Source organism: Chroicocephalus ridibundus, chromosome 14, assembly GCF_963924245.1.
Source record: "Chroicocephalus ridibundus chromosome 14, bChrRid1.1, whole genome shotgun sequence".
NCBI classification, from domain to species: domain Eukaryota; kingdom Metazoa; phylum Chordata; class Aves; order Charadriiformes; family Laridae; genus Chroicocephalus; species Chroicocephalus ridibundus.
The window spans coordinates 12,412,938-12,482,230 of NC_086297.1; the positions used below are offsets into that span (position 1 = coordinate 12,412,938).

The 69,293-nt window shown below is 54.4% G+C and overlaps 2 protein-coding genes across 3 annotated transcripts; one reads left to right on the top strand and one right to left on the bottom strand.

The window, feature by feature from the left end:
- Window positions 1–787: 787 nt before the first annotated feature.
- Window positions 788–22,602, top strand: LOC134523489 (bMERB domain-containing protein 1-like). Of its 2 annotated transcripts, XM_063352453.1 has the most exons (7): window positions 788–908; window positions 8,295–8,415; window positions 13,937–14,010; window positions 17,540–17,654; window positions 17,787–17,860; window positions 18,489–18,644; window positions 20,182–20,319. In XM_063352453.1, the coding sequence occupies exons 1-6, from the start codon at window positions 833–835 to the stop codon at window positions 18,605–18,607; spliced, it is 579 nt and encodes a 192-aa protein (XP_063208523.1). In that variant the 5' UTR covers window positions 788–832; the 3' UTR covers window positions 18,608–18,644; window positions 20,182–20,319. The 2 variants fall into 2 exon arrangements, with proteins under 2 accessions (XP_063208523.1, XP_063208522.1); XM_063352452.1 differs by lacking the exon at window positions 18,489–18,644 and having other exon boundaries at window positions 20,182–22,602.
- A 7,885-nt stretch (window positions 22,603–30,487) lies between these two features.
- CCDC42 (coiled-coil domain containing 42) lies at window positions 30,488–39,364 on the bottom strand. The gene is made up of 9 exons (XM_063352486.1): window positions 39,231–39,364; window positions 37,573–37,647; window positions 35,521–35,715; window positions 35,071–35,176; window positions 34,841–34,945; window positions 34,107–34,304; window positions 32,774–32,995; window positions 31,075–31,233; window positions 30,488–30,586 (listed from the first exon to the last, which is right to left on the bottom strand). The coding sequence occupies exons 1-9, from the start codon at window positions 39,362–39,364 to the stop codon at window positions 30,488–30,490; spliced, it is 1,293 nt and encodes a 430-aa protein (XP_063208556.1).
- Window positions 39,365–69,293: the final 29,929 nt, after the last annotated feature.

A 69,293-nucleotide genomic window follows, 5' to 3' on the forward strand; every position in this document is an offset into this window, starting at 1 on the left:
CTCTTCTCCCTGGTGACAAGTGATAGGACGAGGGGAAACGGGTTCAAGTTACGTCAGGGGAGGTTTATATTAGATATTAGGAGACATTTTTTCACTGAAAGGGTTATTAAACATTGGAATAGGCTGCCCAGGGAGGTGGTGGATTCACCATCTCTGGAGGTGTTTAAAAAAAGGGTAGATGGGGCACTGAGGGACATGGTTTAGAAGTGGCTTTTGTCAGGGTAGGTTAAAGGTTGGACTCGATGATCTTAAAGGTCCCTTCCAACCTCAGCAATTCTATGATTCTATGATTCTATGATCTCTAAGGTCCCTTCCAACTCTAACCATTCTATGACTCTGTGACTCTGTGTCTTTGGGGGGGCCTGTTTAACGCCGTGCTTCACCCCGCAGCACGCCCCGTGTCCCACGCAGGTTCTGCAAAGCCTGGTTGCCCACCCGAGCATCGCCACCAGGATGGGTTTTGCCCCCCTCACCTGCTGTGCCAGGCGGGGCCGCTTTTATTTTTTATGCCTTTATTGCTGCGGTTGTCGTAGATTCATAGACTCACCGAATGGTTGGAGTCGGCAGGAACCTTAAAGATCATCGAGTTCCACCCCCCGCCCCTCGGGAGAGTTACGGGGGTGCGAAGCGGCCGCTCTGGGCTGCAGGGGGTGCCGAGCCCCGGGCACTAACTGCGGGGGGGGGGGGTCGGGTGGGGGGGACCCGGGCGGAGCGGGGCGGTGGCGCGGGGGGCGGCGGCCGGCAGAGGGCGCGGGGGGGGCGGGAGCCCCGGCCCGCCCCGGCGGAGCGGAGCGGCGCGGCGAGAGCGGAGCGGAGCGGGCAGGGCTGCGGCATGGAGGGGAGCCGGACCCCCCCCGGCTACGGATCGCTGGAGTCCACCCGGTGGCCGCCCGCCGGCGCGGGGCCAGGTGAGCACGGCGGGAGGGGGCGGGCGGGGCCGCTGCCCCGTCCAAACTTTGCCCCCCCCACGCCCCGACCCCGGTGGGTCCGGGACTCCCCGGGCACCCCGGGAAGCTGGCGGGGAACCGGCGCGTTCATCCACCGAACGGAGCCCCGCGGTGCTCCCCGAACCCCTACCGCCACCGCCGGAGCCCCCGCGCCCCCCATCGGGAGTAGGGCGGGAGGGATGGGGGGGAGAGGGACGGGGGGAAGGGAGGGATGGAGGGAGGGAAGGGCTGGATGGGGGAGAGGAGTGAATGGAAGGAGGGAAGGGGCAGATGGAGGAGGGGAAGGACGGAGAGAAGGGACTGGAGGGGAGGAGGGACGGCTGGAGGGGAGGAAGGATGGAGGGAAGGAGCCGATGGAAGGAGGGATGGAGCCCGCCATCCGGCTGATGCTGCCTGGAGAGACAGGGAGCCGCTGTGCTGTCATGCCCGGCTGTGAGCATGGCTGTGAGTGGCAAACTGGGGTGCCCACCCTGCCCTTCGCTGCCTTCTCCCCTCTCTGACCACTTCCTCCAGTACAGAAGGGGGTGGGCAGAGAGGGGGGGCAGGGGATTGTCCAGGGCAGAGTCCCCATCCGTGGGGTGGGAGGAAGGGGCCCGATGCTGGGCTGCGGGCAGCATCCTGGGGAGGGGAGGCTCCTGCAGCCCCTTGCCATGATGTCCCCCCGACCTCTCCCCTTCCCCCTCGCATTCTGCTCCCCCTTAGCCCCTTGCACCCAGCAGGATGGGGGACAGGCAGCTGGAAAGGCAGGGAAGGAGGGATGAAGCAAACTCCAGCATCCTGCTTTGGCACTAGTGCATGAGGGTGCTGCCTGAGAAGCTGCTCAGCTCCCTGGTGAGCTGCCTCAAGTTTTAGTCCTTCTCCTTTGTGCCTTTCAGCATGGTATCCTCCCCCCGCACCTCCCCTGCCTGGGAAGAGTGGAGACCCTGCCCTTGGAGGGGTCTGGGCGCTTACATCGCCTGGCTCCGCTGCTCCCAGCAGCTGGGTGACATCAGGGTGGTCCAGGGAAGGGCCAAACACTTGCTGGACTCAGGGTGCTGGCTATGGCCCGGGCTCCCCCCTCGGGTGCCTGCGAGCAGGGCTGCGGTGGCTGCGATGTTTGCTGGTTAGTGCAGTTGTGTAAACTCCCAGCTCCTGGGGGACCCTCAGGGTGGGCGAGAACGTGGCAACGGTCGCTGTCTGGTTTTCGAACGCTGCTCTGCTGTTTGCAGCCATCCCAGGAAATCTCAGGCCAGCCCTGTGAAGCGCTGAGCACGCGCAGCCTCTTGCCCTGCTTGTCCTCGGGGGGTGCCCAGGGGAACATGCGCACAGCAGCTGGGTGTTGTGGAGGGGCTACACCCCTGGTGATACCCCCCGTAAGTCATCCCGGGGTACCTCACCCAGGAACTCTGTTGTTTTTATGGCTGTGTAACACGGCCCCAGTGGTGCTGGCTGTGCCAGAGGCTGCACGAACAGCCAGAGAGACACCCCCTGACTGCAGCGGGACACAGCTGCACGTTTCTCCCTGGTTTACTTGAGGGAACACTGGCAGGGAAACAGTGCCGTGGTTCGCCAGTGGCTGTGATCTTTCCCATCTGAGCATAGAATCATGGAGTCATACAATCATAGAACCTGTTGGGTTGGAAGGCACCTCTCAAGGCCATCTAGTCCAACCCCCTGCAGTCAGCAGGGACATCTTCAACTGGATCAGGTTGCTCAGAGCCTCATGCAGCCTGGCCTTGAATGTCTCCAGGGATGGGGCCTCCACCCCCTCTCTGGGCAACCTGGGCCAGTGTCTCACCACCCTCAGTGCAAAGAACTTCTGCCTAATGTCTGATCTAAACCCACCCTGCTCTAGTTTAAACCATTGCCCCCCGTCCTGTCACTACATGCCCTTGCAAACAGCCCCTCCCCAGCTTTCCTGTAGGCCCCCTTCAGGGACTGGAAGGGGCTCGAAGGTCTCCCCAGAGCCTTCTCTTCTCCAGGCTGAACCTCCCCAGCTCCCTCAGCCTGTCCTCACAGCAGAGGGGCTCCAGCCCTCGGATCATCTTCGTGGCCTTCTCTGGCCCCCCTCCAACAGGTCCATGTCCTTCTTGTGCTGAGGGCTCCAGAGCTGGACACAGTGCTCCAGGTGGGGTCTCACCAGAGCAGAGTAGAGGCATGATCCTGTCCCCCGGGACGAGCATGCTGGGCTGTGCGTTGCCAGTCCTGGAGGCTCGTGTCCCTCCTGCCAGGCAGTGTGGCTGGTGGAGATCGCACCCCATCTGGCGAGGCTGCCCCAGAGCCGGGCAGGGGGTTACCATCGCTCTCGTTATCGAGCTTGTGGGGCAAGGGCTGGTTCTGAGAGGCTGAATGCCCCCTGCCCATGCCCTGGGCAGAGAAAAGCACATGGCTGAGGTAAAAGCCTCTTGGGATGGAGCCCAAGTAAAGACCTCTGACCCCCTCCACGGGGGGCTGTCAATCCATCACCCAACTTTAATCATGAAGTAAATCGTTTGAAACTCATCCGTGCGCTGGTTGCTGCCGTGACTCATCTCAGGCTTGCTGCTGGCTGTCTAAATGTTTTCACCAAAGCCATATGGAGTGGAAGTCTCCGGCTATTATACTCCTCATTAACAATACTTGCTTCCCCTGGGCCATGTGTGATGATTAGAGCATCTCCAAGTTTAAACTGAAGCTTTCTGCCCTTCCTTGGTTTGCTGGGTTGAATCGGTGCCAGTCGGGGGCCCTTTTGCTCGGGCAGCGCGGGATTGATTTCTGCCTGGCTCCAGTGGCGTGTGTGCAGCTGTGGGAGCCAAAGGACCCCGCGGGCAGCATGGCTGCATGCGGGTGTCATCCCTCTCCGTCCCTGAAGGGAGACTCAGCACTGTGAGCTCGATCACGGCTTTAATAAACATCCCTGCCTTAGGCCATCGCTGGTGCCGGGCACTTAGGGAGGGTGTAAGAAACCCAGCCTCAGCTTTGGCAAAGCCACCTCCAGGGAAATCTTTTGCCCAGCTGTCTGCTTGCAGGGTGTGCCGGGTTTTAAGCCATTGTGAGCTCCGAGTGTCTGCACTTGCCATTTGCGACCGCTGTATGGTGTCACCGCCATCGCACAGGTTCGTGGGCGCACGGTGCCCTTTGGTCTCCTCACCCTCTCAGGAAAGCTGTGGTCTGGCCCATGCCGGTGGCCGCTGGGGTTCAGGAACTCAGCAGCACCCCATATCTGCCTGGAGAAAGCATCTCCTCAGCCAGCAGGGAAGATCCATGCACATCCCTTTCGGTCACCACAGACTGATCTCATTACATGGAACTGCAGAGGAATTTGGATCGGGAAGGACCTCTGGAGATACTGTGTTCAACCCCTTGCTCACAGCAGGCTCAGTAGATCAGGTTGCTCACCGCCTGGTCCAGGAGGTGTCCCACAACCTCTCTGATCCCTGTCACAGCGTCTGAACAACGCTTCAACCTGCTTCTCACAGCCTCTCCTCACCCACCCAGTGCTCCAGCTCCTGCCCTCACTCAGATGTTCAGGTGCTGGCAGATGCTGGCAGATGCTCCATGAGCAAGTTCATCTTCCCATCCTATCAGCTGCCCATGAGTCACCTGTACGGATTCATTGGTTTCTCATGAGGTTTAGTGGACGGTTTTGCTGCAGAGGTGTAGCTCTGTGTCCCCTTGTCCAGGTGCTCCCTCCCAGGGTTCATGGGCTTTATTTTGCAGGAGCACTCACCTGGGACTGCCCTCCCTCTGCTTCTGCACCGAATTAAGCAGCTCTGGGCACATGACTCTCCTCTTACAGCTTCTTGTCCAGGACTTACTGCTTTGGTGAGCAGTTCCCTGCCGTGCCTGAGGACATGTCTTGCTTGAGGCACGCAGAGTACCATGACCTCAACCACATCACCTGAAGGCACAGCCAGGGGCTGAAGAGCTTCCAGCTCTTCTGCAGCCATTGCTCCGCTGTGTGGTGTAGACCTATTTGCTGTCCCCATTTCACAGGAGGCAGCTGGGACATGTCCTGTAGAATGGTGACTTTGGGGGAGTGCGCGAGGGCAGCTCCTCTTGGGCAGGGTGGTCCCAGCCACACCATATTCCCTGTCTGTGATGGGAACCCACCCAGAGCTGAGCCAGGAGCTTTCTCGCTCTGGTGGGCAGCTGCCTACAGGCTGAAATTACGTCCCATCCTCCTGCCGCAACAGGGGAGAGCAGCCCAGCGCTGCCGCCTCCTCCCTTTCACGTACACAGGTGAGGATTCACCTCTCCCGTCTGGGGTGGCTTCTGCTAATGAGGTTCTGAGATGAGAAGGGAGAAGAAGTGATGCTGACACCTCTTTCAAACCCTTGCGCTCACCCACTGGGAAACAGCTGGCTGGTAACCTCAGCCAGATACTCCTGCCACCAGCGATCAAAGGTATTCTGGGTTCTTCACCCACCCACCCAGGCCAGGAGTGACAGCCCCCCTCACCCACCCACACACCCACACACCCCCCGTGCTCCTAGGGATGATTAGATTTGTCCTTGGCTAATGAAGGCTGCAGTAAGCTCGTACGGTTGTTTATTGGCACGTCTGTAATCAGCCGTGTCATTATAGCCACAGAAGCGGCACTTAGAGCAATGCAGCTTTTTCCTGACAGGTCTCGAGCTGCGCTGAAGTACAGCCGGACCCCAGGGAGCGGCTGCCTACAAGCACACGCCGGCTGTACCGTCTGCACCTTCACGTGTGTCGTTACCTGCGTGCCCGCCGTCCCCTGCAGGGAGATCCTGCCTGTCCCCGGGGCACGGCCTCGGCCGCTTGGCGCTGCCGGGTGTCGGTGCAGCAAAATAGCGCGGGCAAGAGGAGCTCTGGGGTGGCAGAGCAGCAGGATGCTTGGGATGAGGGACCTCAGCATCCCGGTCCCCTAGCAACCGCAGTGTGGTCCCCTAGCAACCGCATCCTAGTCCTGTAGCAACCACAGTCCGGTCCCCTAGCAACCCCCTTCAGGCCCGTAGAAACAAAGCTGCGGGAGGGTTTCTGTGCAAATTTGCAGCAGAGGCATTGAGCAAGAGCTGCGGGAGGGCAGAGCATCCAACCCCACACCTCGTCCAACCCCTGCGTTTGTCGGTCTGTCCTGAGCAGGCGCTGGTCCCCGGGAGCATCCTGACAGCTCAGAATAGGGAACAAGGATTCAGCAGGCTGGCACTGGCTGAAATGTGGCCACTGTGGCTAGGGGAAGAGGGAGATAATCTCCAAGTAGTCCTCATGAGTTTCTAAGTCAGAAACAGCAGAAAACTGCTCTCCACACCAGCCACGATGGCCCAGACCACTCGTATTTCCACTATTAAACCTTTTCTGCCAGCAGCCTTGGAAACGTGCCTCACCCCAGGAATGATTTCTCCAGCAGTTGTACATGATGGGTGGAGGACCAGTGAGTGAAGAGTGTTTTGCCTTATGCCTTAATGTTTTCCTGCCCTGTAACACTCAGCACCCTCCTGTTTGGGATCCCCAAGCCGCGCACTCCAGCTCTGACATCTCCAATTCCCAGACCTGGGCTGCCCACAAAATCCTGCTCCCGGAGCTGGTCCTCCTTGGCTCTGCTCTTCCCTCTCCCTGCACAGGGAAAGTCTCCGGGCTGCAGGAAGGCAAAATCTCAGAGGGGAGATGTGTCCTGTGGAAATTCAAAGAAAGCAGAATATGCCCCTTGATGTATGTCATTTTTAATGTTTTCTCATAGCCTGGCTTTGCTGTAGCTGCTCAGCACCCTCTCCCCAACCTGTGCTGTGTGTACATCACAGGACAGCCAGATTAGCCCGCCTGTGACAAATGTGCTGCTGCATGTCACTGATAAGACGCTCAGCGATGTGTCTCCGAGAGCCAGACCGGGCTGGGAGGCGGGAGCTGGCTGTCCCTCAGCTTTCCCCGTAAAATGGGCTGGGAGCCGCTGCGGGACGTGCAGGCGCTGGCGGAATCAGCACGGCGTCCTCGTGTAAACCTGTGTGGCGGGCTTGTGCAAACCAGTGGGACGTCAGAGGGACATCTCTGTGTAAACCAGTGGAGGAGGGGAGGCAGAGCTGGTGGCCGGAGCAAGGCACTGAGGTTGCTGGCCTCTTGTCCCATCTGTCCCTGGGCTTGCCACTGCGCTCTTCTAAAATATAAATCACAGCGCCTTTTCCCAGCGTTTTGCTGTGAGGCTTTTGCCTCTTGCCCTGAGCAAGTGGCATCCCCTTTCCTTGCCTCAGTTTCCCCAAGTGGGTTACAGAGGTGATGCTCAGCGCTCCAGAGGATGAGGAAGCCGAACTGGCCTGCTGGGTACCACAGGGGGGTCCCCAGGGGGTTGGGAAAGATGGGGTGTCTTCCTCCAGCCCACGGTGGAAAGGGAACAGCTGTGGGAGCTTCACCTCCACGACTCCTCAGGAGGCCCCTCTGCGCCACATGGGCCCAGTGTTTGGTCCTGGCACATACTGAGAACAAACTCTTTAGCAGGGCTTGTTGCGGTAGGAGAAGGGATAATGGTTTTAAAATAAAAGAAGGGAGATTTGGACTAGATAACAGGAAGGAATTTTTTACACTGAGGGTGGTGAGACACTGGCCCAGGTTGCCCAGAGAGGTGGGGGAGGCCCCATCCCTGGAGACATTCAAGGCCAGGCTGGATGAGGCTCTGAGCAACCTGATCCAGTTGAAGATGTCCCTGCTGACTGCAGGGGGTTGGACTAGGTGGCCTTGAGAGGTCCCTTCCAACCCAAACCAGGCTATGATTCTATGATACTGGAGGACAGGCTCATGTGTCTGGGTGTCTGTCCATGTGCTGGAGATGCCTGAGGCTTACATGGTTCTGGAAAAATTCCTGTCGTTTCCACCAGGATTTTTTAGCTCCCTTGGCCTCGTGCTGTTCAGCAGAGGGGAAGACCCCCCCCAAAAAAACTTGGGGCTTTCTCAGCAATGCAGAGCCCAGCACAACATTGACGTGAGCAGGGTGTGCTGTCGTGCTGCGCAAGCTGGCAAAATAATGCTCGTTTCTAAGGCTCAGAGAGCTGCAAGCCCAGATGAGGGGGCCTGGTGGCCTCTGAGGTCCTCTTTCATCCAGAGACTTCATGCATATTGCATGCATGTTTGGAGCTGCGCTCAGCAAGCCACGCCGGCTTTGATGGTAACGCGGCAATGAGCAGCTCTGCTCCGATGCTCACAGAAAGCACAAATAAAGGCAAAACGCGGTCACTGTCAGCTCAGTGCCCTTGCCTGTGTCGCTGCCTTTCCACGTGCCCGTTGTCTCCTCTTGCAGCACCTGGCAGGGTTGGTGGTTACGCTGGTCTGGTGTTGGTGGGGGGGGGGTCCCCGTGACAGCCCTGTGGTCCCTGGTGTCCTCAGCACGCGTTTAACATCTCCTGCTGGCTAACGTGGCTCCCGTTTCATTTGCAGAGGACGAGATTGTTTCCATGGCCGACTCCACCACCACCATCGACGACATCGAAGGGGAGCTCTTCAAAATCGAGAGGATCAGGGAGATCCTGGTGAGGAGGGAGTCAGAGCTGCGGTACATGTGAGTACCTGCCCTCCTCCGGCGCTGGCCCCTCTCCCCAGGGTCACCTCAGCGTTTTCTGCCTGCCCGATCAAACACGGATCGTCCCCAGGGATGAGCAGAGCTGAGGCCACTTTGCACCTCGTTTTCCGCCTGGAAGTGCCGCATCTCCCGCTGCTCTGGCGTCGCTTTCCGAAGGGGCTTGAATGGGTCCCTGTCACAAAGCTGCCGCTGCCGCTGTGATGATTTCAGCCAGCCGATTTCTATGCAAACAGAGTTTATGACACGGGTTTAACTACAGTAATTGTTTCCATATTCAAGCACAGGCACCCAGTCTTCCCAGCGGGTCCATACTCTTCCTCAGTGCGTGGCTCTGGGGCTGGGCTTGGGAAGGGACCTGAGGTTTGGTGGCTCGTTGCTGCTCTCTGGAGAGATCGCTTTGCCCCAGCACGCAGCTCTCTGGCTGTCGAACAGCCAGACAATCACGGTTTACTCTCCCTATATTGAGTTATTACGCATCCTCCCAGCTCCTCCATTTCTCCTCCATCCCTTGGCTGCCCGGGGACACCGGGACGCATCGGGGCTGGACCAGCCTTGGGGCTGGACCGGCGTCGGTGCCTGATGCCCGTCTCCACGCAGCGTCCTGCTCTCCGCTCCCAGCACAGTCTTTGCAGCCACATGAGGAGGGAAGGATTTTCTCCAGGGTCCATTTCGATAATCAAAGCAGGTTTTGAGTAAAAATCTCTAGACCTGTCGCATTTAAGGCAATCAAATAATTGCTGTGTTGCAGTGGTACGAACCAGCGCTTAGGGTGAAAAGGAAGATTTTCCCTGGGAAAATCAGGAGTTTTTATGGTCTGGGAGGAAAAGGACCGACTATTCATAGTCTGGGTTGATGAATCTTTTTAATACCACTAAATTGCTATAGTCAGCCCAGTCCGGAGATCCTGTGGTGTCAGGTCAACACAAAGCCTGGGATCTTTTGCTGGTAATGGCAAAAATCATACGTAGTGGGCTGCAGCACTTAATATGCTGCTTTTTTAATGTGTCTGGGTCCCCACTGGTACCGGCACCACAGGATTCACCAAAGCCCAGAAATGCCGGTGTAAATCCGCTCTTGGGGAAAGCTGTGAGCTGGACTGTGGTCTAGAGGCTCAGATTTGGAGTGATGACCTCTTTGAGGCACACTTCCCCCTGAATGTATTGCTGAAAAGGATTTTTGGAAGTCATAAAAAGTGTAGTTCTTAAATGCTTTCCATGGCAACCGGTACCTAAATCTCACAGGTGCTGTCAAAACTCACATCTCTTGCTTTTTCTTATCCCTTTATTTGTTTTCTTCCTTGGCTTGCACTTGGAAAGCGAAAGGAAGTCACCTACAGAGATGACATACCAGGGTGGGCACGGCTGCAGACGTGATCACTTGGAAGTTTGGAGATGCCGGGATTCCATGTCTGAGTGGTTTGGAGGCGCTGGGGGAGACTCGAGCACCGGCTCTGCGGAGCGCGACAGCGGGGAAGAGCATGGCTCTGGGAGGCAGGGAAAGCCGAGGGCTTCCCTGAGCATCCTGCTGGAGAAGAGGGATCCCCAGACCTGGGTTGGGCAGGACAGGGTTGAAAAGGTTGCAGACCTGGGGCTGAAAGGAGCTTTTTTCCCAATGGAGGAAAAAAATGTAATATTCAGGATCGGTTGGACTGTGGGGCTCACGGCGATGGACATCTGACGTGCTGCCAAAGGGAGGAGCGACCCACCTGGTCCGTCGGTAGCGATCAGTGTTTTCTTCTCGTTGGCAATGTCAAACTAAAACATTTCCAACATTTCTGAGACGTCTGTGCTGTGGAAGACGACGAAGCTCCCGATATTACTCCTTTCATAGGGCAAAAAGAAAGGTCTGAAATTCCTGCGGGAGGTTCAGCTCTGCACCTCACCCGCTCGCGGCTCTGATCGGCGCCCCGGGGCCACGGCTGATGCTGCACCGACTTTTGTCACCAGTGGCAGAAGTTTTGTCGCTGACCTTTTTCACTGAGGTTTTGTCACCAGAAGTAATCTCAGCTCCAGCAGCAGCCTTCTGGGTGCTTGTCTTTGCAATCTCTCCCGAGTTTTACTGAAATGAGGATTTTTATTACTGCCCGTTTATTATTCTCATTATCAGTTTTTACAGAATTAAATACCAATTTAATTTGAGTAATATTTCAGTTGTCATTTGACTGTTTATTTTAATTGTAATAAGTGTATCATTAGCGATCAGCCTGTTGTCCATGTGTCCCGTTGCAGACCTCCCCACTGGTGCTGTCTGTAGAAGCTCGGGGCTTGGCCACCATGGGACTAGGAACAGGCAATAAAAGGACAAACAGACCTCGCTGTTCTCCATGTGCAGCTCCCAGACATTGGCATCGGTGGACCTGCTCGGTGCGGTATACAAACAAATAAAGACACTGTCAGATGGAGCACAAATCTGACAGAGCCAAGAGGAAGTCTTCTCCTCCGCCTGAGATGATCTCCTCCTACAGCAGTATCTCACAAGGTCTCTCTGCGTCAGTCTGTGTATTTTCCCTTCCCTTATTCATTTTTCTGGTGTCCTCGGCTCAGCTGACAAAGCTGCATCTTCAAGTAGCTCCAGCAAGTATGACTCATCCCAGAAGGGGTGGACGGCATGACTCAGTGGAAGGACCAGCAGGATTATTGAAGATGGAGACGGGGCTTTTAGTAACGCACCCTTCAAAGGGAACCAAAGGCACATCTGTTCAAGGTGGCCCCAGCTCATCAGTCAGTCATGTATTACCTGTAGACACAGATGTGTGTTAGGGTTTCTGATCACTCACAGCCATGGAGCTTGCTAGGAACCTCAGCTGTGCTCTTCCAGGTTGGACGATTTCACATGCATGCTGCAGAGTGTCCAAGGAGTCCTTCTGCATCGAAGGCTTGGACAACCTTGGGAAGCTCATGGGAAGATCTAAGATGCTGGGATGCTTGGTAGGGCTTAGGAGGATGTATGGTGCCTCTGTCTAGGTGAAAAACGGCTTGGCTGATTCCTCAGAGTCAACATTTGGATATGCTGCTCCTCTTGGAGGCTCAGTCAAGCCAGGTTATCCACTGTGCCCTGCGGTGTTGGTGCTTACCATCAATCAAATGGTTCCCATCCCACCCCATGTAGGCACCGTGCACAGGGCAGCGTGGGGCCAAATCCCGTATGGACCCATCTGGTATCCAGCTGAGAGGTTTGTGTCACCAGATGTTTTCCCAGCACAGACTGCTCATGGTTCAGTGTCTTGTCTAAAACATCCAGGGCTGCGGTCACAAGTCTCTAAGGTTTGTGGAGCTGTTAGGTACGGGTGTTTCTGAGATATCAGTGGATTAGTTGCACTGCCATGAGAAAACAGTCAAGGACAGAGGACATCTACCTCAGGGTGATGATGGGAACCTCCTTTTCTGCTGGTGGAGCTACTCAGCACCATTTTAATGGGCTGCCTGACCGCAGCCCCTCTGCCATGGGGCTTCTGGTGCCATTGCTGGCTCCAAGCTCCTGGAAGAGGTGTATCGAGAGCATGAGGACTGATGTGTCCATGAAGAGGTTGCTTTGTGAATGCACCAATTGAGGAATTTTTTGTCCTGGGGGCATGGGAGCCTGTTCTGCCCAGAAAATCTGGGTTTGGATTTTGGATGGAGACACTTTCTTCTAGCTTCAGGCCAGGTAACAGGGATGGGCGATGCCAGATGGTCTGGACAGGGTGGTCACCCATGCCAAGGTAAGCCTGGAGAAAGAAGAGAAGCATTCCAAATCCCAGCTCAACAATCCAACCCTGGTCAGGAGATTCGGCGTCTTGCCACAGGGTGGCACTTCATGGAGTACTGACAATATATATCTTTCGTGGGGGCTTGTAAAAATTCTTCTCAAATGAACCAGCAGCCAAAATCCCTGATCAGGGACTTAAGTTCCCAGGTACCTCAATGCCAAGGAAATGGTGCTTCACTGGCTGTGGGCTGGCTGGACAGACGGTGCCGAGGCTCGGCATTGGAACAGGCTGCCCAGGGAAGTGGTTGGGTCACCATCCCTGGAGGGATTTAGAAGACATGTAGACATGGTACTGAGAGACATGGTTTAATGGTGGACGTGGCAGTGTTGGATTAAAGGTTGGACTTGATAATCTTAAAGGTCTTTTTCAACCTAAATGTTTCTATGATTCTATGCCACATCAGAGCAGCAGGCTTTTCCTAATCTTCCCATTGAGGGATAATGTGCAAGGAGCCCAGGGAGGGCTCTGAGCAGAAGGAGGGGTGTCAGATGGGTTGGTCTCATCGTGCTTTGGTTGGAGATGTGGCTGGCCAAGGTTGGCTCTAGGCTGATGCAGCTTTGGAGACTGCTGGAAGGACAGAAGGGGCTGGGCAGCCCTTGGGTCGCTGCTCGCTCTGTGTATGAGTTGCTGGCAGAAAGCAGGAGGACTTTGAGGAAAGAAGCCTAAAGAGCAAAGCAAAGAGGTCACTAGAGCCAGAGGCTGCTGGAGTGAGGGAAGTCAGGGTCTGGGGAGCACGGCCCACAGACCAGAGGCACTGGGCGTTATTGGAGTTGTGACTTGTCTTTCATGTGTCACCTACCCAGGGGAGATCCTCAGGGATGGCTTGGTTTGTGGTAGAGGGAGGCCTCAGCCATCAGCACTGTCTGCTCTTGGGGTTTCCCTCACCACAGGTGAGCGCATAAAGCTCTTCAAACTGCAGTAATGATGCTCATCATGGCCAGACCCCGTTGTTCCTCAGTTCTGTCCAAGCAGGGCTTTGGCAAGGGCATAGGCATGTGATTTTTTTAAAAAAAATCAATCAATAAATTAAGGGTTAAGTCTTCTCTGCCAGCCCTCATGAGCAGCGAGCAGCACTTGAGCCGGTACGTCCATGGAGGGCGCTGAGTGTCTGTGGTGCTTCTGAGACATCATCAAGGGCCATGTGTCCTCCACCCGCTCCATCAGCAGCAGCCGCCGCTGGCATTTGAGTTGAGCCCATCCTGATGGGTATCTTGCTGCTGTCGTGTGGTTTGAGCCAGAGATTATTTCATTGTCTGCGGCTTCGGCAGACTCCTTTTCTCCTGTTGAAATGACCTTGTTTGTCAGCGGACCCCTGCAAAGTTTGCACATTTTCCCCCTTTGTTGTGTTTCATCTTTTACTTTTTTTTTAATTCTGCAGGAAGGCAGTATAAAAATGTCAGATCTTTTTTACGTGGCAGAAGCTTCCGTTTGTTTCTGGATTTTGCTGTTTGGGGATTATTCCGGGGGAGAAGGAGAAACACAGCTGCTATTGCATGGTGGATGTGCCAGGTTTTAATAAGGCTTCATTGTCATTAGAGCAATGAACCTTTTTCTTTGCCAACAACTAGTGATACAACCCATGGAGCTCCAACAAAAGCCGAAGTGGGCTGCCGTTTCCCATGAGCAGGCAGGTAAATCTGTGCTCCCCGCCACGGGCACTGAGCGCATTAGCCGGCTGTTGCTCCCGAGGTTTTGAACCTTTTCTCTCCCAGTCTTTCTTTCCCTCAGCGGTTTTCATTTGTGTCTTTGCAGGATGGATGACATTCAGCTTTGCAAAGAAATCAGCCGTCTGAAAAAGGAGCTTCAAAAACTCATAGCCCTTCCAGGTACGGCTTTGTGAAGGTTCGGAGAGCTGCAGCCTTCTGCTGCAATTGGCAGAAAGGTTTCCGTGACATACAAGGAGCTCTTGAACGGCTCCCACCCCGGGATGCTCCCAGGGACGCTGCTGGTGAGATCTGTCTTGGGATCCTTTGCTGCTTGCTGCCAGGGAGTCCTTGTCCAGGCCTGGGCTGAAAGGCAGAGGAAAAGAAAAGGAGGAAAAACATGAGTCCTTTAAGGAGAAGCATTGATCTGGTATAGGAGGAGGGCAAGCGCTGAGTGAGGTGGCAATGAATGCCGACACAGTGGGACCTGCCACGTACACCGAGGAGGATCCCCAGACGAGTTGAGAGGACAGGGCAGGTGACGTTGTCAGACCACACCATGGAGGGCCCCCTTTGGAAGCAGCAGGAGGGAAGATGGCCTCAAGTATGTGAAAAACAGTGAGTTCTTGCTGTGGCCTTGGCAGAAATGTGTGTCAGTGCTGGGGCAGATGGCAGCAGCTGCCAGGGAAGCGTTCCCGGCTGCAGCCGTCGCAGGGTGGGTGCTAGGGGGATGTTATGCCAAAGGGGTTCAGTGACGTCCCTGATTTAGGCAAATTCATCATTCGGGATATTGAAAAGAGGCAAACAGTCCAGGACAATGTGGGAAAACTTCAGCTGGGAGAAAATGCCAGTTTTGTCCCCCTCCTTACCATGAGCGGTGACCCTCCATGTGCCGGTCGCAGCCAGAGCCACCCGTGACCCTTCCACAGTCCAGGAAAGGCCAAACCTCATTTCTCTAAATGATCCCCCCCAATCAAAGTATTCAACAAAAGTACACACCAAACAGCTCAGGGTTTCAATGACAACGAGCAAGAAAGGCCTCCCCACAAGCTGCGTCCGTCTCTGTTCATAAGGCTGTGCCGCCTCCTAGGACATCCTCATCCCCAGTAAGGACTTTCTGTGTGTTTTCGGAACCAGCTGGGAGACAAATCCCCGCTTATTTGTACCCATCCAAGCAGTAAGGTCTGGACCACCACAAGTATCTCCCTGAGGATGCTGCACTCACCAGGACCAATGAGTGGATGCAGACAAGGGACCAGCTGCGCACATCTGTTGCCCAGAGCAGCAGCTCAGCTCATCGGTTCCGTACCCAAGGTTTTCTCAAAGCCAAGGGTGGCCAGAAACCTTCACCCTTGCCAGCGCCATAGCTCCGCTGTGCTGTGTGTGCTTGTGAATCATCAGCACGCAGTTAGAACCCAACCGCTGCTTAATACGCGGGTCTTGATCAGATTAATGTGACCTGGCTGTGTCCAGAGGGAGGTTCAGACAGGGGAGGGGAGGATTCCGCCATAAAAACGGGAGCTGCTTGCAAAACATAGAGACCCCAATCTCCTGTGGCCTTTTAGTTCAAACACCTTCCGCTTCATAAACCAAGATGACCTAAATGATGGCTCAGGACCAGAGATAAACTGGGCCTTTTCTGAAGCTTGAGAACTGTGGCTGCCTTTCCTTCATCTGCTTTGGTCTTTCATTTCTGTCCTTTTCAGCATTCTCAGATTCAGCTGAGAGCAGAAATGCCGCTTGCATCAGGGCTGCTCTTTTTGTCTTCTTTATAACCTGGCTCAAATCCGACTCTGCTGGAAAAAAACCCTGCAAATCGTTGGTCTTGTGAGTCTACAGCAGCAGAGCATTCGTAAAACGGGCGTTGAACTTTGGTTCGCATAAAGACTCGAACACGTCAGTGCTTACTCAGAGCTCAGCCAGACCTGTGGCTTGAAATCTCACCACACCAAGGTGCCTTTAATAATTCGGAGAAATATCAGGGTCGTGATGGACTCTGGCATCAGCAAGTCGGAAGAAAAGGTGCAATGTTTACCCAGCAGGTGTGTTAACTCCGACATGCTCTAACTGAGGAATGCAGATGGTTAATTAACTCCAGATAGCTGGTATGTTTGCATACAGCCTGATGTTTCCGATTCCTATGGCATCCACATGGCACTGTAAAGTGTTCCGGTTCCCACCAGGCAGGTGGGAGCTGCTGCACAGAGACAGTGCCCGTGGCCAGGTGACTTTGCTTTAACTCTTCATGGTAGGAGACCAGCAGCTGTGGCCCAGACCTCGGTCCAGATCACCTTTCTCTGCCAGGAAGCTCGAGCTCACTCCCTGCACAAGACCACAACTGCAGGAGAAACTTTTGCCGGGGATATTTCTAACAACATGATGATTATGAGAACTTCCTCCTACTCGGACCCCCGCAGCAGCACCTCCGATCAATATGTAGCAGGCTTTAAACTACAAATCAATACATAGTTTAGGCAACTGCTGAGACCCAGCCTACCGGGTTTGCTCCATACTGTGAATTTCACTGCATTTTTATTCAGCTGAAGGAAGACTGGAGATTGATCCATCCCATGCTGGATTGATTTTGGAGCTGGACGTTGAATTCATAAATGGTATTAAATAGCTGCAGCACAGACAGTCAGAGTTTCCACCTAAGGTAGCTCTCCATTTATATTTAACAGTCCTTAGCCTTATCTCTGTCATCTTCACGTATCCCACTTACCTTATGTACGAATTTACGTAAGACATGACTTCCTAGGGATGTGAGAGTTTTCAGGTCTTCACTAACTCACTACCCAAAGATATGTGGCACAAGTGGGTCCCACCGTGCTCAAGGTAGGTCACTCTGGGGGTTCAGGTGACAGCCCAGGATAATACGTTCAAAAGAGCCTGGCAGACGCTTGTGGCCATCCTTGTCACTGGGGTGGGAGTGGGGCTGTCAGTGGTTTGAAAGGTCGGATGTACAGGATGAGATCACCGGGACCGTGTTCAACAAGGGAATAAGGCCACAAAACCCAGTGGATCGTATTGGTTTTCATGTCTCTGTATGTATGGGATAAATGGTGGTGTGAGGTGTTCCCAAGGCATCTGGGATTGTTGATAATTCCCTGTGCACCTGAATCCCTGGCTGGTTTCTCAGACACGTGGAGGACCTGGCCGAGGGGTCTCTGGACCCGTAGCCAGCTCAGGGCCAAGCTGCGACTGGTGGGGTGTGCTGGCGTGGCGAATGCGGGTTAAACACATCCTGACTGAAGGGTGACATCTGAGTCTGACATTTCTGAGCTTGTTGAGACCCAGGGTTAGGATTAGGGTAAGAGTTAAGGTTTGGGTCAGGGTTAGGGTTAGCAGTGCAGGGTGAAGACCCCAGGGAGGCCATGGTCATCTTCCACCAGAGACGTCACCTTGTTGAAGGGCCCTTCCTCTGCTCTGCAGAGCTCAGAGTTGCATATTGCAGTGCTCAGCCCCATGAAATTTTTGGGGAGAAACTGAAAATTCGAAGTTCAATAACACCAGACCTGTCTCCTCCCAGCAAGGGTGGCGTGGGATGAGCTTGTTGTTTATTTAGCAGCCTGTATCTGGATCCAGGTGCGTACTTTGGGTTGGCTTTTACCTCCACTCTCACATCTGCTCCCGGGTTGAGCAGAGCAAGCTTGACCTTGGCATGGGCAGGATGGCCCCTGTTGGTGTGTTAAATGTGTTCCCTGTGCTGCAGAGAACGAGAAGTCCAATGAGGAGAAGCAAAGGGAAGAGGAGCTGGTACAGCAGATACACAAGCTTGTGGAAACGCGGGATTTCCTGGTGGACGATGTGGAGTTTGAGAGGCTCAGGTAGCTGGGTGTAATTTATTCCTTGCACTGGGGACAGTGCAGTCTGTCCTCTGATCTGTGTCATGCCATGCTAGGTAGTCCTGGATGCCTTGCTGCTCTTTTCCTGAGTGCTAACCAATCTCTTTGTCACAGGGAAAGGGAAGAAGACAAAGAAATGGCAGAGTTCCTGCAAAGTAAGCTCTCCAAAAGCTACCTCCAGAAAGCAAGTAGGTGGTTGATGAGTTTTATTCCTTGCATTGAACCTCCCTGGCAGTTTCTCCCCTTTCCTAAGGACTCTGTACTCAAGATTTCATTGCTCTGCGTGGGGCTAGCTTACGTGAAAGCCATCTGTTGTTATGGGAGGATGTGGGGAAATGACAACTGGGGGATGGTGGTGCTTGAGGTCACATTGTGGAAGCATCCTGAGTTGGTACAGATGTTATGCTTCCATTTCCCTCCTGGCATCTCCCAGCCAGCATGTCCTATGAGAATGGGGACGGGTAGGTGTCCTTTTAGGGCTGATGTACATCATCTGACCCTTTCCAGCCAGCTCCTTACATTTCATCACACCATTAGCTAAGGTCACAAGTTGTGGCATCCATCCAGCCCTCCTTTCTTCATGGCCCCTAGTGGCGACCCTCTTCCCTGTGCCTCCATCGTTGCTGGAGGAACAACTCCCCTGTGTGGTGGGAGGCATTTCCAGCTCAGGGTCCCTGTGCCTGTGGTACTGGATGCTGAACCTCATGCCCAGCTGTTGGTCAGAAGAGGGTCAGCATCTTAGCCCTGAAAGGAGCTCTAAGAAGAAGCCGTGGGCCTGTACTCTTGTCACCAGGCAATCGATTCCTCTTTCTGTAGCTCCTGTCAAAGAGAAGAAAATGACTTCCAGGGGGCAGCAAACCTCCACGCCGTACATGACCAAAACTGGCCTCACCCTGCTCAAGGAGTGCTGTGGCTTCACCTGCTCCATCATGTAGGCCAGCCCCCAGCTCCTCTGCACGGGACATGACCATGGTAGTGTACACGTCCCGGGAAGCTGGGCTGGGCAAGAGGGGCTTCCTTGGTGTGCTGAGAGAGCCTGAGTGCCTGTGTGGGGTGGGTGAGCCCTGGTGTCCAGGACACGCACAGCTCCTGGTGCTGCAGGCATGGGGTGTGAGGGACCACCAGACGGCAGCCCTGCTCTGTGGGGCTGGCATTGGAGAAAAGTGCTGGAGCCCCACTGAGTCCTGAGAGAGGGTCTGGAAGAGAAGCAGCAGTGGTTGTGGCTGGGAGGAGGACGAGGGGGTGGAGGGGGAAGAGAGATGGAGGGCAGGGCACCAAGGCATCTCCAACAAGAGGGAGCTGTCGGTCAAATGTACCACTGCTGGGCACACCTGGTGCTCATGCAATTACAACACCAATGCCTCTGTCTTCTCATAGCATCTTCTCTGAAAACCTAAGAAGCCACCATGCCTTTCTGTCCTTGAGGGTCCTCACATGCCTTCTCGCTGGCCCTCTCGCCTGCTCCTTTTCAGCAGGTTGCAGTTAAATCACTGGCATCTGCTGACAGCCACAGGTGCCCAGCTGTAGAGTGATGTGCCAGTTATTTTTAAATCCGAGTCGACTAAGGGCCGGGCTGTGTCAGTTGTGCAGGACTATCCTCTGGCTGCCAAGAGGCAACCAGACATCCCCGCCCACTTGCCAGTGGTTCAGGACATAAGCCTGTTCCAAACATTATCACTTTGTAGAAGTCTCAGGGAGCACCGGACCCATAGAGAGGTGCTTCTTGCCAGTGCAGGCTGGTGTGGACTTCTCCACCTTATCCCAGGAGGAGGCTGAAGTGACCAGGTTCACAGAGGTGGGTGGTTGGATCCCCACTTGGATCAGCTCTGCCAGGCTAAAGCTGCCTCCCTACTCTTATGCCGATGCTTGAGACTGCTCCACAGCACGTGCTGCCAAAATTGGTGCCTGTGGGGTGCAGACAAGTCAAGCAAGGCCTAAACAGCTTGATGTGGGATGGAGCAAAGGCTGAACTGGTGATAGCCAGTGAGCTGAGCTCACTCTTGCTGGAGTGTGGTGAGGGCACAGGTGAAGCAAGTCACATCTGAGATGAAGTTATGTCTATAAGGATGTGCTTTGATACAGTTGAAGTGAAATTCTGGGCTCCAGCACCACAAATATGAGTCCAGACTTTATGTCTCATCCCAGGGCAGTGGTGAGAAGGTGAAACCACCCACCCACAGAGCTCCCACCTTCCTCCATGCCTGGGCTTCGCTCAGTAGGTGGCCAAAGTTCAGTGCTAGGTCCTGACTGACAGCATGTGTGACAAGCGCTGTGTAAGAGGAAGATGATGGTAATGGTGGGTTGTAGTCTCTGCAGGAGTATACATCTCATCCTTAATATTGCTGGAGACTTCCATTGTGGCAGGTGACCTGACACCCAAGAGTTAGTCTCATTGGCATCAGTCGCGCTATAAAGCAGGGTTGGCTCTCTAGCCATGGGAGAAGGGAGGCACCAAGGGGATCCCATGGTTGCAACCCATGGTTTCCCATCTCTTGCCTTTCCTCCCCAGGTCTCCAGCCAGAGTCCACAATCTGCTCTCCTCCGAGAGTTTCAGCTTCCCGTCATTGTTCATGCTTCCCACTGCGGCACCACCACCGAAGGGACTTCCCAAGCAGGCTGGTGCAAGCTTGAATGATGGCATGTGTCCTTGGTGCCACGTCAACGGTCGTCTCCTCCATGACATTAACAAACACCGAATTCCACCCGAGCTCAGCTTGGAAGAGGTGTGTGCAGCAACGGCAAGCGAGTCCATGACAAAGAGGACCGGTACAGTCCTTCACCTGGACAGAGTAATAAAAAAAGCACTGGGAGCTAATGTTGAGAGAACATTGTGCTGCGCCATCCAAGATGGGCTGTGGCCACAGATGATGTCTCATCCTTAGCCTTGTACCACCTTGTGAATCTCTATGGGATGATTCCTGGGGACTCTTAAAGGGGAATATCTCTGGTCTGGGTTTCGTTGTGCTTGCACCGGTTTTATTGCAAGGCGCTCTATGGCTCTGGGTAGAGCTGGGCAAAGCGTGAAGGGCAGTCCCCAGAGACAGCTGAATGAAGGGCTAATTCTGGTGAAATTACCACCTGAGCACAAACCTGATGCATTGAACTATGGGCAGATGAGTTGCTTTCCCTATCTCACTATTACTGGATTCAGTTTTCAGCTCCGAGAAAAAAGAGGAAATTAGACCAAAAGAGAAAAGGAGAAAAATTCAGAACAGGGCAGCATGCAGAAGGAAATGAAGACCAAACAGGAGTCTGGAAAAGTGGCAGGGGAAGGTAGAGACACTCTCGCTACCAAGAGGGCATTCAGTCCTGCCCTCCAGTGCCCCAGCCAGCGCCTCTGGGCTTGGCACCATGAGCTGGACATGAAGTCCTGTGCAAAAGACTCATGGCACCCTGCGGTCACCCACTGTCTCAGTTCCTGTTGTCCCTTCTAAGCATCCTTCTGTGTTGAGATGGCACAGCCAGAGCTGATTATGCCCATCGCAGCAGACCAGGGGCTCTCTTTCGCTGGCTGTGAAGGCCTGTCACATCTCCTGCCCTGCACTTCTCCCCTGTACGATGCTATGGCTTTACTAGGTGTCCTGCGGTAGCCTCCCATTTGTGTGGCTGCCCAAGAGGTCTGGTCTGGCCAAAATGTTGACTCCTCCAGCTCAGTCCTGCTGCATCTTTCTGTAGAGTCTTGAGATGATGTTCCTGCCTGGGTCACTGACCAGCACGCCCGTGCCACTGAGATGGTCACAAGCCGTCTGGTGCTTTCCATTGCATCTGTTAGCACGTTCATCCTTATAAAACACAACGCAGGTGGGAACCTTCCTGGTGCAATACCATAAGCAGGCCCAAGTCCCTCCTGCATTTCTTTATCAACACTGCCAGAAAACCCAGTGTGTGGAAACCTATTCTCTAACCTTTGCAAGGGGTTTTCCCCTCACTCGTTCTTCCTGAACAATCTCCTCCCCATAAGGGTCTTCCCAGCAGCCAGAAAAGTCCATAAACTAAACCAGTCCCTCTGCACACTTGCAGACCAGGGTGCAAGGCCCGAGTGGGCCATCATGGTCATCTGTTGCACCTGGGCACCTGGTCGTCTCTGGAAAACTTGACCCTGCTTTTGTTCATGTCACCTCTGAGTTGACTTCAGTGGTCTCAGTCTGAAGCCTGCTTACATTTTGTGCTGCTTATTGTGAATGACCTACAGCATCCTACAAACACCACCTGCCGGTTCCTGGTGCTCTCCTCACTTGGGGGAGGTTTCAGTGTGGGCTGGAGGGAGCACCCTGTAGATCGCAGGGGCAAATTAAGTCACAGTCTGCTTTGCCAACCCTGTGTAACAGAGTGAGGTGCAGTATAGAGTTGGGGCTGTTGTCCAAACAGGGGTGACAGGCCATCGTCAATAGCATCCATCCTAGAGTTGATGGGACAGGGTGGGCCACTCACTCCATGCTCTTCCAGAAACTGTCCAGCGGCTGCTTTGCTTGGTCACTCTGCAGTTGTGCACATGGTACAATACTGGTGTTCGCTTTGATCCACACAGACTGAAGGCTCGAGACCTAGAGGGCCCCTCTCACTGTCCTTGCCTTCCCCAGGGTCTTCTTGGGAAGGGTGAGTAACAGAGTTTGGTTGGTTCGACCGAGAGGGAGCCAAAGGCAAGAAAGAGCCCTTGATTCAAAACTTGCTCTCCTAATTCATCCCTACCTCCACCCCACAAGGCCCCAAGACCCAGACTTCAGCTCTGAGGAGTGCTTGAGCAGGCAGGGAGGATGGCCGAGGGCAAACGGGCAAGGTCCCGGCTTGTTTTGTTCTGTGTTTGCTGTCTGTGTTTGTGTGGCTGGTCATGGAGAAGGAGACAGGCTGCTGTCCTGGTCATACGATACTGTTTGGCCTGATGGCCAAGGTGCGCGGCACACGGGAGTGACACTGTTTCATGTGCATTGATTTCAACCCAAACCAATAAATGTCTGTTGGAAGTTTGGTTCATAGGTATTTTCCTTGCCTGGGACCTTTGCTGAGAGATGTCTCAGGCTGTGTCACAGCCGGGTGGTTGGAGTGGAACAGAAACAAGATCCTAAAAAGTCAGACCGGACTTTGGAGTTCCCTGGTATTGCAGGAGAAGAAAGCAGCTCCTGCTGCTGCAGCAAGATATCCAACTCTTCCATTTCTGGCTCTTGACCTAACATTTCACTTTTGGGACAGGCTGAAAAATCTTTGGAAAGGCAAGAAACTGCCTCCCTGGGTTAATATCCTTTAATGATCAGAGCCCTGAACTCTTTTGATATATTTGTTCACTGGTAACAGCCTTCTGTCATCACCAAGCCTCAATGACAGGGTTAATAGAGGGGTTGTGGAACATCAAATGTCTTCTGTATGTGGCACTTTGCTTAATGGAGCACTGAAGGGGATCTGGCTGCACCATCTCTTCTCTTGGTCCCACGACTCTGCCCCTCCTTTATCCCACCCCCCAGGTGCTCTCAGGAGAAGAAGCAGGAGTGACTGGCCTGCAAACTGTAGGGTCTCCTGGGTTTGGGAGTTGGCTGACCTTGGGATGGGTGATTAAAGAACATATGAGGAGCATCGCATGGTGGACATGCTGGAGAAGGCAAGGAGGTGGGAGATGGGCCAGGTAGGAGCAGAGAGGCAGGAGAGAGTCTGTGCTTTGAGGGTCTCATCAGTTGTGTAGGACCAGGGAAGCTCCCAGTCACTCACAGATACGATGTGCTCTTACGACAGCAACTGCTGAGAGGGGACCCCTCTGGCTCTGGCGCCTACATCCTCTCTTGGATCAGGTGGCTGGAAACTGCATGTAGAAAACCAATACTCTAATTCCACTTTAATGACTTCCATGTCTTTGCCATCTGTCACCCGATGGTTCTTGGCATGCCAAGTCCCACATAAGTGCTAATCATGGGGTTAAGAAGCCAGCAATGTCTTCTGAAGTCACCGCTGAAGACCATGGTGTCACGTCCCACTCCCATTAAAGAGGGGGAGTAAGTGACTTCAGATTCGTAAATTCTCAATGGTGTGGACCAAGGTGAGATAAATCTCGAGGTCCATATACAAACATTTATTAGCTTCCCAAAATGGTTAGTGTAGGTCTTAACAAGTCCATGGTAATTGGTTAGGTGTATAACAAATGGCGGCAAACGGTGAGGTGTGTGTCGTGTTCCTGAACAACAGGGATAGGACAACTTATGGCAAGTGGTACTTAAGGTCATACTTAAGGTCGTTACTTAACAACTCTAACTGTTACTTAACAATTCTAAGAGAAAAGAGAAACTGAAGGATAGAGAAAGGAAAAGACGGAGAAAAAGACAGAGATAGAGAGATCACCAGTCCTGGTTCCAGCGTCTTTTTCAGGGAATCTTCCCAGGCACAATCTTCTTCTTTCTTGGAAAAATCTTCCCAGGTACGGTCGTCTTTCTTGGGAAGAATCTTCCCAGGCACTACCTTCTTCTATGGTTTCTTTTTTGTTCCCCCCAGGGGCACTTACTTTCCCCTTTTATGTTTGCTGAATCAGCAGGGTCCACCCCCCTTGCCCAGGACAGCCTCGTCTCAGGTTTCTCCCTTCTCCCAGGTGACGTGTAGCGTGATTTGGGTGGAGAGACGAGTGCCATAGTCACACATGTTCAGCATGATCTCTATAACCTTCGTTAGCATATGCAGGGTGTGCGCTTTCATATGCATGTCACGGGTAACGAAGCAAACTCGTCGCACACAATGGCCTTGAGAACTGAGAACTATCAAGCTCACCACACGAGTGGCAGAACTATCCTGTCTTCACAAGACAGTTCTCCCACACTTTCAGGCACCAGAAGCATGAGCCTTATCAGTTCTTTGAAGGCCAGGCCTGCATTATTTATTTCCTTGCGAGTGTTTGAGGCGTTCCATTGGAGGGGCTCCTGCCCTCGTCAGGGAATTTACAGTCCGTCCCTTACATGTGGTCAGGGTTGTCCTGTGCCTCCTTGCAGAGAGCCTAAGAGGGGAGGTCGGTCTGAGAGCATCCTGAGAGATCTGGAGCTGACAGCCCCTTTCTGTACAGCCGTGCTCCGTGTCACAGCCTGTCCCTGTCACTCGGGCTGCACGGTGGCTGCTCTTCAACTGGCTGCTCTGGGGCACCAGCCCCTCCAGTGGGAATCCCACCATCGGTGCTGGGGCAGAGCTGCCCCGCAGAGCAGGGAGCGCAGCAGTGCGCACTGATGTTGATAGCTCTTGCCCACACTGATGGAATAGCAGGCTGCTCCAGAGGAAACATTGACAGAGTCCAGATTAAACAATAACAACATCACAATATGTTGGGGATTTTCCATCAACGAGGCAAAACAGACTGCAGATTTAGCCAATACTTTAATCATCTCTTCTCTGAGCCAAGAGAAAGGAACCTTACAAAAAACCCCACCCAAACCCAAAAAACACAACGCAAACAAATCCAAACCCTGCAATTCCCCAAGAAGGCAGGCTATTAACACAAAACACTTGGTTATTATACACAGCATCACAGAAACCCTGATACCTCATTAGGTGATTTTAGTCTTTGCTTCCATATCCCACGGCATCATGAGTCACACCGGTTTCGCTTTGCCCAAGAGAGCGAATAGAGCTGGTCGGAACTGTGTCTTTGTGACGCTCGGCACGGTGTGCTCGGGCAGTGGGTCCTGCCATCTCCTCTGCTGGTGCTGAGGTCCCTGGGCCAGCAGGATGGCTCCAGCAGGCAGGAGAAGAGGAGCGTGGTGGATGGTCCAGGCAATCCTGGCAACCCTGATAGTCCACTCTCTGGAGCAGGACTTCAGGACCAGCACAGCTCCGGCTTGGCATGTTCTGGCATCTCACAAGTGGTGAGAGCAGAACTTGTCTTTCTGCTAGGCTGGGGATGCCTCAGCTGGCTTTGCCTTAGCTTAGATGAGAGGGTTTCCTTCCTTTCCAGCTCCCCAGGGAAAGGGCAAAGGAAGGATGAAATGAGTTTCATAGGCTGGAGCAGCCAGTGCCTGTCCCCTACACCCCTATAACCCCTGGTTCTTCTTCCAGGCAAGCCTGACCAAGGATCCTTTCACCCCAGTCATGACAGTGTCAGTGCACACATGGGGCCTCTTTACCCCATGGGCATCATCTCTTGCCAAGGCTTCTTGAGGAGGCATCTTTAGGAGCTCCTTGTCATGTGAGGAGAGGTGAGAAACGTTATTTAGACATCTTGTAGCCATCCAGGGCACAACCTGTGCTCCATAAGGTGGCTAGAGCCTCTCCAGCAGACCCACACGTACAAGGAGACTGAATCATTTGGGCTGGAAACTTAAAAGGTGCTGTCATGGTGCTCACATCTCTCTGAGTGTGCTGCTGGCTATGAAGATCATGAGGTATGGCTCAGACAGGCATCAAATCTCCTCTGGAGCAGTCAGGGTAATACCTTCTTGTCGTGCCTTCCCACCTGGGACAAGGCCAGAGACAGCATCTCCTCCGTGTCATCCCTCTCTGTCCTTCCAGCAGCTTGGCTGGGTCTAATCCAGGCTGGTGCTAGACACAGCTTTGTCCCACCACCCTGCTCATGACAAAGACATCTGGTAGGTCTCTGGGGATAACTCCCTTCCCCTGATGTGTCCACAGATAGACATCCCTGGGCTCCTAGCTTCTCCCTCCACTGGCTGCCATCCCAGTGGTGGGCAGCCTGGCGTTGTCATTTTAAAGAGCTCGCCCAGCTGGTCAGAAGGTCAGTGCTACATCTGAGGAGCAATGCCATCTGTCCAGCTCTATGAAGAAGAGTTAGATGCAATGCCTTCTGTCAGTCTGGGACTTGAGTACGAATTACTCATGCCTCGGTAAGGACTTTGCATAGGCAGGTGGGGAGCTGCTATCTTTGCTCTGCTGGTGCAGCACAAGTGGCACATAAGAAAAGGCAAAATCTGCCCTCGAGTTTCAGTTGCTGGTCTCTGACTTTCTAAAACCAGGCATTCTACTGTGTGGGGGCATGGAGGGGGCCACAGAACCAAGCAGTTCCTGCAAGTGATGCTGCAGAGCTGCAGATCCACACGTGCTGTGGCTTCATGTTCAGGGTGGTGGGGGCTGCTGGGGCTGAGCAGGAGCAGACAGGACATCAGGACCGGTCAGGAGCACATGCTGAGTGTGAGGGGCCGGCTGACAGATGGACACTGCCAGGTCCAGTCTGCTGAATGAACGTAAGAAAATACATTGAAACAGACCAGAAAGTGCCTGGTTGGGCCAATGTGTCTCATCTTTCTGTCCCGTGCTGAGGGTTCCTCAGAAGAGCTCAGCTCAGGCATCCAGGTAAGAGACAAGTCTCTGAACTGGCCAGCACTCGGTATCCAAAGGACTTCAGGAAACCTGTCCTGCCAGGCTGTCCTCTCCATAAGCCCAGCCTGGAGACAGCCATGCCTTCAGACCATCACCCACAGAGTGGTAGGCTCAGAGCTGCAGCCCCCTGTCTTCAGCGCCCGGGCAGAGCTGCTCCTCTCCCATTAGCTCCCAATAGCTCCCGTCAGCTGCCACCAGTGAGAGGCATCAAAGTGGGTGAGGGGGTGGCCGTGGGTGGAAGGAGAAGGGACAGCTGAGTCACCTCTCAGGATGGGTGTAAATGCTCCTGGTCCCTTTGGATATGTCACTGCCGAGACGAGATGCAAGGGCACAAATGCGCAACATCGTCTCTGCTCAGATGAGTCATGAGTTGACTTTTCCAGTGCAGGCAGCAGCTCTTGGTATCATCACCAGTGCCTCTGTGAGACATCTACCAGCCTCTGGGACCCCTGAGGGCCTCGGCAAGGTTCACTCTCTCATGCTTGTTTTTTTTTCCTTTCTCTTCTGCTGCTGTGTTTTTAATCTCACAGAATACCAAGGAAGGCTAGCATCTGCGGATGCTGCTGACTGTTGGGTGAAGGCTCTCACATCCAGCCCTGGCACAGGGAGCTGCTGTCTCCAAGGTGGTGACATGCTCCCTATGAGGCCCAGTCCTGGGACTGAGCACTGAATCACTCCGTGCAAACAAAAAGAAATATATTTGCTTCCCATTGAGAAATAGCTTTTCACTGTCTGTAAGTGCTCTGCACCACCTGCGTCTCAAGGCCACCTCCACGGTCCCAGCCATGGCCGAGAGTGCAGACAGGCTGAAGGTGTCTGCTTGCTGGGGAAGGAGGCCCTGGCATGGCAGCAGGAAGGGTACGACTTTCGGGATTTGTGGGAAGTTCTTCCCATTAAGGAATCACTGCAGACCCACAGCCCCCATGTGGGGTCTTTACCAAAGGCAAGGGAAAGTCTCCCATTTACCCTTACCCCATCTCTTCTTCATCCTTCTTATCTCCCTAGCCTCCCCCCACAACCCTCAGCTCCTGTCCCTAACCCATGGTCCACTCTGTTGATGTGGCAGCTAAAAGCCCCCTCCTCCTGGATGGCCAACGGGTAAGAAACCAACCTCTTCCCAACTCTGTCATTCACCCCCTGGGTGACCCTGGGCTCCTCTACTTCTTCTGCTCCCAGACTGGGCATCAGTTTCTTCCTTGCACCCTGCAGGTCCTTAGAGCAAAGACTGCACGTACACACCAAGAGCCCAGACCACAGGACTGGTTTGATGGTGACTTCAACAGGACATTAATCTGGACTCCTGCCACAAGAAGCAATATGTCTCTTGGCAAATGTCAGCTCCATGGGGCTCCCAGCCCACTGCAAGGGGTTAATGCCAGGGCTCTCAGTGCACCCAAGGGCTCTGCGACCCCTTCTCCACCTGCTCATGTTCAAGACCAGCTCTGATGTAGGACAGCTGTGTAATCTGGGATCAGACTGCTGGGAAAACAGACAAAGCATGAGAAGGAGCTGTGTGGAGCCTTCACTGGAGTGGGGACTTCCCCTGGTGTGCTTGGGAGCTGCATTTATGTTTAGGTCCTTGCCCTTGGTCTTGCCTTGCAGGTAAACCTGTGCCCAGCCCTGTACCTGGCTGATTCTCGCCTTGCCTTGCTGACTTGACGTTCTAGCTTGACCTTGGACTTGGCTCATCACTGCAGACTGGTGTGGGATTCACTGGACACAGCCATGAACCTCTCTGCTCTCGCTCACATACCACGGGGCCACATCATCCTGTCGGTGAGGATATCCTCCTGCCTGCTTTGCTGTCACCTTAGCTCGTTCCCTTGAGGAGCAACCCACTCTTGCCCCTCCCTGACAGTTATTATCCCCACTTTACAGAATGAACATAATATAATCATTAAAGTGTGGGCACATGGTGGCTGCATAAAGTTGCAACAGCTTTTACTTTTCCTTGCCAGCTGAAATGCAAACTGCCACTCACCTCCCACCGCTCTGGGGATCTATTGAGAAGAACACGGGGCATGTCGTGGCCCACACTGCATTTACATGTCAAGGTTTCAGAAAGAAATGAGCTCTTCTTCCACGTATAGCAGCTGAAAAGCAATTACTGCCCTTGCCTCTGCTATGGAGGCTTTCACTAGTGTGTTTTCTTCTGCACTGGTGTCACACTGAGGGCACTGCACAGGGTCATTTTCTGATGATGGATGGTAACTCCCTGAGCTTCAATGGCCCAACATGTGTCTGAGCTCAAGAGGCTTGAGGGAAATTGGGTTTCCAGGATGAGTTCTTGCTGAGGCCTGACCTAAAGTACTGTGTTTCTAATTGAGTTTACTCCTTTGAATCCAAGCCTGCAGAGAAAGCAACAGCAAACGCACAGAGGGAGCATCCTCTGTTTGGACTCTGCATCAAGTGTCCCCGCCCCAAACTCATCCTTCCTCTGCTTTCCAAACAGCAGCCAGCACCAGCCCTGGAGTCATCTGTTTGCCTTGCCACTCATGAAAGCACAGATATGGAGAATGAAGGGGGTTAATCTGTGCCTTCCTCCCTCTGGAAGGAAGGGGTCAGGTGCTGAGGAACCCCCAGGCGTTATAAACATGGACCAACCGGACTCAGGCTTTTCCAGAGGATGCATTAGCTGAAGCCGCTGGCTCAGGACAGGAAGCGAATACTGGAGAAAAGGGAGCAAGAGCATGTGATCAATGGTGTCTTGCCTCAAAACCTGTAAGCTTATGTCATTGAGTCTATGGTCCATTAAAAGGTCCTCCCCAAAAGACTCTGAGCCTGGTCTGAACTCCATTAGTGTGTCTCCAGAGCCATTTTTAGTCCTCTTGTTTTGTATTCATCATGTCGGCTCTCACAATGAACAGCTAAATGCTTGGTGCAATACCTTTGGCCAGTTCATCCTTCACCGATACCCGTTCTCCACATTTTTCTTAACAGCTTACAGGGGGAAGGTGAGTTTTGGTGTATAGCACATGGCTATGCAGAGAAATCCGCATCCTTGGATGTGCTCAGTGTGGTGGTGGAAAACCTCTGAAGCTCTCCTGAAGCACAGTCCCCCACACTCCGTTGCGATGTCCCTCTCAAATATCTCAGAGCTTGTGGGAGGGTGAGTGGGAGGTCCAAATGTGACCACTATTACTAATCCCTATTTGGGACCACATTCCTGTCCCAGCCTGCTCTCCCTATCTTGCATGCCTTGCTGGGACACTGTCTCCTGCAACCAGAATCCCACCTGCTAGAGAAGGCACCCCAACGGCGTCTGGGTGAAGCTGTGAGATGGAGCTGCTCTGGTCTTTCCAGTCCTCCCAGGAAATGAAGAGACACCTTAAAATATTTGGTTATTTTTAATAGCATAAAAGGTGTTAGCAACTTGTGCAGGACAGAAGAGACAGAAAGGTGTGAAACTTCGCTGGTGTAATCTATGGTGGAGTCTACAATATCTGTAGGGCCCTCTGTCCTCCTCTTTTCCTTCCCACCCTGCTGAGCCTTTGCTGGCAGAGCGGGTCATGTTGGCGTGTCCCTTATAGCTCTGGAAGTATAGATGCTCGGTGGTGGTTCTGCATGTCCTTCCGTTTCACCTCCATTGAGATGTCTGTGAGGTCTCGGATAAACTGCTGAATCTAGGGTGGGGGAGAGAGATGGCAGAGCTCAGAGCGGGGATGGGGACAGGAGGCAGAGGGGAGCTTGTTGGCCCTTTTGGAGGGCAAATTTCACCAACCAAACTGAGCAGGACAATAAGGCATTTGCCCGGGTGGATCTGCACCACCAGAATGGCCTTTTGTGAGTGAGTCTGAGTTCAGGGCAAGGGTGAATGAAACCAAACCTTGGCCATGGGTTCATCTGCATCCCCGGCATCCCCCGCCCCAGCCTGCCTAGTTCCCACTCCTTCTTCCCCCACAGGGACCCACACCCTGCTCCGCCTCCTGGGATGAGACAGGTTTGCCTGGTGTCCTCTACCCATTCCCCTTGCCCAAGAGAGAGCCCAGGTGAAAAGGAGGGTGTCTGCTGAACACATGGATTTCTCTGGGCTCTCCCCTCCTTTTGGGCAGCTGAGGGTCATTGCTGCTCCTCTCTCTGGGCAGGGAGAAGGGGTCTGGCTTGGCTCTACCATGGTCAGCTGTCTGTGGCTGTCATCCATCGGCACGTTCAGGTTTGCTTTCAGCTGCGTGCTCACACACTGGAAGAGGTTGAGGATGGCCAGCTTGATGGTGCCCAGCTCCTGCGTCTTCTTGGCAGTCGTGTTCTGGATGTCAGCCCAGCGAGTCTCCTGAGAGGAGAGGAGACATGCAACATGGGGAGGTGCCCCAGCAAACATGCGGCTTCAGCACTGGAGACCCTGGCTTGGAGACACTAACTTCTGCACTCATCTGTTTTGCTAGAAAGAACCTGTCCTTGCCCAGAGCTGTGCTGCAGGCTTGGTGTAGTGGAATCACATCCAGGAACCACCACAGCTGCTGCTTGCCCCAGGAACCTCTCCATCTCTCTGACAGTTCCTGCAGTCCTCACTACGTCGGGTCGTCCCTTCAGGCCCCATTTGCACTCCCCACAGCAGGTCTAGCTGATACCCTGGGAGCAGCACATCCCACTGCCACCCTCCCAGACCAGGTGCTTTCCAGCTTTGCCTGATGGCACCCAACTCCTGGAGCGTGGAGTATCCAAGAAGGCAATTTGGAAAGGACCCCTCAGAATGATGGGAAGGGAGCAGAGGCCAGCAGAGCTGAGGGTATTTTCAAGGGCTACCAAGATGATGAGGGGACTGGAACACCTCTCTTAGGAAGAAAGGCTGAGGGATTTGGGTCTCTTCAGTCCGGAAAAAAGATGCCTGAGGGGGGATCTTATCAACGCTTATCAATACTGAAAGGGGGGGTGTCAGGAGGATGGGGCCAGGCTCTTTTCAGTGGTGCCCGGGGACAGGACAAGGGGTAACGGGCACAAACTTGACCATAGGGAGTTCCACCTAAATATGAGGAGGAACTTCTTTGCTGTGAGGGTGGCAGAGCCCTGGCACAGGCTGCCCCGAGAGGTGGAGGAGTCTCCGTCTCTGGAGACATTCCAAACCCGCCTGGAGGCGTTCCTGTGCCACCTGCTCTGGGTGACCCTGGTCTGGCAGGGGGTTGGACTGGGTGATCTCCAGAGGTCCCTGCCAACCCCCACCGTTCTGTGACTCTGTGATACTGCATGCTGAGCACTGGCTACACATTGATGTGCCTCATCACAGCCCAGTTTACCACCAGTGTGGTCGCTTTTGAACTGGTAAGGAGGGAGGAGAAGAGGTGAGCCCTGGTGGGCAGATGCTGTGCAAAGGGTGATAGCAAATAATGAAAATAAGCAAAACCAGCTTCACTCTGAGGCCTGAGCCATGGACAGTGAAGACCACGAGACATGTCACACTGAGGCCCCATTACAGGGATGATGCTGCAAGGAATGGTGAATGGAAATGAGTATGACCCAGCTAGACAAACCCAATGGGCATGTGGTGGAATATTCTTGGGTTTTTTTGCCAAGGCAGACCTCCCAAAGCCTGGTTAGCTGATCTCCTTTGACTATGAGTTCAAGCAAGAACCGAAAGATCACAATGGCTTTGCGAGGGCCTTGTTTTAACCCGTGATGTAACCTGTAACCTGCTCCAGACTTGGTCTGTCATTCTTTTCTATAATCCTTGGAGGGACGAAATTAGACAACTCCTCCAATTACAAGGACTGCTCTTGGGCCTTACCATGACCCTATGGCTTACGGATGAGCCACCAGCTGGTCCTGTCACAGCCAAGCCTTGGAGATTTTCCCCTGCCCGCCCCACATTTCCTCACCCAGGAGAGGATGTCACTTTGAGCCTGGTCAAAACATAGTTGGAGCTGCACCAGCTCATTTTTGTACTGCAGGATCTCAGCTTCTTTCTCTTCCATGTACTGGTCCAGGAGCACCTTGGCTTGCTCAGACATTTCCTTGTGCCTCTGTTGTGACTGCAGCAGGTCCTTGTGCATCCTCACCAGCGTCTTGTAGCGCGAAATGACTTCCCGGATCTCCTCAAACTGCAGCACAGGGCTCCTGGTGTTAGTAAGCCTCCTGCCCTCCCCTCATCATGATTGCAAGTCTCATGCTGTTTGGCACCCTGCCCTGACCAGGGACAACGCCTTCCCCAGATGAAACACCTATAAATACTTAAAGGGTGGGTGTCAGGAGGATGGGGCCAGGCTCTTTTCAGTGGTGCCCGGGGACAGGACAAGGGGTAACGGGCACAAACTTGACCATAGGGAGTTCCACCTAAACACGAGGAGGAACTTCTTTGCTGTGAGGGTGGCAGAGCCCTGGCACAGGCTGCCCCGAGAGGTGGTGGAGTCTCCGTCTCTGGAGACATCCCAAACCCGCCTGGAGGCGTTCCTGTGCCACCTGCTGTGGGTGACCCTGCTCTGGCAGGGGGTTGGACTGGGTGATCTCCAGAGGCCCCTTCCAACCCCCACCATTCTGTGATTCTGTGTGATTTTGTGATTCTGTGAAAGGTCTTCTCTTCTTGACGAGACTACTGCCCCAATTGGTTTGTGAGCTTCACCACATCCCCTGTATGATGACATCCCACTGTACAGTTCCAGAGCTGTCACTGCCATAAGCAAGGGGAGATATTGTACGTCTTCCCCAGGTGAACAGTGCTCTGACAAAACACAAAGCACAACTACAACTGACAGTGCCGAGTCAGCTAGAAATGGGAGGGGGGCAGCTGGGACTGCAGGAGCATGAGCAATCCATGGAGTGATGCCTGGGCATCTTTGAGAGAGGGCACAGCTTTTTTGACAACTGCCTGGGTTCCCATTCACAGGCAGCTTTTCAATTCTCCCAACCTACCAATGTGACATGAAAGAACGACAAAAAAAATGGTTCCCATTCCCCTCAGCCCCGTGTTTTTCCCCCTTCGAACAGTTTTTCTTTGGTTTTGTCAAGGCTTCACCTCCTTTTCTGGTTCTTCTCCCCTAACTCTGGTCCCTTTGGCACACCTTGGTTGCAGGGAACCTCCTTCCATCCCATCTGAGGTCTCTGGGTTTGATCAAGTGTTATGATTTCCCTGGAATTGCCTATCTCCTCTAGGTTTAACACCCACATAAAGTTCTCCTCGAGGCCATGATCTGTCTCTGTCATGTCCAAACTCACCTGTGAGATCTTCACTACATCCTCCAGGTATTTGTTGAAGATCGAGTACTTCTGCACTCTGTTGCAGAGTTTCTGGTGCTTATTTCTCAGGGCCTCCAGTTTCCCCTTAGCTCTCAAAAGCTCACTCTCCTTTTGCATCTTATTCTCTCTCTCTCTGATGGCTTTCTTCAGAGCTTGCATTCGCATCTTATCATTTTCCTGGTGGTGTTTGTCCCACCAACACACATACATTCACACACACAGAGCGAAAAGAAGACAAGGGAAGATGGAGCTGGGTCACTCAGCAGCAGTGGGAGGAGGTGCCTTCACAAAGGAGAGACCAGCACTGGAGCACCCCGGGAGCATTTTCACTCCCTGTTTGACAGGGCCATTGCTCTTGCATTGACCCTTTGGTCTTGGAGACAGGCATCTGGGACGACTCTCTGATTTTCAGGTCTACTGGTATCTGTCCCTGGAAGACACCCAGGTGTCAACAGTGGGGACAGGCTGTGACCCTTCTGGGGGGATGCCTGGGGTCTCCAGGAGATCACTCTGGTACAGGACAAGCTCTCTCGTGCCCAAGCCCTACCAGGGCTTTCCACAGCTGTGGTACAAAACCCTGTGCCCTGCCAGTCCTGTTCCTCACGCCTCCAGGCTCAAGGGAGGCTTGGACAGGGCTTGGCCCAAAATTGTCTCCCAAGAGAGGGAAGGAGGTGGTGGTGTGGTTCAGGGTCATGTCAGTCGAGCAGGTGTACCTTTAAAGTCTTCCCAGATTCCTCCATGTGGGTTTTCAGCTGCGCCTCCTTAGCATGGAGGTCCCTCCACCGGCAGGTTATGACTTTCATCCGCTCCCTGAAGTCCTGGCAACACCAGAGTGAGTGTGACATGGCTGCCCGCACCTGGAGCCAGTCACCGGCCCACTGCTCCCCTCCACAAAACCACAAGCCCTGCCGACCATGCCCCAGCACCCTTCCATCTTTCTCACCTCTTCCTTCACCTCCAGACCCTTTTGCATCTGTTCAACTTGTTTCTTCTTTGCCTGGAAGCGAAGAAATGGAGACGGGGTGTCGTCCTCTGTCAGTCTGAGTTTTCTGTCACACAAGTTTTCCTTAAGGTTACACGCTGGGTCCAGTACCTTGGCAGGGTGTTGGCTTGCTCTGCCCCATCACCCCACTGTGTCCCAGGTGGGGTGACAGGGCAGAACAACCCAACACCGTCTCAGATCCCATTTGGCAGCATGGCATCCCCACCTCTCCCCAGTGGGGATCCCACTGACAGAGCAAGGGGGTGGGACAGGGCTGGAGAAGGGAGGTACAGGAGGAGACTGAAGTGGCGGAGATAAGGGATGGGAGTTTGTCACGGTGCGGGGAGGAGGGATGGAGGAGACAGGAGAGGAGGATGGAGGGGATGGAGGTGGATGGAGAAGCCCCCTCACCTGAGCAAGGGCAGGCAGTTCTGCTTGTACTGCATGCGAAAATAGGCCAACAGGTCCTCATCGCCCATGTTGGCCATCGCTCCAGCCACCAGCAGGGCCCAGAAAGCCCAGGTTCTCCTAGCACTGCTCCCCTCCCAAGCCAGCCCAGGAGCTCTCCTGCAATCCTGAGGGCTCGGTGTTGCACAGGAGAGGCAGCTGGGCAGGGGACAAGCCCCTGGGTGCCTCTTGCCTCCACTTTCCCAGGACCTTCCTTGCCCCAGTCGTGCCTTTGGCCGCCAGCTCTTCGTGGCCAATTGGCGTGGAATGGTTGCTGTGGGCAGTTGGAAGATGCTCAGGTGGTTACTTGGCAACCAAAGCAGGGTGATGCCCCCACGCCAGCAAGGGGGGCTGACCACTGTGTCCAGCACCAGGACCCTCCAGCACTAAAGGAAAGCTGAACAAATGCGGATTTCTTTCCCTTCCTCCCACTTTCTCTGGTTCCTTCTCTGCTAAAAATCAGCCCCTGTGTCCTGTGACCTCTGCTGTGTTGGGCAGGTGTTTCAGCGCCCCAACATCCATCTCACTGTCTCAGGGTTCAGGGCAGGAGCTCACCCCTTCTCTCCCAAAACACCAGATGGAAAGACAGTTAAATTGAGGGCACATCCTCAGGGATGCTTGATCACTGTATCACCCATGGTTTCCTCTCTGTGTGGGACTGAGGTATACCATTCTCTAAAATGTTACAGATTTTAAAATTTTTTAATTTTTTTTTTCCCCCCCCAGAACAAGGCATTTGAGCAAGGTCCATTGCCCAAAATAAGGGGTGGTATTCATGGGCTGGGTGGCGGAAAACCTACAGATGATGGTGACCTCGGGGTCTGCTCCTTCCATGAGAGATTTCACCCTCCGAGTTTTGCTTCTGTCCGTCTCACTTCCTCACTGGCTTAACAGGCAAGAACATTTCTGTGAGCTACTGAAGCTGAAACACCCCTGGCTTGGAGGGGAGAAGTCTTAATTTCTGTTAAAACCCTGACTTGCATCAGGGAAATTGTTTTCAGGCAAACGTCACCCCTTGCTCATTATAAACCAACAAGAGCTGGGGAAGGTCTGCCAGATCCGTCACTGCTTGAAACAGCAAGAAGATGTATGGCCCAGGAAGGGACCATTCGTTACATGAGAGACGCTTCATTTAGAGACAAATGACCCAAGGCAAAGCAGTGAATACGCCTGGCTTTTATTACTGAGGTTCAAATTGGTCCCGTCAGCGACAGGTGATTTCCCCTCTGTCCATCCCAAGGTCATCATGGGGCTGTTCCCATCCTGACAGGTCAGGCAGATTAAACCTGGTCTTCTGCAGCAGTTTCTGGACCTTGGCATGGACAAGGCTCGCCTGGGAGCAGGGCCTGTGCCAGCCTGCAAGGTGAGGGGGCTCAGCCCTTCCTCCAGCAGGCAGGGATCCCCTCTGGAAAAGTCCTTCCCACTCTTGCATCCCCTGGGCTGGAGGAGCTGCTGCTCCCCAGCAGAGCATGGGAACCCACCAGACAAGCGACCAGGAAGGTCTCAGAATGTCTGAACGTCACGTGCTTGGTGCCGAGCTGGGAGCTGGGGCAGAGCCTGTCTGGGAAGCGACAGTGGCGTGCTCTGTCGAACAAGCCGAGCTGCGGAGCCACGTGTGTCCTTGTCCTCTGGTGGCTGAACTGTGCTGTCTGAAATTAAGAAAAACCCTACAGCTTCGGGGAGAGCAGTCTGAGGCAGCTGCTGGGCACCAGGATCAGCACTTCAAGCAATTACAGTTCATTTTCATTATGAATAATTGGAGACAGACATTTCCAAGGGGAAGCACTGGCTGACTTGCCAGTCTAACTGAGAATTCCCCCTTGTATGACATTTTGTCATGCAAATGACAGATGGGCTCCAGGGAGCAAGTGACATCATCAGTCACCTTCCTGCTCGTTAGGCATGCATAAAAACGAGGGGCTGCCCCTGTCCCTGTTTCCTTCTTCCTGAGGAGGTGCTGCCCTTCCGCAGCAAGGATTGAAAGCGCAGCCCATAATGAAATCCCTGGGGTTTTACCTTCCCCCGTAGGTAGCTGTGGGGTTCTCGCTTTCCACACTGAACCCTCCCAGCGAAGCTGCTGCTGCCAGCAGGCTTCCGAATGAAGGAGAAGTCACCACGGGGTTTTATTCTTATTGATCAGTAGAAGTTGGAGCTGAGTCCAAGGGGGGTCAGTCAGGGCTCGGTGGGGTTTTGGAGGCCTCCCAACACTCTTGTGCCCAGGGAAAGCCCCTCGCTGTGCATCCTTTTCATCCCGTGTTGGCAGTGGGGAGCTGCAGTGCCCGCTGGCTTAGCACAGCAGAGAGCCAAGCTCAGATCGCTTGTGTTCCTCTCAGCCTTTCTTGTGCGGCATCCCACAGACCATCACCAACATCATCTCAAGGACTCCCTCTGCTCTTGCCTCCACCTCCCCCGTTTCGGCAGACAGCAAAGCTGCTTGCACTGGGGATCTTTGTGTGCCCCGTCTGTACAGCACCTTGTGACGTTTGCTCCTTGTCATCACCCCAATGCCAAAATGACTAGCATAAAATACGTGCACTGCAGCAAACAGGATCCCCCAAACTCTATTCAGGGGTGTCATCTTCTGTGTGAGACAGTGAACTGGCTGAGAAAAGGACTGTTAAGTCTAGAAGATTTGGGATGTGGTGTGAGCTGCCCTGTGGTTACCAGGGTACCAGTGGTGTCTGCTAGGGTGTTGGGAAGGTGCTCTGGAGGGCAGGTCCCATGGACTCCCCTTGATGGGTTTCCCACCTGGCCCACAGGGCTGAGCTTCTCCAGGGACAATCCCAGGAGAATCCTGGACAGGGCAGTTGGGTCTGTCTGGGTACATTATTGGGATTCCCCCCTCTGCCGTTGTTTTCTGAGTTCCTCAATGATTGCACTGATGAAGCTTGTATGTGCTCATGGCTTTCTGTGGTGGTTTCCAGCATGGCTGGACCAGGGAACCACTCAGGGGTCCCCCCTGCCGGTGTTCCTCTGGGCTCGTTTGTGTTTGTACACCCTCTCACACATTGCTAAACTTGACCATGGGAAGTTCCACCTAAACATGAGGAGGAACTTCTTTGCTGTGAGGGTGGCAGAGCCCTGGCACAGGCTGCCCCGAGAGGTGGTGGAGTCTCCGTCTCTGGAGACATCCCAAACCCGCCTGGAGGCGTTCCTGTGCCACCTGCTGTGGGTGACCCTGCTCTGGCAGGGGGTTGGACTGGGTGATCTCCAGAGGTCCCTGCCAACCCTATGATTCTATGATTGCCCAACAGCCACCTCCAGCGCATCTAGGGTCTACTGGACCCCTTTGTGCTTGCATTGCCCCGCCACCAGCTCTGCGCAGAACCGCTGGCTGCTGTGGAGAGGACACCCGAGTCCAGCATCTGTATTGGAAAAATTAGTAAGGAATCAAGAGGGGGATTAGTGCCAAACAGCCATTATCCTGGGGAAATGGGGACAACCTGAACTAGGAATGGTGATCTCAGGTCTCATGGTTGGGAGAGGAGGAGGAAGACAAAGCAGTGCTCGGAGGAGGGATGTTCGGGATGGAGGGAGAGGAAACGCTGTGATTGTTGGAGAGGGAAAGACACGGGTGACCAAGTGGGTCTGAAAATACACTTTGTGTGTATTTTCCCCTGAAGATGAAAAGGCTGCTGGCTGGCCTGACACAGAGACACCTGAATTTTAAGTACCCAGTGATACCCAGGTACCCTCCATGCAGCACCACGGTGCTCTGGGCCTCTGCACCGACTCCCTCCACTGTCTTGTAGCACCCTCCTCCCTGCAGGGCAGGCAAACCCAGATCATGAAGCACCCAAAACCACATGTTGTCCTGGCTCTTGCCTACTCCGAAAGCAACAGTCCCTGTTAGCGGATCTGCTTCCCGGGGTGCTGGTGGGTGGGAGACCCTGAGCTGGGGTCGGACCTCTGCCCGCCTGGAGGGAAGCCGAGCAGGATGAGACCAGACCCTGCATTTCACAGCTATGGTGAAAGTGTTTGCAGACAGCTTTTTTTTTTTTTTTTTTTAAAACATTCCTAATCACCATTTTCTTCTTTTATCCTCACACCCAGGTTTTATCTCCGACAAACGCTTTCCTCCTCAATACACTATGCATTAAAAAAGAGTTTCTTCCTATTATGCTCTCCATAGCAACTGCATCAGCTTGCCCTGAATAAATTACCTCTGACTTGACATCCCTTATTAGAGTACAGAAAATGCCATTTCTGAGTCATAGCTACCCAGGAGAAACCTTTTCTGTTCATCCTTTAGGTGCATCCCTCACCTTTTTACTCTTTGAAGGAAACTGCATTATTTATTTATTTTTCTTTAAATCATCTCCTCTGCTTTTGAAGCCCCTGGAATTGAAAGCTGATAGAAAACTGACACAGACTTTTCCTTCTGGCCTTCAGAAGCTCCCAGCGCAGTACAAAACACCTTTGGTGATAGCTGACTCCTCTGAATCTCGCTGGGCTCTGTATTGGCGTGATTTTGAATGGCCAAATCTCTTCCCAGCATCTTTGATAGAATCACGGAATCACAGAATGGTTCGGGTTGGAAGGGACCGTAAAGCCCACCCAGTGCCACCCCCTGCCCTGGGCAGGGACACCTCCCACCAGCCCAGGTTGCTCCAAGCCCCGGCCAACCTGGCCTTGAACCCCTCCAGGGATGGGGCAGCCACAGCTTCTCTGGGCAACCTGGGCCAGGGGCTCACCGCCCTCACAGCAAAGAATTTCTTCCTCAGATCTCATCTAAATCTCCCCTCTTCCAGTTTAAAACCCTTCCCCCTAATCCTATGGCTCCACTCCCTGATCCAGAGTCCCTCCCCAGCTTTTCTGGAGCCCTTTTAGGGACTGGATGGGGCTCTAAGGTCTCCCCGGAGCCTTCTCTTCTCCAGGTTGAACCCCCCCAGCTCTCTCAGCCTGTCCTCGCAGCAGAGGGGCTCCAACCCTCGGATCATCTTTGCGGCCCTCTGCTGGACCTGTTCCAACAGGTCCATGTCCTTCTTGTGCTGAGGGCTTTCCCCAGTTCTTAGGTCCCAAGGGACAGGCTTAAGGGGAAAGATGAGCGTCTATCCAGGGACACCATGGCACTGTATCTTGGTGGGAACAGACAGCATGGGGACATTCAAATACGGTATCTTCCTTGAGTGCCCAGGGATTTTTGAGGTTGTGGAGCGGTTCCCATGTGGAACTGGGACCGTCTGGAGCTGAAGAAAGATCCCTGCCCCACTCCAGGAGTCTGTCAAGCCTGAGATTCCTCCCAATTTGCCAAAGAACTTGAATTTTCTCTGGGACAGCGTGGCCGTGGCCCAGGAGAGGGAGCACTTATTAAACAAGTGTGCAGTCCCAGATGCAGTCCCGGTCCTGCCCTGTTTCCTTGCCCTGGGATAACTCCAGGCAGCCTTTCTGGTGGTGGGCAAAGGTCTGACCCTTCCACACAGCACACCTTCCTCTGCCCTGTTCCCATCCCAGCCTGCCCCTGCGATGCAAAAGCAGTTGATGCGTATGGCAAGGCAGGATAAATGTGCTGATCGGTAAGGGAAAGGGGCTGGAGAGCCTGAGTCACTGCTCGGTGCCTCTCCCCCCACGCCACTGCTCCCCTGATAACTTCTCTCTGAGTCATCCGGCACAGCAGGATCTCAGCTTAACCCCCAGAAAGCCAAGGCTGTCGGAGATGCCCATCTCCTCCAAGAACCTCAACGCCTCTTGGGCAGGCTGGGCTCTGCTCCTCCGAGCAGATGTTTTCCCTCTCCCGGGGTTCCCTGACACAGATTTGTCCCAACCTCTGTATCTGCACCCCAGCCCGAAAGGCACCTCAGGGTTGTGGCTTGGGGGAGGAGGCTCAGGACTGGGGGCTGATGCAAGAAGCTGCAGGAGATGGAGCTAAGAAGCAGTTTGCAAACACCAGACTCTCCACCTATTTGCAAAGCAGCGCACCCTTAAATTCACTTAGTCATTCCCAGGCACCTGAGAGATTGCACAGGTGAGGGGGAAAGCAGAGGGCAGCTCTGCTCTGCCACCAGCCAGCCGTGCGGCCACGGGAAATCCTCGCCTGCCTCTGTCTCTGCCGTTCAGGTCAGGGTGAACCTTTTGCCATGGGGCCTCAGCTCCCAGCGTTAGCCCTGGCCCCAGACCTGCCCCTGGGGCTCCTGCAGGGCCATCAGTGCCCCTTGCTTTCTCCAAGTGCAGGTGACGCGCTGCACACAAGAGTGAGTTGGGAGCAGTGACCTTACCAGCATGGTGTTGTCATTTCAGGAAATTTCCCTCTATATAGGGACTTCTAAAGCCTGGAGTTGTGGGATTGAGCGAGGCTCCCCAGTCTCCATTAAAGAGAAGTTTCCAGTTAATGAACAATCACCTGAAAACTCACAACCCCAAAGGCGAGTGGGTATGTAGTCAGGATGCAATATTTTGTGTTTGACTTTTTGCCCAGTTTTTTTCATTCTGTAAGACGTGAAGCACACAAGCTTCGGGGTTAGCCACCCCCAAACGCTACGGTTACACCATCCGTTCTGTGGTGGTGCCTCCTGAAATCCCACTTCACCGTGTGGCTTTGAGCAGAGCTGCCCGCTCTTCCCGCCTGTGTCAGTGGGAGAGGTTGGTTTTGGCTTCCCTGGCTGCTATGGTGGGGTTTTGCGTGCATCAGGCTCCACTACCAGGGCAGCAAATTGTCCAGTTTCTGTCTTACAAGAAGCTCTCTCTGTTCTCACTTAGCTGGGTTGCAAAAAGAAAATAGACTGGTGAGCCCAGTAATGAAATAAGTGGGTAGGCTTTGTTGGAAAGGGTTATTCCACACATCCCTGCCATCCCTGGTGCTTCAGCTGCTCGTTCCCGTGCTGGTGTGGCTCAGCCTCTTTAGAACAGGGATGTGCATGGCAGTGAAGGAAGGATACGGTGAGTATTTGCTGCCAGCTTTCAGTGAAAGAGAAAAGCAGCCTGGATATCTGGGTGAATAAGAGAAAAAGGGAACGCTCTTTCCAATTGGAGAAGATAATTCAACACAGGTATCCAGGGATGTTTCCATTTTAAGACCTCATTTGCTGAGCAAATCTCTATAGCAAGTGAAAGAGATCAAAAAGGACAGTTTGCTCTTTCATGCACAGAGTGGTCCATGAATCAAAACATAAGGATGATGCAGCAGGAATGAGAAGCAAACTATGACTCAGTGTCCAGACACCCCCATGGCAGCGGAAATCATTGGACCGTGTTAAGATGGGCTCATTCATTTGCTGTGCGATGGGGAAGATGCAAGAGCTGGAGGAGGAGGGGTGGGTGGGAGGGACTGGTTCCAGCCTTCAGATGTTGCCTATTCTCCAGCTTTGAGAGCTGGTCCCCAGGCCCACACACCTGAACACAAAAGCAAAACAGCAGCAAACAGTTATTTTTCTCAGGAATAGTTTGCTTCTCCTTTTTTTACAACCTAAACTGCTCAAAAATTGCATTCCCACCAGACAACAGTGAAGGCTCACAGGTCTGCCCCAAGGCAGGTGCAACTACCCCTTCCCAAGGGTTTCAAGGCGGCAAACTGCCCTCACCCTGTTTCAGTTCAAGTTGGGATCTGGATTGTGCCTACAAAGAGCACATTTAAGGATTGTTTATCCAAATTCATGGCAAGTGTCTTGAATGGAGACATCTCCATGGTTAAGCCAGCCCAAGCTCCCATTGTAGCTGGTGAGAGGGATAAGGACTCCCAGGGCACAACACATCTGATCCCTTAAGGCTAAATGAACTTCTGGAAGCTCCTGCTTCTCTCCATGGACTACCCAGGCCACCTGCTATGACCACCTCGCATAGTGACATAGAATTTGGCCACCTTGATCATCCTTTTCAGGCCCTGTAGCCCCTCACTTGGCCTGGGACTTGTCTAATCACTGGATTGAGCCCAGTCCCCCAAGCTCACCCTGGGACTGACCTGTAACCAAGAGGTCTAAGGATGAGGAGAGGAGGGCTGGCTGGCTGGAGCTGTGGGCTGCAGGGGAGAAGGATACCCTGACGGTGTGGGTAGACTTCATGGCTAGCCTTTCTGGACGCAGGTCACTACATGTGCCCAGACCTCAGTCCTTGCCAGAAGTAGATGCTGACACTCTAATTTTGGTTATGAATGAGCTCTGCTAAGGATGTGAGAATAGATTTTCATGCGCCAGTTGGACTTCCTCAGCCTTAAGAAAATTACCCTTTCCAAGAAGCCACCTGAAAGCCTGCGTGCATGGAGCAGGCTCCTGGAGGCAACCGGCCCCTCAGTTTGGGCACTGTGGTTTAACCCAGCCCACTGTCTCTGAACAGCCCTCAGCGAACTCCTACAAGCTGGCCTAAAGCTGGCCTGACTCCAGCTTAGTGTCCTCTCCACGAGCCGATGGAGGCTTGGTCCTCGGTGGGGACATTTAGGCTATGGGGCTGGGGATGTGGCACTAGCCCTGGCAGCCAGAGTTGATCAATGACAGCAATGCAGCACTTGCTGTACACACAGGACATCACTCCTGGATGGGTTTTAGCAATAGTTCTCTCATGGCTCTGGATTTTCATCTGAGAGGGACACCCAGGGGTGCCATAAGCCGAAAATTGTCTGAGTTCATCTTTTGTGGTGCAAATGATCTCAAACGCAGAAGCATCAAATGAACAGTTGTTTGCCAGGGAAGCTCTGACAAACACAGCCAGCCTTGTGGCAACATCAGGAGGGCGCTGGGCCATCAAGGTGAAAAGAAAATGCTTCCTTTTTCATCTTAGATTATTTATCTTTTTTTTCGGTGGTGTGAGGTGGTGGTGGGATGTAGCACCAGTCTGAAGCTGTTCTCATACTGCCCAGCCTGGGGACAGAGATGGTGACCTGATCCCCAAGGTGCATCTGGGTGGAGTCACATCTCCAGAGAGACCTGCCATCAATACACCCCCCCAGCTCCAGCACTCAGCTGGTTTCCAGAGCATCAGAATTTGGAGATAATGAGCTTCCTGCACTTACATCAGTTGAAGCTGCCTCATCTGCCACAGCTGCTGGAAAGGTCTTGCCCTCCTTTTCTTCCCCATCAAAGGTTTGATTTCAGCTCCACAGGAGCGCAAATGCACAGCAGGATAATTGCAAAGCTGGAGGTCTTCAGATTTCTTGGGCTGGATTCATCTTTCTGGTAACTAAGAGGAGCTCAAAGCCCTTTTCCAAGCACTCAGTCCTGGGTTAGTTCTTGCCCTTGGGCTTTGAAACCCCTCCCGTCAGTCCTGGTGGCACCAGACCCCATATGTGACTCCACTGAGCCCATCAGAGGAGACCTAACAGAGGTGGAACCATGGTGGTGAACGCCAGGCAGATGGCAGAGCTGCTGAGCAGGAGGAGAAACAAGATCCTGGTGTGGTCAGAGCCCAGGGACCATAACAGAGAGGTGTCAGGACGTCTCAGCTGTGTCCATGGATCCTGAAGAGGACCAGACCTGAGAAATGTGAAGTCCCTGTGGGGAGGCTCAAATCAGCGAGGCCAAAGAGCATGGGTGACGTCCATGGCTCATGCTCCTTGTACCAGGCAGAGACCATCCCAGTCTGGAGGCGCAGCAGAGCCTCCCAACCCTCAGTGCTGCAGCAAGGATCAGGCTCAGAAGTGAGATCAGCTCTGGCCTTTGGCTTGAATCACGTTGCCTAATCACAGATGCGCCGGGCAGGATATTTCCACAAGCTGAGAGGCTCCGTTGCGGCTCTCCCAGTTGCTGAGGAGGGAACATTTTTTGAGTGCAGCCGGGGCTTTTCTGAGTGCTGACACAGCAGGCATCATGATCAGCCAGCAATGCCATTTCCGTGGTGTTGCCTCATCCTTAGTTGCAGCCCAACACAGGTCTGACTCCATCCCACCGCGCAGGATACAACCTCAGGGGAGGGCTGATGGAATGAGCCGGAGGCTGTTCGCAGATTGGGATCACCTCTGGGAAGGGGATGCTCAGGTGTCTTTTACCCTCTGGGAGACCAAGCTTTTCCCTACAAAGCCCTGGTGACAGTGCAGAAGCCTTCTCAAGTCCTTTCCTCCGCTGCGTAGCGGTGCACCAGATCCTGCCTCGATCCTAGACACAAACAAATCCTGCTGAAATCAGTGCTGGGTGAACAACAGGAAGATTTCAGGATTAGACCTGCCCAGTTTTGCTTTTGGGCACTGCAGACTCCTCTTCAGCCTGTGACCCCCACAGCACCCCCCAACACACACCCACAGCCTGGACCCGCTTCGCCTCTGCCACCATCCCCACGCTGTATCCACACAGCCGATGTCTCCTCCAGACCTGCATCCCACACCCTGAGTGCCTGCAACCCCGTAAAGCCCCAATCTGCGGATGCTACTCATGTGTTAGAGCCACACCACCTTCATCAGCAGGGAAAATACAGTCCGGGAATCCAGGAGAGAGCCCCAACCACCTCCCTTGAACCACTCCTGCAGCCTGACAGCCACTCGGGGGCGGGGGCTGGATTTTGATGAATGTGTTAAGCTGCCATAATCCGTCCGTGACTCCTGGAGACGCAGCCTGGTCCCTCGTCCCCAGCTGCTCATTCCCAGCCCTTCACACCCCCTGCGCTGGCACAAGTGTTTGGGTAGCCCTGCCTTGGATCAGCTCAGGGAACCGACTGCCTGGAAAAGATGACCGACATCAAAGACCCGTTCAAGGGCCTACAGAACACTTGTGTGGATGAAAACTTGTGCCCAGGAAAGGAAAGGTGCTTGAGAAGTGGGGCAGTGTGTGGGGAAGGGGAGGGCATGGCTTCCGGATGGCAAAGCTTTACACTGATGCCCCCAGCCTGAAGAAGGTCTCCCCTGAGCAGGGCTGATGCTGGGGCTGCAGTCCCCTTTGGAGACACAGGGCAGCCCAAAGTGTTGGTACACCTCATAGCACTGCTTCTTCCTTCCCATCAGGCCTTCAGTCCTGTGGAAAGGGGCTTATTTGGTGGGAATTGAGCATATTAGTGTTTATAAACCATTTAATAATTCAGCCCGATTTGGTCCGATATTACTCTGATTATGGGTTTATAATCCCTCCCCTTTTTCTGGGCAGGTTTGCTTCTTTCCACCCCATCTTCCTGTTCTCTCCAGCATCCCCACGAGCTCTCCCAGACCCCCCCCCACCTCCACAAACACATCCCATGCATCTACACCCTCCTTTATCCCACCTCTCCTGTCCTGGCCTGTTTCCTCACACCCCCCTTTTTGTCAACTGTCTGGTCACGTCTGGATTTTTATGAAGATTAAAGCTAAAAAAAGAAACCATCAAACTCCTCTGCCTTCCCTGCATCCTCCTCTGTTTGTTCTTCTTTCCCGCTGAGCAGCGAGCTGAGGCTCTTCTTCATCTTCCTCCCTGCAGATGCTCTTCATTCTGCCTGTGGTGCCCCTGCACGCAGCAGCTTCTGCTTTCCCATCAGCATCCCGCTCACTTCTGTTATCCCTCCAGGTTCATTCAGCCTTGTTCATATGCTCTTCTTCTCTTCAATGCTCCGGTGTTCGAGGGCTTGTGCGGCCTTACCGCTCCTCTCCTGGCAGGTCCTGTGCTCCTCTGTGCTGCGAACATTTCCCGTGGAGCGGAGATAGAGTCCTGCTTGGGAGCTGCCAGCTTTCCTGCCCTTCTTGCCCTCACTGATCCCCAGCCAGGAAGGTCCCCGCCAGCTGATATCTGCTTTTTTCGTTGTGCTTTGAATCCTCATGTTCCAGCTGCACTACCCCTGAGATTTACATTTGTACCTTTTCCCTTGTCGGCCCTTACTTGAAGCTGAAAATGAGTGAAGAGCTCTGATTTAAATGTAATGTGGCATCTCTTTGTTTTCCACTGAAACAAGCCTCATCCACACACTCTCGCTCTCTGCAGGACACAGCACGTCTGGTACAGAGGATGAGGGAAAGCCGTGTGTGCCTCCAGCTCCTCGCCACGCATCCAGAAAAATGAGGAGGTGATGCCATCCCCAGGCTCTGGGAAAAATAGCAGAGGGTGTGAACAGCGAGAAGGAGACCGGCAGCAGGGACACACAGCCAGGGATGGTGGGCACCTGGGGGTGAGGAACCAGCACTATTTTCCATGGCTGTCTTCTCCATCATACAGACCTGGGTCTCAGCATCCCCTGGCGTCTCGCACGCTCTCTGCAGAGCTGCGAAGTGCCCTTCAGGAAGACCTGGCAGAGCAGTGCTGATCTGCAGGGACATACAGCTCCTCTTGCACTGGCTGCTCCAGGCCTGTGTTCTCCCAGCAGACACTGGTGTGTCACTGGAAGTCCCCCAAAACCCTCCATAGGTCTGTGAGACAGTGCAGAGCCTCTGAGGACAGGTCTTGAGTTCAAGTTTCAGGTTGATGTGTGACCTGGATGACTTTTTCCTCCCTGATGATAGAGAGGGAAGGTGGGCTGATGCACTGCAGTCCATGGAGACCAGGAGAAACATGGCTGCCCAGGCTGAGCCAGAGGATGGGATTTTGCACGCAGATCTGAGGTGTCAGAGCCCATCAGGGAAGAATGTGTCCCAGATCAGATAATTTGGAAGTTTATAACTGGTGTGAACAGGGCTCTGAGCCTGATGGATGGAGCTCAGCTGAGGGTGTCACTGGGCATGGGTGTCTCCACCTTCCTTTGATGGAGCTGAGGAAACTGCTGGCAGAGCAGGACACTGGGTTGATGCAGGGTTGCAGCCCCCACCCCTACCCTTCCGTCCCCTTCCTTCCCTTCCTCCGCTTCTCAAGTCCCCAGACCTTACAGCCCCCACCCAGGGATGTTGGCAGTGAGGTAGCAAGGCTGCCTCTGGGATTTGGGAAGAGTTGGCTGAGACCAACTCCACTAAACAGGACTGTTCTCCACAGGTACTCTTTCCTCTCCTGGGGTTTAGGCATCTTTTATCTCATTCCCTTTTGTCTTGAGGTCCTGAACCCGTATTGGCAGGTGATGGCTCCAGTTATTGGCAGGTACAGCCAAAACTCCCACCACAATATCCTTTCATCAGCTGTTAAAGACCCTACTGGAGTGTTTAAAGGGGGAAGGGCCTCCAGGACAGGGGTGGTGTGGGGTTTTCCTCCTGTTTAAAGACACGTGGACCAGTCTTTTTCGCAGAGCTAGTGTACAGCTGGAAGTCTATTAAGGCAGTTTTATGGGAGCTCACACTGAGCACTCGGATTAATTAGCTGGCAGTATTGCTAACGATCTCCGCTGCAATGAGTTGTGCTGGGAAACGCACAGCTCCGAGGGCTTTGGGGAAGCAGGTCTGATGGCGTGGTCCCTCTCCAGACAGGCTGTCTCCCCGTGCACAGACATAGCTGCTCCCTCCACCTGGAGAGCTGCAGATGTATCTGGCTCTCCCAGGCTCCGCCAGGACCCTCCTATTTGTCTCTTCTCCACCCCACCCATCTCTTTAGACCCTGCAGCAAGCGGCTCCAGTCCCCAGACAGTCTGGATGGGACCTTCCCTGTTCCTGGCCCTGCGGTGCCACCAGCAAGACCAGGGGTTTCCAGGATAGTCCAAACTGAACTAGGACTTGGCAGGGTAGAAGTAGGGAGTGACCATCATGCCTTGGTTTGCCCCTGCCTGTGCCGGATTGTGGGTTTGTGACACCGGGATGTCACCCTGGAGAGCCTGCGGGCCACAAAAAGCAGCAACTCCCCAAAAAGGGGACAGTGTCACCAAACAGCTGGCAGTCTCCAAGCACTTCACACATCTCATTTGCTCCCCGTTTCCAGCCCACGTCTCCGTGTCTGGGGCCAAGGACACCATCAAATCCTGGGGTAAATACTCGGCTGACTTAGGTTTAATAGCATCACCGGTCTGAGGTTCGCAGGCTGCTCCTGTCTTGCCTCAGAATTCATACTTGCCCTCTGGTTAGCAGAGCACCACTTCTCCCCAAGGGCCACCTTCTCATCATAAAGGTATTTTGGAAAAAAGACAAGTTTAATTTGGGCCAACCGCTTTGTGCTGCTGCCCTGGGAAAGCTGATAAAGCCCCAGAAGCAATGTGGCATGTCTGATGCTGGCTGGTGCACAGCCCCCCTTACTCTCCTTCCCCGTGGCCGCCAAGGCCTGGGGCCTCTGAAATAAGCAGTCCCCAGGCTCCCAGGGAGGGGGTGAAGGTGTCCAAGCGTGAATCCTGGGGACAGGAGGGCAGGGAAGGAGGGATGCTTAGGAAAGGTGCCCGTCCCTGCTGAGCATCCCCCGGTCAGAGAGAAAAACTTCAGCGAGTCTTTGGCGACTGCCCTGGTGACTCGCAAACCCCCTGCCCATCACCTTGGGCTGCTGGATGACTTTGTAGAGCTTGTCTGAGCAATGTGGTGTGTTTCATGCTCTTCTCAGCTCCATCAGGGATCGGGGTCCCATGGGGCTAAAGCTGTGAGGATGCAGGGCCTTCACTGGCCTCTGTGTTTCTGATCACTGCACACATAAATAAACCAGGGGCCATGCTCCAAGCTCAGGGGCTCACCACGTCTCCTCGGTTCCTTTCCTCCTCAGCAGCTCTCCACTGGGAGGATGGACGTGTCTGTGAGATGAGAGCACTTGAAATCCTGCCCAAAACCAAAACGTTTCCCATGTTAGGGAGCCAAACGGGGTGAAATGGCCAGTGCTGTCCTGGGACCAGCCAGCTCTGAGCGCTAGTTCTGAGATGGAGAGAAAAGGCAAAGCTCGGGGAGAAACCCAGCATGGGCGGCGTGCTAGAGGCCACGTGGATGGAGGTGGGCTGGGGGAGGCTGGGAGGGGGAACCATCCTGTGGGCTGTGCCCTCCAGGAACATCCTCTCCCATCACAACCACTTGGTGCAGGAGCTGCTCTGGTCTGAGCTGGTCTGGAGACAGTGGGGTTTGGGGCACCTGTGACTCCCATCCCATGAAAAGCAAGGGGTGAGGTGGTAACCCAACCGCCGTCTGTACTGGGGAAGGGCAAATAGGTCAGGCTGCAGCAGGGGTAGGTGAGGGCAGCGGTGGGGGATGGATGTGCTGATGCCACCACCCTGGAGGAGGGGGTGCCGTCCTCCTGCCAGCGAGTGGACAGCAGGCAGCGATGTGCCTGCCACCCCCCAAAGTTTTGCTATGGTCTCTCTGGGGTGGCATCTGAAGGCTACAAGGAGTGTGGGGGGATATATGCCCCTGAGTCACTTTATGCAGGTGCTTTTCTGTGGGACCAGCTGCCCACCGTGCCACCCTCCCACTGCGAGGGACTCTGGGGAAGCCCTTCAGGCACCCGTGGAGGTGTCTGTGCTGCTCGGGGAAGGAAGGAGTGCAAGGAGGTGCCATCCCCCAGCTTCCACGGAGTTCAGCATGTCCCCTGAATCACAACAAGGAAATTCAAACTATGCATAGGGCATGTGAGTTCAGAACAAGCCCAAGTCCCCCGCCAGCCATAAAAGTCTGGCCAAGATGAGGCAACACAAAAACTAAACATTCAGCCAAGCAATGGACCCCAAGGAGCACAGCTGTTCTTGGAGCCAGCGTCAGCTCGCTCCTGCTTCCCCGGCGAGCTGCAGTCTGGGAGCATCCCGTGATGGGTCTCTATAAGGTCCTGTATGGGAACTTCAGCTCCTGGGGTGGTGCAGGCAGTTGAGAAGCCTCTGCACCCCACAGCATCAGCTGGTCAAGGCTCGGCTAAAGCCAAGGGACGGGTCAGAGAGCTCTGGAGGAGCCAGAGGCTGAGACGCAGACAGCATTTTCCCCTCCAGCCTTTACCAAGAACAGGACGTATGGAGAGACCTGGTCTGATACTGCCTGTATGTTCCTTTGGCTTTCAATCCACAGGGTTGCTGGAGGGGCTGTAAGGGATATATTCTCAGGATACAGGAACAGAGGTTGTCCAGGGAAAGTGTCCAGGAGAGCACGAGCAGGGGAGTTGCCTGGAGTCGGCTTCGGGGCAGAGAGTGGGCAGCACGAGGTGCCCCGTGCTCCTCACCATCCTGCTGCCTGCTGAGTGGTTTGCTCCCCATCCTGTCTCTCCCAGATGCCTTCCTCCCTGCCTCTCTGCCTTTCTTGCTATTGAGATCCCTTCTAGCTGCTCGGGATTGCCCACGGCTGGGGGAATCTCCCTTCCATTAAAACTGTACAGTTGTGCGCGACCCGCAGCAGCAGGTGCCTGGGTGGAGCGGCACCGGCAGAGCCCCGATGCCGTGTCTGACCCTTCCCCAGGACCTGTGATCCTGATCCTCGTGGGAACTCCCTGCCACCCACCAATTCCCCTTCTTATTTACATACAGCTGCTCCTCACAAATGCTGCTTCCCGGAATGGAAACCTCCAGCAGCTTTTCAGAGTGGAAAAGCATGTGAAAACTTGCCACGATGGGCTTGCAGCGAGGCAAATGCTTGTTTCTCCAAGGCTTATTCGCTCCCTGGCTTGACACCCAGAGCAGCAGGAGAGGACTCTGCCTTGGCCACAGGAGCCCTGGGCTGGATGGTCACTGACCGTCCATCCGCTCCCCAAGCTCCTGCCTGGCCACAGGCACCAGGATCTGGGGCGTATTTGAAGCCAGAGCTTCAATGGTGGAGCAGGAGGCACAGCTCTGCGCATCCATGGGTCAGCTGTGTCCATTGGGTCCGCTCCACACTCCGGTTTGAGTCTGTGTCCCTCCTGGGGGATGAAGGCTCTCATGAGGAGCAAAAGGCAATGCAAAGAGCTTAGCAGACCCCTATTCCCAAGCTGAGGAGCTCAACAACCCAGCACGAGATCCCCCCCAAGCCCACTGAATCATAGAATCACAGAATAGTTAGAGTTGGAAGAGATCTTAAAGCCCACCCAGTGCCACCCCCTGCTCTGGGCAGGGACACCTCCCACCAGCCCAGGTTGCTCCAAGCCCCGTCCAACCTGGCCTTGAACCCCTCCAGGGATGGGGCAGCCACAGCTTCTCTGGGCAACTTGTCCTTCAGAGTCACCATCCTCAGAGTAAAGAATTCCTTCCTTATATCTAATCTAAGTCTCCCTTTTTCAGTGTAAAATTGTTCCCCCTCATCCTATGGCTCCCCTCCCTGATCCAGAGTCCTTCCCCAGCTTTCCTGGAGCCCCTTTAGGGACTGGAAGGGGCTCCAAGTTCTCCCCGGAGCCTTCTCTTCTCCAGGCCAGCCTGTCCTCCCAGCAGAGGGGCTCCAGACCTCTGATCATCTTCGTGGCCACCTCTGGACTCTCTCCAACAGGTCCATGTCCTTCTGATGTTGGGGGCCCCAGAATCCTTCAAGCGAGCCTGCAAAGCCAGCCAAGAAAGGACTTGCCTATGAATGAAGGGCAGATGAGTGCGGTTCATGCCTCACCCTGCCTTTAAATGGAGAAGTGGGACCTGCCTGGTGCTGCTGCCCGTGGTTTCCTGGCAGCCGGTGCATGCTCCGGGCTGCCTGCCCGCCGGCAGCACGGCCGGGCTCGCGGGTCACCCGGCGTGCAGCTCTGCCCAGCAACCTCCAGCCACCCCGGGAGGCTCTGCACATACCGGGGTGCGACCTCACACGCACAGAGCTGCAGGAAAGCAAGCCAACCCTTCCCCGACCACGCGGGCTGCCAGGGTCCATCCGAGAGGTCAGAAGCAGAAGGAGCCCAGGAATTCAGGAGAAGAATGTGTTTCTTGTTTGTTTTTTCAGTAATACGTTCTGGGTTGTGGCTAAATCCTGTTTGCCAAGTGCTGAGCCTGGTGCAAGAGCCGGGAGCAGCCCGCGCATGGAGGCAGGCAGGGGAAAACCCACACAGCGCGTCGCTGGCTCCTCTGTGCCCCTTCTGCCTGGCAGCGCTGGCTCCCCCAGCTCCGAAGGGGATGGCTCCGGGGACATGTAGTGGGACTGGGGATGGACCCAGGAGCCCCAGGGCATGCGGTCCCAGCAGGTCCCCTTGCCGGCTGGGGAACAGACCCACAGCAGGAGCAGAGCCCATTCTCACCGGAGAATCTCCCCAGCATCGCCCCTGGGATGGGGGAAAGCACGCCGGAGCCTAAGCTCCTGAGATCACACTTCCAGCAAACTCCCACTGATTTTGGGAGGCTGTCTGGGGGCACGGGAACTCCCTTCCCAATTTTCAGAGGGTGCTGAGCCAAAACACCTGCAAAACCAGCCCTGCTGGGGCTGGGATCCTGCACCAGGTGCCCTGCTGCTCCCAGGCGAGTGTGAGCAGGAGGAGGCAGAAGACTAATATGTTTTTAAGTGGGGATGTCACTTATAAGCCTAAATCAACACTCTAATTTCCCCGGGGACCCCAGTAGTGACATTTGCACTGCCTGTTTTTTGGAAGAGTCCCAAGAAGCCAGGAGGACGGGAGCCAGCGCCAGGCCCGTGCAGGAAGGTGGCCAGGCTGCTGGGGTGGCCCCGGCCATGTGCCGCAGGGCCCCAGGGAGGAGGACAGCCCTTCCCAGCATTGTCCCACAGCCTTCTTCCACAGCCAGGGGCACATGGCACCACCATCCCATTGCCAGCGTCCTGGTGGGACAGCCAAAGAGAACCAACCTCCCTTTGCTGCCAAGAGGTTCCTCTGCAGGGCACGGAGGAGTCTCCATGCATCCATGGCTTCATCCCAGCACATCTCAGCCTCAACGGGGCTGTGTGACATGATGGAGCGGGGAGGAGGTGACCCGGGTTCGGGATGGGGCTCCTGTGGTCCTCCCTGCACAGCAGCTGTGAGTTCACGGTGGGTTGCAAGGAGACCTGAGAGATGGAGGGTGTAAGAAAGGCAGGTATTGTTTTTGCAACGCAGAAAAGCCGTTTCCATCGGAGGTGAGGTGATAAGGGAATGACTAAGACAAAGGCTCCAGAACGGCTTGTGGAACATCTCTTATCACACAGACAAAAGGACAAACTGATTCGTACCGGATTAGCGACTAGAAGGGCAGTCAAACATTTAACCAAGGCTAATGACATTGAGCAATTTTACCAAAAAGAAAAGAAATCAACTAGCCAGATAATCCCTTTAGGTGTAGCATAAGGAGAAGTAAACAGAGGCAGGACATGCGGGAAGGATTTTAGGCGCTCTGGACAGCCTGTGAACCCTGGAGTACCTAACCTATGGGAAACAGGGGAGGGAAAATTCAGCTGGGATTAGGAAACAAATAGGTGTGTTTCAAGAACCAAAAGCGTGCCTGTTTGCTAGGTCGCCCGTTCTTGCAAGAACGTTTAAATAAAATGTGCTTCGTAACGTTCCCTGTCTGAGCCATTGTTATTGGATAAGGAGCATTTCTCACAAGAGGGCAGGGGCTTCCCCCGGAATGGGAACTGCGCATTTCTCCAGAGGAGTCTCCAGGGTCACATGAGCTGCTTTAGCCAAGCCACCCCGAATAGGGACACCCAGGAGGCCAGGACACCTACCTCGGCTGGGACACTCAACTGCCTACAGTCCCTAGTCCATTTTGGAGAGGGTCAGATATTCACACCCGCTGTGCTCCTCAGGTTGGGATAGGCAGGCACGGTCAGGGCGCGGGGGCTGCCACAGCCAAGGAACGCGTGGCTGCTGAACCACCTGCCCGTCTCCGAAATTCCCCACCACAAATGGCAGGTTTGCTTTTGCAGCCGGCTTTCCCCGAGGGACACCCACGGCGGGGTCTGGATCCCCGCTCAGGCTGCAGCCCCGGGAGCAGGGCAGCCCCCAGGCCCTCAACACCACGCGTCCCCGCACCCCCTCTGCCCCACCACGCAGAAAATCTCCTGGGGAAAAGACTGGAGGAGCGGCCGCTTCTTAGAAACGCTGCTCAGGGCCTTGTTCCCCTCTTTCCTGAAGCTGCCAGACCTCTCGCAGTAAATCAGAGGATTTTCCCAGCACAGCACTCCCGCTGCCAGACCACAGCGCTCCGCTTGCGCGTTTGTCTCTCGTTCCCGATTATTCCCTCCTGTTTGCTTTGCTGCGGCCTTTGCTCTGGAGTTAACCCCCGCTTTTTCTCGGGGATGTGTCAGCAGCGCTCTCTCAGAGCCCTGGTCTCCACGTCTCCCATCACTGCGTGTGGGTTTGCACGGCTGAGGGTGGGAAATGCAGGTGGGGGCCGAAGTTGTGCCCACTGGCACAGAGGCCTGGCTCCAAGTAGGCATTTCCAGGAACAGTGGCTAAATTGTCCAGTTTTGGCTTCAATCCTCATGAGTTTTTCACCTCCTCTGGTTTTGAGGCACTCGGGGCATCCTCCACGTCCAGCCCGCCATGCCCAACAGCACCCGGGCAGGGTGCCGGGGCTCTGCTCCCACTGCCAGGCAGTGCCCCCCCAGGCAGGATGGCAGGCAGGGAAGGCTGGGGGTCGTCGAGGCTGTCCCACAGGCAAATGAACGATTTGAGGTACAATCCCTGCCCCGCTCCCTCTTCACCCATGCAGCATCCAAGCAGAGTTTGCAGCTCCACAGCTCCAGGTGCACAGCACAGGTCCACAGCTGCCCTGGAGCCAGTGGTCCCCTCCCCGATGGGAAGGACCCCGAGGGGTGTGTGTCAGCCCAGGACACCAAGGGACAGAGCAGCCTGTGCTGCAGCACCCCTGTCCTGCAGCCCCAGCCAGGGTCCCGGATGCCCTGCAGAGAGAGGGGGCCACAAGGACAGGCTTCTCGGGGCTCAACCACAGCCTAAAACTGTCCACCAAGCACCCAACATGCCTCCTCTGGGAGTGCTGGCGGGATTCACCCTGCTCTGAGCGCTGTGTCCTCCTTGGGTTGAGAGAAGCTGGGCATGGAGAAGTGATGGGTCTGTCCCGGGTGACTCGTGGGTCCACTGGTGTCAAGCCAGCCTTCCCTGTGGCCCCCCGACCAGCCTGTCCTGCTGGTTATCTGCCCCTGGCTGGGGCTGGACGGGGCCGAGAGGGCATTTCTGCTCCATGCAGACAAATTCACCCATTCAGTCTGCGGGGAGGGAATTTACCTCCTTGTTTCTATGCTGGCAGGAAGAGAGTTCATCTGAAATACTGCAGGTAGTAATCCTTACCCAGAGTGTCATCCTTGAGGCAACCCGACTTCTCTGGAGAAGGGAAGGCTCCAGGGAGACCTTAAAGCCCCTTCCAGTCCCTAAAGGGGGCCTACAGGAAGGATGGGGAGGGACTTTTCACAAAAGCATGTAGTGATAGGACGAGGCGTAATGGCTTCAAACTGGAAGAGGGGAGATTTAGATGAGATCTGAGGAAGAAATTCTTTGCTGTGAGGGTGGTGAGCCCCTGGCCCAGGTTGCCCAGAGAAGCTGTGGCTGCCCCATCCCTGGAGGGGTTCAAGGCCAGGTTGGACGGGGCTTGGAGCAACCTGGGCTGGTGGGAGGTCTCCCTGCCCAGGGCAGGGGGGTGGAACGAGATGATCTCTAAGGTTCCTTCTAACCCAAACCATTCTGTGATTCTATGATTCTATCATCCTTACCCAGAACCTGCCCCAGCACTGCGTTGCATGAGCCATCACAGGAAATATTTGCTCCTGGCACATTGCATTAGGGAAAGTATACAGGTCAACCCAGGTGAGGACTTGGTCATGCCCAGACACTCCCTGCTCCAGAGGTTTGTCACTGGAGAGAGAAACCAACGAGTCAGGAAGAGGATCATTGTAGCTCAGGGGGCACAAGAGTAAAACTTGGAGCTAAAAGCCCCCCATCACCTCAGAGCCTAACACGCCCCTCCAAAAGCCGAGCTTTGTTAGAAGCGAAGCAGTGCAGATAAGAAAAGATGGTCGGCCCCAGAAGTTTCTCAGGAGGACAGCAGCTTTGCAAAGCAAAGGTTGGCCGTGAGGGCTCCACCAGCTGTGCTTTGCTCCGATCAGGAGCCGTTCCCAATATCTCCCTGGGTTTGTGATGAGAGGAGACAAAGAAACCACGATAGAAGCAAAACAATCTGCTGTTCAAGGTTCCTCCCACGTGAGGGACGGGAGAGAAACGTCTCTTGGCATTGCGCTTTGTTTTCATCCCTTAGGAAGGGCTCTGGCACAGCGTGACAGAAAGCAGAGCAGTCCTGAGTCCTGCACAGGTGGGTGGGAGCAGGCCCGTTGCTCCCTCTGCCCCAGCTCCACACCTGCAAATAGGCACCGCTCTCAGTGGAGGGAAGGATTTGGCTCTCCAGTCCCATGGACCATTAATATCCCAGCTGGGGAGGTGACTCGCATGTCCCCTGGGCTTGCATGCCTTCCCCTCTCGCAGTGGGTCAACTCAACCTGGGCAGTCTGACCCAGATCACACCGCAGTAGTCAACGTGTCCATGAGTGGATCTGGCACCCCCTTCCCTTCCCCTGGGGCTGCAGGGTGCTCGCCCATCAGCATTTCTGAGCTAGCTGACAAAAAAGGACCCCCCTCACCCTGCCCAGGGCCTCTCCCTTGCTCCAGCTCTGCAATTTGAATGAAGCCCAGGTGGCAACAGCCCAAGAAACTCAGACACCTCGAGGGAGACACAACACGAGAGGCCCTGCGCAATGAGTTGGTGGACACGGCACTGAGACCCTACAGCAGAGAGGGGAAAACCCACCGCAGGCTCCAAAACAGCTTCAGATTCTTGGAAAGCTGGCAAGATGGGAAAGGAAAAGGAGATGCAGGCGAATAGGGAGTGCTGGATTTTTTGCTATTAAATAGCAAAAGCAAAGCAAAACAGTCAGTGTTTCCATTCCACTCGGTGTCCTGCTCATTAGGCCTGGCTTTTCATCGCAAACTAGGATGAAAATATAACTCCTTTGCTGCAAGACTTCTCACTCTTTTCCGTTTAAAGTGTCGAGACTCGTGATGCTGAACTGGTTAAAAGCAAACCATCCCTGATGCCCTTCCTCGGAGAAGGTGGCTTCTGAGTGATGTGTGCCTTGGTCCCACCATGGTGCTCTGCACTCTTGTCGTTCCCAAGAGACTCCACACGTAATTGAGGAAGACTGGAGATCATCAAGAGAGGGAAGTAATTGTTCCCCTTCTATATGGCACTGGTGGGGCCACTTCTGAATTAACTGTGTCCAATTTCAGGGGCCCCAGCACAAGAACGACACTGACAAACTGGAGAGAGCCCAGTGGTGAGGCTCTGAGATGTTTAGGGACATGGAGCACAGGACGTATGAGGAGAGGCTGAGAAAGCTGGGTTTCTTCAGTCTGGAGAAGGTGAAGGGGGGGCCTGGTAGCCATCTGTCTTCAAATCCCTAATGGGAGGGTATAGACACAGCAGCGATGGTTCTTTTCAGAGGTGCAGAGTGAAAGGACAAGAGGCAACAGACACCAGTCACAAACGGAGAAATTCTGATGAGATTTAACAAAAAATCCCCTTCATCATGAAGGCGGACGTACCCAGTGAGGCGGAGGGATCTCCATCCTTGGAGGTACACTGACCACAGTCCTCAGCTAACCAATCCATGTTGGCCCCACTCAGAGCAGGGGTTGGACCAGAGACCCCCAGAAGTGCCTCTAAACCTCAGATCTTTTGTTTTGAGAGCACCAGCCTTGCTCAGGGGAGTGCTAAAAGGACTTGCCTCTCCTACTGACTTCCATGGCCTGTGAAAATCCCAGAAGCCAGGACTTGCAGGTGGCACAGCAAGGACCCCTCTCTGGGAGCTTCCCACCAAGAGCTTTTGGGTGGAAGAGTCCAAACTGAAGCCACCTTGCCTGGAGATTTGGGTCATGACTCGTATCTGGCTAATCATAGCCACAGCCTCAGACCAGATCCTGGTGTTGGGACTAGAAAAACAGTTGCATTTGTTCACATGACTCACTCTAGAGAAAAGGGACCAGCGCCCAGGAGTCCCATTTAGCAAAGTGTCCTTGATGCTGAGCTACAGCCAAGCCCTTCCTCAGTTTCCCAACAGCTTTGCCCTGTGCGTTTACAGCTGCTCTTTGGTGTCTTTGCTGCACAGTGGCTTGTTCAGGCAAAGAAAGGGAGTGTTTCCAGCCAGCCTTGCCAGGATGTTGTCCTCCAGACAGAAAAGGGCTTGAACCTGGCTTTGATCTGCTTCCTAATCACGGTCTTTAGCCAGAAGACATGGCAACACTCAACTCCAGGGGTCCAAGTCATGGGGGACAGAGGGCTGTGGGGCAGACAAGGAAACAAGAGAGACTCAACAAGGGTGGGCGGTAAATGCGGTCACGTCCTCCCATCCTGCTCACACGTGGGATCTTCCTGCCTACCTGCAGAGCACCACGTCCTGCACAGGGCCGGCCGCTCTGCAGGGCCCCATCCCTCCCCGGGAGGGCTCGCGTCATGCCACAGGGCAGCCAAGCTCGCACCAGCCTTTGAGCTCGGCTTTCCTCCCTGGAGGCACAGCACCAGACCGGCCACAGATGGCCACTAGCCCCTGGAGAGGGTGAGACGGTCACTGCCCGGACACGTCCCCGCTCGCTGGAGGTCAGTTGCTGTCTGCGATCACAAAAGCAAAAGCCCAATTGCACAGATTCGTGGTAGGAACAGCTTTCAGCCAGTAAATGGCTGTTGCAGATGTAGGGAGACAGGAAACATCTGCATTGTCATAGCTGGCGGGTCCTCCGTAAACACAGGATACATTTATTAAACAGCCGATTTCCCTTCCCCGCCCGACGGTGGGTGCCAAGTCAGCCTTTGCTCAGGTGGGACCAGCGAAGCTCTGCAGGATCTCCTCTAGCCTTGCACCCTGGGGCCATGCATGCCTCGGCCAAGGGGGTCTGGTGGGGGGCAGCCCCCATGCTGGGACCAACACCACACCATGCTGCCGCAGGGCGCGGGGATGCTGGGCCCCAGGGTGCTCCTGGTGCACCAACTCTCAACCCTGGAACACCCAAAATTGGGCAAAGTTGGGCTTTGCATCTGATTCCTTCCATGGGGGACATGGTTGCCAACGAACGGTGAGCCGACAGATGGACGGAGGTCCCCACTGCTCGTGCGTGGCCAGAGGGCAGAGGCCGCACCTTTGGTGTCCCACAATACCCAAACCCCTGCACAGGCTGTTTTGTGCTGTCGTTCACAAAGGAGACAGCAGATGCTGGAACAAACCCCCACAGCTGGACCTGAAATGCCAGAAAAAGGCATTGCGCTTGCTTTCTTCCTTGGTCTTGCTTTTACTCTGCAAGGGAGCGGAAAATTATTCCAACACAAAGCACCGTCACCGTTCCAGCAAATGTCTCTTTTCCCCCCCAAAGACACTTCCTGCTATCTTTAATACCATCTGGGAGTCAGTCAGACAGGGAGCATTTGGAAATTTCATGGCGAAGGGGAAACGGGATAAGGGAGGTGGACAGGAAAGTTTTACTGAACACATCACGTTTCGGACTCTGCTTTCCTCAGCGTTCCTGTAAGCTCAGGTAAATGGTTAGAAGGACCTTTGCAGGAACTGTTCATCTCAAGGCAAAGCAAAGCTGATGCCTGAATCAAGCATAAATCGAGCTGGCCTGTTGGTCACCCTGCAGCGTGGTACCCACGCTTTGCATCCTCTGGGCTGGGTTTCCCCATCACAGCTCAGCGCATTCCCTTTTAGCAATCCCTGAACACGCTCCAAATCTGAACTCCCGAGCCTGGGCAGTCTGTCCCCAGAGGAGCAGGGCAGCAGAGGAGCGCCTGTGCGGCACGTGCGGTTCACCTTCGTTGGAGATACATGGAGGACTCTCGGTGCCAAACTAAATTAACCTTGAAAAATTCATGTCACAACTGACTGCAGCAATTAGTTGCTTTTAATGAGCTGCTTCACCCAGGCTGATGTGTGAAGGTCCTGGAGGAAATCAGTATCTACTGCACATGCCCCCGACAGCTGATGGCTGACAGGAACTGGCAGACACCTCCCAGCCGCTTCCCAGTGAGAAATTCCCACATTTGTGGCTCCAGTTTTCTGCGCGCAGGTTCACGAGCCCAAGTGCTTAGACGAAGGCTCCTGAGCCCAATGCTTTTCTGGTGTGCCAGTGATTTTCAGGAGAACAGGAAAGACAGACATTTTCAACAGATGTTGGGGAAGGACAAAGCATAACAACCTTTTAATGTCCAATCCCCAGGAAAAGAGCAAAGAAATAGTGTTGGAGCTGCGTATCCCCAGAGATGTGCAATGGCTCCCTGGCTCTGCTGCGGTGCTGACCATATCTAGGGAGGGTCAGGCACTCCAGAGAGGACCCAGCCCCGCAGGACCCAGTACGGTGACCCTCCAGGGGACTTTGAAGGAAGAGGACGGTAGCCCCTGGTGGGCCCTGTCATGGGCTGGCTCGGAGCTGGCTCCCTGCCCCACGGCACAGCAGCGTCTGCCACTGCTTTTCTCATTCCAGGGAAGCTGTGGCTGCCCCATCCCTGGAGGGGTTCAAGGCCAGGTTGGACGGGGCTTGGAGCAACCTGGCCTAGTGTCCCAGCCCAGGGCAGGGGGTGGCACTGGATGGTCTTCAAGGTCCCTTCCAACCCAAACCATTCTATGATTCTATGATCCCTCATTTTAACTTCTAAAGAGCTAGCAGAGACCCTGCAGTAGAGGCTGGGACTTCTCCAGCCCATCCTTCAGCCTCCTGGGATCCTTGCTGGCTGCACCCCAGCAGCTTTTGGCCCTTAGCTCCTGCTAAGGTGGGTTGGTTTCCCCAGGATGTCCCATACCATTCTGCCCTGTGGTCTCTGCCCCCTCTGCCAGCCAGCCAAGCTTGTGTTGCTGAAACAAACCAGCAGCCTTGATCCCGAAGGTATGGAGAGATAGCAGGCATTGCTGGCTCTATATGGAGAGCCCTGCAGAAGACACGCTCCTACCTATTGCCCTTGTTCCCATCCCCGTGCCTCTGCTGTGCCCCAGCAAGAGGAATGCAAAGCACTTGCAAACATTAGGGGACTTTCAATGGTTTGGGATTGCTAGGGGATGCCAGGCTGTCCTGCCGCCCTCCCAGGTGGGACATCACATCCGCAGGCTGCAACCACCTCTGACATTCCTCCTTCCTGCGAGGAGCTGGTGCCACAGCATCGCCTTGTTTCGGGGAATTCACAAGCCCATGCAGCCCTGGCGTTGCTCTGTGGGTAGTCTAAATCCACTTGCAGGCTGCAGAGCAGCTTAAGCGGATGCTGGACCAGATGTTTGGCTCGTCCTCCCCCGCTTGGTTCTGCAGTTCATTGCTCCCATGCTGCATTTCCCTGCCTGCGCTATCTCTGCTTCCCATCAGGGGCCCTGTGCCGCCCCCCTGAAGGCCGTCGCTGTTTCCCTCTGCGTCCCTTGGAGGTAGAGCTCCTCTGAACCAAATCCTACCTCCAAACGTGCCTCAGCTCTGGAGGGCTCCTGTCCCTGACCCAAGTCCTGGCATTTTGCTCTGGGCTCAAACATGCGGTCGCGATGCTATGCAGGTGCCAGCGTGGCTCCCTGCGTGTCCTGGAGCTGCAAGATTTGCTTTCACACAAATGCCGTATCATCCCAAACCTTGCATTTTGCTGTTTGCAGGCCCAGGTTAGAACCAAGGGATTTCTAGAGATGCCTCTGATTCTTTCCCGGGCCTCCCTTCTCACTATGGCCTAAAGTAAATGCTAATAAATCTAATGTGGCTTTTCTTCAAGTGTAACCTCCTCTTGTGTACGCCCTTGATTTAGCAGAAAGGCTCCCAATGTTCTGTTTGAAAAGCTATAACCGCATAAAACGTCTCCTGTACCCAAAAATTCAAAACAGATTAATATTTACTCATTAACCCCTGGAAGAACACCAATGTTTTGTTTTATTTTCTTTTCCCTAGTGCAGTTTGCTTAGTTCTGAGAAGTCCCTGCCTTGTGCTTACACCCAAGATGGAGCATACGGAGTATCCAAAACCCATCTATTCCTACCGGGTACCCCATAAACAGCGGGTGCTGGATGGGGCTAAGGCATTTAGACAAAGCTTCCCACAGTGAAAATGGCTGTCACTTGGAAGAAGTGCCATCAAAACCAGATTCCTCTAGCGTGGGGCAAACCTGGATGTAATTGAGCCTTGGAATCTGCTGCAGTGTCCAATTTTCGTGCCAGAAGTGTCAGAGAAACAAGAAAAGCTGTGGCAGGATGTTGTATGTTTTCGCTGTGATTCAGCAAGCCGCATGAAAAAAATCCGCGCAACGATTTGAAATGGACCAAGCCAGAATCCAGCCCGCCTGTTTTGCAAAAGCTTTGTCATTTCCTGGACAGTATCATTAAAGTGGGATTGAAGTGTCCAAACCCTACACCAAATGTGGTAGGTTTTGCAATGCTCCCTAGAGCTCTTTCTAAGTATGCACGTGCTCTGCAAGCAGAGGGCTCTGAAAAAGGACAAATCCTTCTAGGTTTGGCATTATTTGCTCAGATTGACTTTTCAAGAGTTGCTCGCCCGTCACACCACTTCCCCAGCACTCACCTCCTTGGTTGGTGCTACCTCAGGTGCTCACAATAGCTGAACCCAGAAGGGATTTGGCTATGCAATGGGGAAGCCACGAAGACCGGAGCACCCCGGTCTGAAAATTACTGTTATCCCTCACGAAGCGCTAGAGACATCTCAGCTCCTGTGCTTTGATAGCCCCAGACCTCCAGGTCTCCTCCTTTTGCCCTGAAGTGCTCCCGGACTGGAAATGAGCAAGTCAAGTCTTGATCAAGACTTGGCCCAGCACATCTTTCCCTGCAGTTTTGACATGCCTTAAGCCCAGGGAGGATCCTAGACTGGTGGAGACCTGCTGGTGACACAGCTGAGGGGTTTATGCATGCACACACACGAGGAAATTCTCCTCAAAAACAATACTTTCCCCATGTCCCCGTGGTGTTAGAGCCTGGCCCGGGGCTTGGGGCTCCTCTCTATGCCAGGCACTGCTGCTCCGGGCTGGAATCCCTTCTCCTCTCTCCTGGGCCGTGAGGACCCGCATGTCCCACCCCCATGTACTGAGCACTTCGACTCCTGCCATCCCACCAGCCGCACCGCTCACGGCCCTGCTGATCTCAAGGGCCTCATGCCTGCAAAGAGCCCTCCAGTGCTGCATTTCCGGACCGTGCTCATACCTCAAATAACCCGCAATATGTGATATTTTTTTATATATATATATATTTTTTTTTTATGGCTCTTCAACGTCTGGCAATGGGGCTGAGCTCACACTGAAGACTTTCTCGTGATGGCAGCCCAAGTGTGGGTCTCTCTCTCTCTCCTTTCCCAGATTTTCTTGCAAGAATAAAACATTTTTGACATTTTAATGTCTCTGTTGAGGCCGGTAGGAAGTGGTCAGCATATTCCAGATGACTAGAGGCAGCAAACAGGCAGACACAGAGGCAGCAGAATAGTTTAAGCCTCTGTGATAAAAATGTCTTTTGCAGCCACCTACAAGTAATTCTCCCTTACTCAAGTTTTTCCTGGATCTTGTATCTTTATACCATAAAAAAAAAATTAATTTGGGCCCTTTATGACAATAAATATGGATTTATTATTGATTTAGACTCTAAGCTCCTTGGGGCAGAGCGTGTTTCTTATTCAGGGAGTTTAGGACCAGGAAAAGCCAATAAATCCCTTTCTTTGACCTCTTTATATAATTATTTTGGTCCTGTATTGAGCTTGCAGCTCCTCTAATGTCTAAATCACACCCTCAGCAAGGTATTCAGAGGCGGGGACACCAGGAGATGGAGCATCTGTCCTTCCTCCAGCTGGCTGTGCCTCACTTTAGCCACCCAAACCCCGTGTCCCCTTTCTACTGGGGCTTCAACTCAGCCCATTTCTCCAAGGGGTGCCCTTCTCTAGGGCCCTGCTGCCCTGTGACCTGGGGAAAAGACCTGCCCCAAGTATTAAAGCTCATCATCAATACCCAGTACCTCTGGGTACTGCCCCCAGCCCTTCATCCTCCTCGCGCCACCACGGGTCCGGCCCAGCTGGAGGTATGAGGAGCATCCAGCCGGGATGGGCGAGACCCAGGCAGGTGGGTGTCTGCCTGATGACACCCGGTGACTCAGGAGCTTGCGCCACCTCGACTGATACAACAGAGAGAGCCAGAGGTGAATCTCGGGTGAATTCTTCCCACAGCAGATTTGCACCGTGCTGGAGACCCACCGGCTCCATCCTTCCAGTGTGAATCGCTCCTGAGCAGGCTCTTTCTCTTACTTCGCCCCAGGCTCTCTCACCTGCATTTCTGGTTGGAGTGGCACCTCACCCAGGCACCTGAGACACCCTGCTCTTGTCTGGACACCTTCAGCTACAAATACAAGGCAATTTTCCCCGGGATTATCCAAAGATATTGACCCAAGCGTCCTGCCAGCTTGGATGTCCATGAGACCTCTTGTCTCCCCAGGGCTCCCTGGGCTCTCCCAAAGGCAGGCAGCTCCATGACATACTTCTCCCTCTTCACCGCTGGTCCCAGTCTCTCTTTCTGAAGGTCACCAATGCCTGATCCATCAGGATCTCATCTGCTTCGTGTGTCTACCTGGTCCAGGTCCCTGCTTTCCAGTGTGGGCTCCTGCTCTGACAATATCACCGGAGGGACCAGGGCTGTGAAGGTCCTTGGCTCCTTGCAGATGACAGCTTAGACCTGGCCAGGAGAGCAGAGGGGCTGGAAACAGGGTCAGTAAAGCTTTGGTTCCTGGGGCACCAAAGGGCTTATGTCCCGTTTGATTCCCCACAGGGCTTGGGAGGCTGTGGGCATTGCCAGGCTCCACCGAAGCAGATTTCTCTCCAGACATGGAGGAAAGCTTGGAAGGGGGTAACCCCCAACACCCCACAGCTCCAGGGCCAGTGTCCCTGCCTGTCTCCACTGCCACCAGGTAGGGGATGCAGCCCGTGCTCCTGGCGCCACAGTGAGTGCAGGGATGGGACAGGATGGGATGGGCTCAGCCCGGACGCAGGAACAAGCCAAGGGGCTCCGGTGGTGCCTGGGTTACTCAGCCTGGAGATAAGCCCCCACTGGTATGCGGGCTCTTCCGAACCCTCACACCATGTGTGCCCCATCAGCCGTCTCCTCCTGCAGAGCCCCAAGCACATTCTTCAGGGTTTAATCATCCTGAGGGGGGGGGGAGGGGGCAGGTTCCCAGGGCAGTGAAGGGGAGGGGAGGGGAGGGGAGGAGAAGAGAGGGGAGAGGGAAGAGGGAAGAGAAGGAGGAGGGAAGAGGGAAGGGGGAAGGGAAGGGAAGGGAAGGGAAGGGAAGGGAAGGGAAGGGAAGGGAAGGGAAGGGAAGGGAAGGGAAGGGAAGGGAAGGGAAGAAGAGAAGATGACTGCTATGGGAGCAGAGGAGCCAAGCTGCTTTAGGCACTCTGCATGGCCCCGGTTGGGTTATTTATAAGGGCTGAGGTCAGGATCTCTGGATCGAACACACTCATGTCTGCTGCATGCGCTAACGGATCCAGGGCTCCAGGGCCCTGAGATCAACTTCCAAATACAGCCTGGTCCCCGGCGGCACCGAGCCACCCTGCCAGCCCGGGCTCACCATGGCCTGCTTGCCGGGGCTCGTACACAAAGAGGCCTTAGAGACAGCGCAGGATTAGACCAGCTCACAGGGCAGTGGGACAGGAGCCAGGACCTCGGCCCCAGCTGCCCTGTTCTCAGCACCGGCACGATCCTGCCTGCGGGGATGGAAATCCCATTCCCCAAATTTTCTCGATGGTTCCTTTCCCGGAGGGAGGGGAAAGGAGATCCACCATCCTTTCAACCTAGTTGGGCCTTGGCCATTCGTTGAGGAGCAGGTATCCATCACCTCCCCCACGTGAAGGACTCTCACTGCCCTCCTCCAGCCCAGGCTCCTGCAATCCCAGCTTGGAGGCATCAGGGCTGGGGTCTGAACCACCCTCCCCCAGCACCACGGCAGCTCCGGGCGCATCCCCTCGGCAAATCCTGAGTGCACCGAGCAGAGAGACTCCCTGCTCTCGCTTGCCCGGACGTTTGCTCTGCCCGGGAAGAAGCAGGTGTGGGGTGAGACGAAGCAGAACACAAACACCGCGTTAATGCCGCCTGGCGCTAATCAAAAGCTGCTGTTGCACAGCCCGGCCAACAAACATTGCTGGGGATCTGTGGGAAAAATGGGATCCACATGGCAACTCGCACTCCCGCTGCCGCCTTATCTCCTGGAAGCATTATCTCATGCAAACTTGAGCTGGAGCTATTTTATTTTCAGCTGAGTAAAAATGTGTCAGTTTTATATTTATATATTAGGCCACAATCCCATGGGAAATTAATTTGCCCAACAGCAGAAATTCTGTCATCGCACGCATCAGTCAGTCTGGGAATGGGGATCTCCAGACCAGGGCCCTGAAATCGGGGGAATGGCTTAAAATAATAACCACGGGAGGATGCAGGAGACTGAGCAAATTACAAGAGTTCCTTCCCAACTGCAAAAGTATTTTAGGGGGCATTTCATGGTTGACATATAGATGTAGAACCAGAGGCTTGGTGCAACTCCTGTCTCAGTGGGTTCCCCATGGGGAGGAAGGGGCTCAGCCCACGCTCGCCGTGGGATGGGGAGGGATGACTCTGGGCAAAGTGGCCCCTGCGCTGCCCCTGTCCCAGTGGCACTGACCCGGCGAGGTGTCTAACTAACCCCTTCCAGCCCATTGAGTCTGCTTGCAGAAACAGGGCAGGGGACTGCGGTCTGGATCCTGGGTATCACCACATTCCTGCCACTTAGAATCACAGAATGGTTCGGGTTAGAAGGACCCTTAAAGCCTACCCAGTGCCACCCCCTGCCCTGGGCGGGGACACCTCCCACCAGCCCAGGTTGCTCCAAGCCCCGGCCAACCTGGCCTTGAACCCCTCCAGGGATGGGGCAGCCACAGCTTCTCTGGGCAACCTGGGCCAGGGGCTCACCACCCTCACAGCAAAGAATTTCTTCCTGAGATCTCATCTAAATCTCCCCTCTTCCAGTTTGAAGCCATTACCCCTTGTCCTATCACTACATGCCCTTGAAAAAGTCCCTCCCCAGCTTTCCTGTAGGCCCTCTTCAAATACTGGAAAGCTGCTCCAAGGTCTCCCTGGAGCCTTCTCTTCTCCAGGCTGAAGCCCCCCAGCTCTCTCAGCCTGTCCTCACAGCAGAGGGGCTCCAGCCCTCTGAGCATCTTTGTGGCCTCCTCTGTGGCACAGCGGCTCTGTGTGCCTGTGGTACACCAGGGAGAGACCCCCAGTGGTGCACCCCTGGGTGCTTGGTGGTCCCAGGGGTGCAAGGCAGAAGCAGAGGCCAGCCCTCACCGCTGCAGCATGCCCTGGTGGGCACCCTGCCTGGCAGCTGTGCGCTGGGGCTGGGATGAGCCTGGCCCTAACACTTCCCTCCCCTCGTAGACGTTATGCAGCACCGGGCGCGGAGCATCTCCCAGCCCATCAGCACCATCCCAGACCTCCAGGCTGGGGGCTGGAAAATGGTCCAGGGACTGTGCACCCCCTGAACCGGGGAGGCTGTGCTGGCTCGGTGGGCACGTCTGCTACTCTCCGCCCCATTCCCTGTGCCCAGCAGGTCCCCACAGGGTGACGCCGCATCCAGGGAGCCTGTCCAAGCCGGGGGTTGTCAAGCCCTGGCCATGGAGCTGCCTCGTTGGACTTTGTCAGCCTGGACAGACGGTGTGACGGCTGCCAAGTCACGTGGAGGCATTTGCTGCCCAGACGGGCATGTTGGTGCGGAGGGAGCAGTGGGGCATGGAGGCCCCGGAGTGGTGAGGGAAGACCCTAGGGGATGAGCAGGATTTTAAGGGGATTCTCCCTGTTTTTTCCTTTGAGACAGGGAAGGGAAGGCAAGGCAAGGCGAGGCAAAGCAATGGAAGACATGGGCTTGGATCCCAGCAGTGCGTTCCCCGAGCGGGACTGGGAAGGGAACCCTGTCACAGGGCTGCTGTTTGCCATGGTGCCGAGCCAGCGGTGATGGGCAACACGGAGCATCCCGGGCACAAGGACCTGCCTCACCCCGGAGCAGGTAAGGTTCAGGTTGCAACTCAGAAAGTGCCTGCACAGCTGCAGACCCGGTCCTGGCCATGCTGTGCCCCCATGCCGGGGGAAACGCACGCACTTTGGCGCAGCAGCAGAGCTGGGAGCGCAGCAGGAGGAGGCGGTGGTCCGGGGGGGAGATGGGCAGGGCATGG

Bases quoted from the DNA above. Each gene is read 5' to 3' on its own strand.
- LOC134523489 (XM_063352452.1), top strand. From the start codon at position 833: ATGGAGGGGAGCCGGACCCCCCCCGGCTACGGATCGCTGGAGTCCACC. The intron at 909-8,294 runs GTGAGCACGGCG...TTTCATTTGCAG, and splicing joins GCCCGCCGGCGCGGGGCCAG to AGGACGAGATTGTTTCCATG. The intron at 8,416-13,936 runs GTGAGTACCTGC...GTGTCTTTGCAG, and splicing joins GAGTCAGAGCTGCGGTACAT to GATGGATGACATTCAGCTTT.
- CCDC42 (XM_063352486.1), bottom strand. From the start codon at position 39,364: ATGTGGTTTTGGGTGCTTCATGATCTGGGTTTGCCTGCCCTGCAGGGA. The intron at 31,234-32,773 runs GTGAGGAAATGT...CTCTCCTCTCAG, and splicing joins AAAGTGACATCCTCTCCTGG to GAGACTCGCTGGGCTGACAT. The intron at 30,587-31,074 runs GTAGAGCCAAGC...CCCCCACCCTAG, and splicing joins GCCACAGACAGCTGACCATG to ATTCAGCAGTTTATCCGAGA.